Raw genomic sequence first — 72,089 nt, forward strand, 5'->3', positions numbered from 1 at the left:
CAGGCTTATAAACAAGGCAAAGTAAGTGACTATTTCCAGTTGGCACAATGAAAAAAAATGTAGAGATCTTTACACATGTGCATCACCTGGTCTGAGATCTACTTTATAAATATTACTTTTGCATAAATAACAGACTTTTTAGACAGTAGGTGCACCTTGCTAGAGTCAATGTCATTTATTGGGTTGCTTTAGTAATATATATATATATTAATTTAGTAAAAAATAATATAATGTTGCCTTGGTGAAACAAGTTGTAATTGAGGTGAAGGGTAAATATTATGAATTCAGACACCCTTTCAACCTTTGTGCTATGGATAGCATCTGGAATATATTAAACATTGTGCTGCTTCTCTGAATAAATAGTGATCCAATATTCAGAGCAACACAAATATATTCATACTGACTCATTACTCAGCATTGCACTTCTGCTCAGCAGGAGGAAATACTAAAACAGAAATAAGTGACTTGTTTTTCCAACACCCTTCCCACCTAACATTATACTTTCTCTCTCTCTTTCCTCCCTCCCTCCCTTCCTCTCCTTCTCTCTCCCTCCTTCTTTGCCACTGGTTTGGAATCATTGCCAGGGTCATGTCAGAATCTTGACATAGTCCAAAAGCCATTCTGTGTTGAAATTATCTTCACTAGAAATTTATTCCTTCACTTTTCTAATTCACAGTCATTAAAGTTCTCTGGACGGAGTAGAATGAAGTTAGGTTATTTGTCAAAATTTACTATAAACTACCGTTAGTCTACTTGTGGAATTGCTGTTTTGCCCCACGCCCCCCATGAAAGCTGCATGAACTGGGCTTCAATGTCAGGATTTCTCTAACCATTTTGAACTTCACAATTCATATTAGAATAACCTAATAAGATCTGTTTATGACATACAGAACTTTTCTAGACAAAAGTTAAACATTATTCCATATTTCCTATAAACCAGTTTTGAAGACCAAATACCCACAGGATAAGTTTTATCAGTGCAGAGACCCTGTGCTCCTCTGCTCAACATTTTATTTATTTACATATATATATATATTTACTTATTAAATATATATTTATTTATGGAATCTGGCAACAGATTCCATGTCAGAGACAGCCTCTGCTTTCCTTATGAGAGAACCCAGATGGAGACTGAGCTGCCTACTGGCTACATTTGAGCAGGGGTCTAAGTCTGCTCCATGTATGGTCTTTGTTGGTTCATCAGTCACAACAGGACCCCCTGAGCTCAGATTTGTTGGCTCTGTTGCTGTTCTCGTGGAGTTCCTGCCCCCTCTGGAACCTTCGGTCTTCTTGTTCTTCCATAAGACTCCCTGCTCCACACCTTAGTTTCCCTCCTCATTCCATGAACTGTCCAGTTCCCTCCCTTCATCCGCTACTGCTGTCTATTCTATTTCCCCTTCTGGCAGGCATTCTGAAACCCTCTCTTTGGCTCTTCTAGTTACTTAGCTTCTTTAGGCCTGTGGATTATAGTATGGTTATTTTGTACTATAGACCTAATATCTGCTTATAAGTGAGTGCATATCATGTGCATCTCCAGGTCTGAGTTACTTCACTTATGATGATTTCTTTTACTAGTTCAATCCATTTGCCTACAAATTTCATGAGTTCTCTGTTTTTAATAGTTGAGTAGTATTCCATTGTGTGAATATACCAGAATTTCTGCTTTCATTTTTCAGTTGAGGGACATCTAAGTTGTTTCCAGTTACTGGCTATTATCAGTAAAGCAGCTATGAACATAGTTGAGCAAATGTCCTTGTTGTATGGTGGAGCATCTTTTGGTATATGCCCAGGTGTGGTATAGTTGGGCTTTGAGGTAGCACTATTCCCTATTTTCTGACAAAGTGCCAGATTGATTTCCAGAGAGGTTGTACAAGTTTGTTCTCCCACGAGCAATGGAGGAGTGTTCTCTTTCTTCCACATCCTTGCCAGCATGTGTTGTCACTTGAGTGTTCAGATGTGGGGAGAAAGATTGGAGGTGAGAGGACTAGGAACAAAAAGGGAAACTGAAGGAGGACACATCTTTTTTTAAGCTGAGCGTGTGCGACATAGTAGACACCTGGGAAGACATGGGTATGATGCTAGCTGGGACCCCTAACAAGGGGGACATGAAGACTGATAGTGACTATCTCCTAGCAGGGTAAGACTAGTGGAAGGAGGGAAACAATTACCTACCAACAAAACCTGTGGTCCAAAAATTACCCACCTTACAAGAAGTGCAGGGATAAAGAGGGAACAAACATTGAGGGAACATCCAACCAATAATTGGCCTAACTTGAGAACAACTACATGTTAGAGAGCCAGCCCCTGATGCTAATAGTGATACTCAGCTCTATGCTTACAGACAGGAGCCTAACTTTTCTGTAGTCTGGGAGACTCCAGCCAGCAGCAGATCCATACAGATGCTAGGACTTGCAGTCAACATGAGGCAGGGCTCCAGGGGTCCTGTGGAAGTGTTGGGAGGAAGATGGAAGGACCTGGAGGATACAGAACCATCGCAAGAAGACCAACAAAGACAATGAACCCAACCAATGGGGGCTTTAAGAGACTGAGACATCAACTAAGGAGTATCTGGACCTAGGCTCCTTGCACATATGTAGCTGATGGGGTGCTTAATCTTCATATGGGTTGCCTGGTGAGGAGGGTGGAGAGAGTGCTGCTTCTAACATGGACTCGATAGCCTGCTTTTGGATAACTTTCCCCAGCATAGCTGCTTTGCATGGCCTTAGGAAATGAGGATATATGCTCAGTCCTGATGTAACTTCAAGTGCTGGGGAAGGTTGATATTAGGGAAGAGAAGCTCCCATTTTCTTGGGGGGGAAGGGAGAAGGGAAAAGGGAAGGAGGAACTGGGAGAAGAGGAGGAATGAGACAAAATATAAAATAAATATAAAAGAAATTAAAAATAAAAAGGCTTGCTGCACTCTGCCCAAAGTTGGGTTGTAAATTTCAGAATCTGCTTTGAACCCCTGGTCAGTGGAGTCTTTCAAAAGACATCTATGGTACACTGCCATTCTTTCTCTTCTCTTAAACTGCTTCCAGTGAATCTATTTCCTCTTTGAAATGAATATTAAACATCCTTCCTAGGGACCTCTTTGTTACTTAGCTTCTTTAAGTCTACAGATTGTAACATGGTGATCCTATATTATATGGCTAACGTCCACTTATAAATGAATATATACCATGCTCAAGTAATTGAACACCAAAAAAAAAAAAAAAAAAAACCAAACAATTAAAAATGGAGTAAATAGCTACACAGAGAATTCTCAAAAGAAGAATCTTAAATGACTGAGAAACACTTAAAGAAATGAGAAATGTTCATTGGCATTAGGGAAATACAAACCAAAACAACTCTGAGATTCTATCTTACTCTGGTCAGAATGGATAAGATCAAAAACTTAACTGACAACACATGCTGGCAAGGATGTAGAGAAAGGAGAACCCTTCTCCATTGCTTTTGGGAATGCAAAGTTGAACAACTACTTTGGAAATAAATCTGGCACTTTCTTAGAGAATTGGGAAAAGCTCTACATCAAGACCCAGCTATTCCACTATTGGAAATATACCTAAAAGATTCTCCACCATAAAACAAAGATACTTGCTTAATTATGTTCATTATGGGTTTATTTGTAATATCCAGAAACTGGAAACCACTCAGAAGTCCCTCGACTGAAGATTGAATAAATAAACTGTGGTACATCTACATAATGAAATACTATTCATCTATTAAAAACAAGGACATCTGGTTGTCCCTCAACTGAGGAATGGATACAGAAATTGTGGTCCATTTTCACAACGGAATAGTACAGTGATTAAAAACAAGGAAATCATGAAATTTGCAGGCAAATGGTGGAAACTAGAAAAGATCATCCCGAGTGAGGCATCCCAGAAGCATAAAGACACACATGGAATATACTCACTCATAAGTGGATATTAGACATATAATATATGATAAACATACTAAAATCTGTATACCTAAATGACCTAAGCAAAAAGGAGGACCCTGAGTAAGATCCTCAATCCTCATTCAGGAAGACAAAGAGTATGGACATCAGAAGAGGGAACAGGACAGGAGCCTACGAAAGAGGTCTGCTGAAAGATTCTACCCAACAGTATATCAAATCAGGTGCTGAGGCTCTTAACCAAACTTCGGGCAGAGTGCAGGGAATCTTATGAAAGCAAGGGAGATAGAAAGACCTGGAGGGGCCAGGAGCTCCACAAGGAGAGCAGCAGAACCAACAATAACTGGGCCCAGAGGTCCTCTCAGACATTGATACTCCAACCAAGGACTGTGCATGAAGATAATCTAGAACCCCTGCACATATGAAGCCCATGGCAGCTTAGTGTCCAAGTGGTTCTGTAGTAATATGAACAGGGACTGTCTCTGACATAAACACAGTGGCTGGCTCTTTGATCACCTTCCCCTGAGGGGGGGGACAGCCATACCAGGCCACAGAGGAAGACAGTACAACCAGTCTTAATGAGATCTGAGAGCCTAGGGTCAGAGGGAAGGGGAGGAGGACCTCCCCTATCAGTAGACTTGGGGAAAGACAAGGGAGAAGATGAGGAAGGCAGGGTGGACTTGGGAAGGATGTGGGAAGGCCTACAGTTGGCATACAAAGTAAATAAACTGTAGTTATTAAAAATTAACAAAAAATTAAAAACAAGGACATCATGAAATATGCAGGCAAATGGATGGATCTGAAAATGGTTATCCCCAGTGAGGTAACTCAGACCCAGGAAGACAAGCATGGTGTATTTCTTCAATATTTGATTCGATTTATGGAACTTCAGCTTCACCCATTTGCTCATTGTCTTGAAAGATAGAAGGTTCTCTCTAAACAGACTCCTTTCACTTGAACCCTTGAGTTCTGATTTCTGCTCTTGTTGCTCTGCCACATGTTACTGTAGAATTTCACAAGAGGCATTTGTTTTCCACAGTTCATCTGATCCACTAATCTAAGTTCCTTTCAAACTCCTTACAAAATGCTCAAAGTAGCTCATGCTTATAAATATCCATATCTTCAACACAGTTACACTTGCAACAATTTTCATTAGTAGCAACTTTTCTCATTGCTATGTGAAAAAAATGTGAAAGAAACAATTTAAGGAAATAAAGGTTTATTTGGGCTTAACCTTTGAAAAGATTCTGCCTTTCACAATGCAGCCATGACCATTCAGGCCTTACAGCCATTGAAGCAGGACAGTCTCCCCAAGCATGGTTGGCTACCATAAAAAGCTAAAATGTTACACTCAGGATGCGAGGCTAAGCACTGCACTCAGGGTCAGCAGCTTTGGACCCAGAGAAGAGCATGTCTGATTGCATGCGGGTTGATGCCCCAGGTCCCGCCTCTGAGAAAAAGGTATCAGACGGATTTGATGCTCTTTGGGTGGATGACACCTAAATGAACATCAGTACAAAGTCCCAATTTATTTCTAATATCAGAGATCAGACCTCTACTCTTGCCTGATGCATCTAAAACAAAAAGGGGGAATTGTAGAGAGCTGCGGAATGCTATGCCTTAAAGATGGAGCTGGTTTCCGCCTTCCACCTTCCCGATGATGAGTGCTCTCTGTCATGAACGACTCCACATTTGGCTAAGGCTGAGGATCTGGCTTGCTTCCATGTATGTGGACCTATCTGCATTGCCCACGTGTCATGCTGGGGTTGGCTACCCAGAGGCTATTTAAGCTGTGGGCTGGCTTTCCCCAGGGTCAGATGATTGTTCAAGGTTCCTGAATAAACTGCATTGAAAAAAAAAAAAAAAAAAAAGATTTGTGGTTCATAGTCAACAGAACAAAATGACAGTCTACTAAATGGGAAAAGATCTTCACTGACACTGTATCTGACAGAAGACTAATATCCAGAGTATATAAAGAACCCAAGAAATTAAACCCCAACAAACCAAATAATCCAATTAAAGAATGGGGTACAGAGCTAAACAGAGAATTCTCAACAGAGGAATAACGAGTGGCAGAGAAACACTTAAGTGCTCAAAATCCTTACTCATCACTCATCAAAGAAATGTACATCAAAATGACCCTGATATTCTACCTTACAAAATGGCTAAGATCAAAAGCTAAATTTTAGGAATAGTGCTAACTCAAGATCTAGCAAGGCTGCTTTTCCTGCAGGGGGAGGGAGGGTCAAAGAGCCAGCCACTGAGTTCATGTCAGAGACATTCCCTGTACCTCTTACTAGGAAACCCTCTTGGATACTGAGCTTCCATGGGCTACATCTGAGCAGGGGTTCTAGGTTATATCGATGCATGGTTCTTGGTTGGAGCAGCCTTGCTAGGCCACAGAGGAGGATATTGCAGCCAGTCCTGAAGAGGACTGATAAGCTAGGGTCAGATGGAAGGGGAGGAGGACCTCTACTATCAGTGAACTTAGAGAGGGACAGTGAGGAGGTGAGGGAGAGAGAGTGGGATTGGAAGGGAATGAGGGAGGGGGCTACAACTGGGATACAAAGTAAATAAACTGTAATTAATATAAAAAATAAAAATTTAATTAAAAAAATATCTAGCCATACCATGCCTGGGCGTATATTTAAAAGACACTCAATGTTACAGCAAAGCCATTTGCTCAACTATGTTTATAGTGGCTTTATTTGTAACACCTATAATCTGGAAACAACCTAGATGTCCCTAAAGAGTGGAATGGATACAGAAATTGTACATTTACACAATGGAATACTACTCCATAATTTAAATACAAGGAAATCATGAAAACCGTAGGTGAATGAATGGAACTAGAAATTATCACCCTGAGTGAAGTAATGCAGAAGCAGAAAGAAACTCAGGTTTATACTAACTTATAAGATCTATAGTCTTAAAGAGCTAAACAACAACGAGGAGGACCCTAGGGAAGAGGCTTGATCTCTTTAAGAAGGGCAAACATGATAGATATTGGAAGTAGGAGAAATCAATGAACAGGGCAGGAGCCTTCCACAGGGGGACTCTGAAAGACTCTACCCATCATAGTATCAAAGCATATAGACTCATAGCTAAACTTTGGGCAGAGTTCAGGGAATCATATGGAAGAAAGGGGAGATAGAAAGAACTGGAGTGGAGTGGAACTCGACATGGAGACCAACAGAGCCAAAAATTCTGGTCTCGGGGTCTTACTGAGACTGCTGAATCCACCAAGGATCATACATAGGGAGGAACTAGATGACCTTGCTCAGATGTAGCCCACCGGCATCTCAATCTCCATGTGGGTTTTCTAGTAAGGGGAAAAGGGACTGTTTCTGACATAGACTCAGTGCGTGGCTCTTTTTATCACTTCCCCTCTAGCTAGGTGGTTTTACTATGCCACAGAGAAAGAGGATTCAGATAGTCTTGATGAGACCTGATAGGCTAAGATCAGATAGTAGGGGATGAGAAGCTCCCCAACCAGAGGAATAGGGGAGGGACATAGAGGGGAAGAAGGAGGGAGGGTGGGTCTGGGAGAAGATATAGGAGGAACTACAGCAGGGATAAAAACTGAGTAAATTGTAATAAATAATAATGATAATAAATAAATAAATTGTAAAAAAAATGGGGGTAAGTCACATTGCATCAGCAAACAAGAAATAGAGGGCAGACAGGAAGTCATTATGTTTTCAAAGCCCTTTTTCCAGTGACCCAACTACTCCAGGAGGCTGTACCTCTTGAAGTTTTCAATCAGTACCATCTATGACGTTTATTAGATGGGCTGAAACCTGCAAGTGTGGATAAAGCGGAAAACACAATGTGAAGGTTTTCTTTATTCAGCAACACAGTATGTTCAAATAAGTACTACAGTGGGATCTTGCTTGGTCGATGATCATCATATATAACATGTAAACAGTCTTCCATGGCATGCTGTGTTGGTTACCTAGGATATGCGTTGTAGGTTGTTGTCCTTGAGCTGTAAGTATGCAGAGTATAGTATGTTCAGAATGAGGGCCATAGTACTAAAACTTATCATTTGTGTCTTTGAACATACACAATCACACAACGAGTATACTAAAAATATAGTTTCATTAATATGTGTCAACTATATTGTATATTTTTTATGTTGAAAAATACCATTGCCTGTGTGGGCTGTTGTGAACAGTTTGTGAACAATTTGTATTTATGTACTACTTGACAAAAATATATTTGAAGTTAAATGTTTCTTCTTAATGAAATCCCACAGGATCTCAGTATCACCATGTGCACACAACTTTTTCACATACACTAAAAAAAGTGACAATTATTAATTTGTTAATCTTAAGAGGAGATATCAACTTATTTGAGGCATCAACTGATGAATAATGAAAAAACTAATTTTGTCATTTTTAGTAATGTGTGAGAAAATATTGAAAAAGAACACTGTTCAGAGATGTTAAATTTGGATGACAGTTTCCAAAATGTCATATTTCATAAATAGGAATGTATCTCCATTGACTAAAAACTTTTATTCTCTTTTTTGTTTTTGAAAAAAAATCTTCAAAAGTTTGATATTCAAATAAATAACCAAAATCCACGAACTTAAAATTTTTGAATAGCAAACAAAAAATCAAGTTATTGTTATGGTAAAGTTAAATTATTAACCTTATTGTCCTGAAACAAATATTTTCTTTAATCTCTGTCAGTAAATGTTATCAGGAATTTCAAACACTAAATAAATAATTCATGGTAATTAAATGTCAGTTTGTGAAGCATATTTTAATGTGCTTTCTCAATACATTTCCAGGTGAGTAAAATTTTGTGCTTTAAATGTCCTTTAAACTAATAACATTTTGATATTTTTGGTTAGATTTTTGAATGATTTAACTTTTTTGCATAATAATGAGGCATTATCAGTTATACAACATGAGTATCTTTTAATATAGAATTTAGTACAATAGTTAGCCAATTGACAAGCAAATTCATGTTCTACTGTGCACTTCACAGTCACTGCAGCTCAGCTCTAAAGTGTGAACATTTACACACATACACACACAATCCCCTGGATTTATGTAATTATCTTTAGTGTATTATTTATTTTTATTTTATTATTTTAGCGTCATAAATTTTAAAACTTTTGTGGGCAATTTCTTCCAGACACTACTTTTTAGTATTTCTTTCACTATTAATGGAATAATGTATGAGAGTAACTTTCCTTTACTTCAGCACGTTAAGGTTCCTTTTTTGTTGGTTGGTATGCTTTTTGTTTATTTTATTTTGATTAGTCCCTGTGAAAAGTTCCTGACGTAAACATTTTGAAAGAAGGAAGAATTTGTTTTAACTCACAGTCTCAGAATCTCAGTCTATGAACATCTGCTTTGAAGATTTTAGGCTGTGGTGACCTGGAGTATCCTGGCAGAAGGGCAGAAAAGAAGAAACATGATCTGTGGGTGGCCAGGGCTTAGAAAATATGTTTTCCATAAGTAAATGCATGTGCTGTGCTAACACTTGTGGTTTGAGATGAATGTAGCACACATGTGCGCAGGGGCACCGTGATGGTTGTTTGTGCATGTCAAAGCTTCAAGTTGGCCTCAGGTGTCTCCATCCATTGAAATCTACTTTCTTTTTGAAATATTTTTTTTAATTATTACCGTTTATTCACTTTGTATCCCAGCTATAACCAACACCCTCATCCCAATCCAGCCCTCCCTCCCTTATCTTCTCCCAAGCCCCTTTCCCAGTCCACTGATAGGGGAGGACAGGGTCTCTTGCAGAAACCAGACCTCAAAGTGTCATCTCATCTAGTGGGCCATCTTGCCTTAGAAATACCCCATCTCTCCTGAGCTTACAATTTTTAGAGTTTTCTCATCCCCTTAAACATTCACATTCTTTTTTGTTTGTTTGTTTGTTTGTTTGGTGGTCTGATTTTTCTTGTTGGCATGGCAAACACTGTATTGGCTCAGTCATCACCAAAGCCACATGGTATAGCTTTTTATCTCTCTGAAGAATGTCTTTAGAGCCCTGGTGACTTATTCTCTTCATTAATGTCCCAATGTCAAAACTTTCAAACTTCCTGATAATGTGTGGATTTACTAATGTATCATTGAAGTATTCCATTAATTAGAATAGAAATTCCATGACTTTATCATCTATACAGTATTGAACCATTATCTGGAGGCTTAGCTTCAAAAGATTAGAGGTATTTCAAGGCCAATCTACAATAATCAAGAAGGAAAATATAATATTTATATGCCAATATAATGTCATTTTCACTTGTTCTATGGCTAATACATGTAGTGATAATGACATGAAAAATCTTAGACTTTATATCACTGAGTTATGAGTTTCCTACATAGCAATAGAAACTTCCATTGCAATGGTAAAGGCTACTAACTGTACAAAACTAGCCACATATTTTGGGCCACATATGAAATATCATTTACATTTTATCGTGCAGTATACATGACATATGTCTTACTTACTTGTGTAAAAAATGAAAGTACATAACACTTTAAAGGTCATAGGTGACTAAATAAGTAAAATATAAAAAGAAAACTTTATAGAAAACTCAACTCATAGCTAAGGACATGCATACAATTAAGATGGAACAGGACACAGAGGAAGACAATGCAGTCAGTCCTGATGAGACCTGATAGGCTAGGGTCAGATAGAAGGGGAGGAGGACCTCCTCTTTCAGTAGACTAGGGGAGGAGCAGGGGAGGAAATGAGGGAAGGAGGAAGGAGGGATTGGGAAGAGGTGAGGGAGGGACCTACAGTTAGGAAACAAGGTGAATAAATTGTAATAAATAATAAATAAATTAAAACAAAATAAAAATAAATTAAAAAAGATAAAACAGTGAAATAAGCTTCTCCAGGTAGATGAAACTAGATGATAGGAGTTACCTCATTTATATACAAAAATGATGCATATTTTATGAATGCTGTAAAACATGAGTCAGGTTAATATATATTAATACAGTCAATAATCCAGTGAAAGAAAAATATTTTTAACAAATTTGTATGTAATATTGAACCAAAAAATAAATAAACCATTAACAGACACAAAAGCAGAGATGAATACTAGTATAGTAATATTATCACGACAATCTTAGCAATGGACTGTTCATCCACACATAAAATCAATAATGAATATTTCTAGGTTGAATCTTGAGCCAAATATACCTAAAAGACATTTCTAAAGCTATTGTGTCCAAAACCTTCACAATATACATTCTTACAATTTGCACATGAGACATTTTCCAGGATAGATAATAAAATAAGACCAGATTGATTCCCAAAGCTTTTAAAAATCAAAAACCAAAACAAAACAAAAACCTTATGAAATATCACTTCTAACAGCAATTCATCAAAACTGTACATAGATATGAAAAATAAAAACTTATACAAAAAAACATGGAAATCAAGCAGATGGTGGTTGAGAAAATAATTAGCCAAGGACAAAACTAAAAGGGAAATTAAAAATTTGCTGAAATATAGGAAGCTTAAAGAAAACAATTCAGGGAAATCTAAATTACACATCCAAAGCAGTGCTAAGTAGTTAGGTTCACAGTAACAAACTATGAGAATAACTGGGGAAACAAAGGAGTTTGTATGAGAATGTCCCCAAGAGAGCCTCTTTTGGGACATTTGGCTCTTGGTTGGTGGCACTGTTTGGGATGTTTAACAGCTGTGGCTTTGTTGGAAGAAGTGTGTCATTAGAGGCAGGCCTTCAGAATTTAAAGAATCACCCCTTTCCAGAGGCTTTCTCACTTTTATGCTTGGAGTTTAAGACTGAGCCTTCAGCTTCCTACTTCTTCCACCGTGGTGCCTGCTGCTTCCTGCAAAGCCTCCCTCCTATTGTCCTGAATTTTTTTTCTTTTATTTCATTTCTTTCTTTATTTACTGAGAGGCAACTACTATTCACATGCATACATATGTTTCAATTTTATTCTGAAACCTTTTGCAATTTTACTCATTTCAATTGCTCACAGTTTTCAGCTATATTCTCTGTACACATACTTTCATTTCCACAAGCATCTCTCCAGTTGCCACAGAGTACATTGCTTATACTCAGTTATTTAGCACTTTTTTTTTTTTGTCTTTTTATCCTTTTGAAAAGATTCCCCTCAAAACTTGAGTTTCACCTTGCAGTGAGTGTTATTTTAATGTCCGCAGAGAAAGGCAATGTGGCCAGTCCTAGTGAGACCTGATAGGGTAGGGTCAAACAGAATGGGAGGAGGACCTCTCCTATCAGTGGACTAGGGGAGGGGCATAGAGAGAGAAGAGTGAGGGAGGGTAGGGTTGGGAGGAGACCAGGGAGGAGACCATAGCCTGGACACAAATTGAATAAATTGTAATAAATGTCCTGGCAATTTAACTGCAAATAAATCTTTTCTTCTCTAGGTTGCCTTAGTTATAGTGTTTTATTACAGCTAAGGAAAAGTACTTAGTATAAAAGCTACACAGAAGTGCTCCAATATAGAAAACAAAGTTGATAAAATATTAATGATATCAACAATATACATACATGAAAATCATGTAAAGAATTCTGCTTTGCATTTGCCTGAAACAAACTATTCTAGAAGAAAACCAAATTATTCTTTCAGGCTGAGTTTTTCTGACCTAGTTAAAAGACATCTGTCATGTGTGAGCTGGCCAATAGATATCAGCATATGCCACTTTCAAACTTGGTGCACACTGCCAGTGTTGGTGCTGGTTGTGTTTCCCCTTGCCAGCATTATGTGAAACACATACTTGTTCCCTTTACGGTTTCCAGGCTCCAGGCCGCTTTGAGCCAGAAACTGAGCACATTCCCCCCCAGACTGCCACCCTGACTAGCTTCACATCCTATACAATCCTCTTATCAGTTCTTAGCATCTCTGCCAGCAGCACAATGAGAAACATAATGAGTAACTTTGGATATGCTGAGAACCCTTTTATAGTCTCACTGCTTTAAACTAACTCTATTTAAAATGGAATAACTTACCTCAAAATTTGATATAAAACTGAGATGACAGGAAAATCTGTTTTCCCGCTTCCCTCTGTCAGATGGCTCAGAATAAAGAAAAAAAAAAAAAACAAAAAACAAAAACAACTCACATCTCATTTTTTCTATATTCTAGAAAAGTCTTTGCTGCAGAAATTGTAAGACAAGCGCAAAATTTCAGTATGTAAACCAATGAACAAAACGAAAAACAGATCAAATACTAAGGAAATTACTGTCCATTTCTACATACAAGAAAATACATTTCCTAGCAGCTAGCTATTTTATTCCATATCCAAGTAGGATTATATATATTGTTAAGTTTCAGAAAAGGAAAGAGGACAAATTAGAGCCATTTTTGTACCCAAACATCAGGAACCTCTAATAACTAAAATTTTCTCTGCTTTAAGTAGAAAATAAAATGAAAATTGAATAGAAAATAATTAATTATTTACAAATCCATGGGACTTTTAGAAAATTTGTCCATGTCTTTAAGGTATTTGTTTGATGTCAAAATATTGGCCATTATATTTCCTTTATGGATGAAATAAGAAAAAATTAAGATTGTAGGGAGTTCTATAAATTGTTAGTGGCAGTTTCCCTATTTTAGAAATCTAATTAATTCTGAGATAGTTATTCCTACTCTGTTGGGCAAGACTTTTATGACCCAAGATAAAATATTCTTCATAATGAACACAGATGAAGTTCAATGAACAGTTTGATTTAATGCTGAATGTAAGTGATTATCTCAATAATTCAGGTCAAAGTAATTTATGATACTCAAGAATCACTTTCCATTAAGTCTGTTACAGCTTATAATCCATGGATCTGTTTCATAATTGTGAATGCCAATATTCAATCAATAAGAACCATACAGTTAAAACTTTGAGAACACCATTATTCTATTATTTCCTAGAAAATCTAATTAAAATTTACAGAGAAATTAGAAATTTGTTTCATTGCTATTTTCATAAATGTTATACAATTAACAAGCAAGGAATCTTATAATTAGATATAAAAAATAATTATTCATTTCCATTCTTTATATTGAGCTTGATTTCATACTCAGATATGATCAGTTAGAGAGCGTTGAGAGAGAAGCTGCAATGAAATTAAAATATATATGTGAAAGCATTTCTCCAAACCCTTTCCCAAATGGTACTCATGTATGAGTGAAAAGAGTGAGTGTTCACATTCAGCTTTTATATTTAAGGTTTTATATCTAAGACCAAAATATTACTGTTTATGCTCTTAGGACATAGACATTTGAGGGGAGAGTGTAATATACTACGCCAGCTCAGATAACTTCTAATTAAATACAGTAATGCACAGACTTATCTTGGAGTTATTTGCTGGACCTTTCACTGCATTATCTTTCCAGGTGAGAATATACTTGTGTAGTGACAACCTATCTGTACTGGACACTTTAAAAAAGAGGACAAGTAGCGATGATTCATATTTTCATGGTTGATGATGCCCTGGAAATGAGCGTGTGTTCCCTATTCATAGTGCTCTGTTGGACCATGTCTGTGAGGATAGGAGTCATGGACAATATACTCTCAGACTGAAATAATCACATTGTGGTCCATACTGATCATGAGACAGAGTTCAATCATAAACAGTTGCCATGAGGCAACTGCAAAGATCCTTCAAAGAAGCAGGAAAACTACTGTGCTGCTGACCATACAATATGGAGTGTATTCGCAGCAAATATTTTGGAATGACAGGTCATGTTGTGACCTTCTCCTCAGTGTTTTGAATACTTGGGTCTGGGACCCAAAGAACAGGTTGAAGATTCTTTTGTTCATCAATATGGGTTTCTCTCTTGGGAAAATGTAGGTTCCCATCTATATAGTAGTACCCCTTGTAGAATAAGAAATCCTGAGTGATAGAATAAAAATTCTTTGGCAGAAGAATGTAGCAATGATTCTCATATGTGAAAGACTACAAAACACTAACAGCCTAGTAGGTTTCATAGGCCAGTAATCAAATGTAAACACAAGATCTCATCTCCTAAACTGGAAAGGATAGGGGTTACTGATACAGGAATACTGACATGAAGGCCAGTGGCATTTAGGAAAGGTAGAGGAACTAATTTCAAAAGAATTCAAGGTCAAAAATTGATTGATCTATTGAAATAGGGCTTGTGCATATTATTGAAATATTTTACTAGCTAGTATAAGTAGTGCCATAATCTTCCTAAAAGTCTTTCCTTTCTATAATATAGCTGTGTGCTTAAAAGACTAAAAGAACCTACTAAGATACAGCTGTGTCATAGATGTCCATAGTGGTACACATTTTTCATCCAAGAACTGTGAAGGCAGAGGAAGAAAGATTTATGCAATTGTGGCCAATCTGATCTTCACAGGGAGTTCCATGACAGTCATGCTACACAGTGATATCTTTTCTCCAAAAAAATTCTCAACAACAACAAAAATCTATAGTTATGTCATATTACTGGCTTAAAAGGTTTTCTAGAATCATTTATTAAAAAAGAACATCCTTTCACTGAGTAAAAAGCATATTAAAAATATTGATTTTAGTTTCATAGAAATGTATAAATTGTAGCATGGATCAGAAATTACAGGATGTATCAGTGCCTTCAAGATTATTTAAACGCAACATGAAAAGTCACATGACCTAAAGTGGCTTCATAGAAAACAACAAAAATAATTACACATAATGACCTTCATAAATTCAAAACTCTCTAACATCAGAACAGTAGGCAGATGATAAGTGGGAACTGAGCTATCATCTGTGCTAATTGTGAATAACTTGATTTGAAGCAGCCATTATATTTTAGCTGAAACTGCAGAGGAAAATGGGAATTCCATAATATTCACTAATGTACTAAGTATACTTATTACACAAATCCATACATTATTTAAGTTTATGTGATTAAATGTTTTTTTTAATGTAAAATCCAGGCAATGTATTCTGATTATGCTTCCCTTCTTTGATCTTCTTCTAGATCCTCCCTACCTTCCAACCCACCCAATTCCAAGCATTTAGAAAATGTGAGCAGGGGGGGCAGAGCCAAGATGGCGACTAGCACACACAGTTTCTGAGCGGTGGGATACCTGATCTTCTGAGTTGGAGAATGGAAGGACCCCCAACCCAGGAAAACCACAGCGAGGCTTTCTGAACACCAGAGAACATCGCAGGAGGTGAAAACTTTGGCCTCCGGTCACCCGGAGACTTGCTTGGGGAAGGAGAGAAAAGATCCTTTGTTCTTGCGGCACTCCCTTCCCCCAGACCTCCTTCCTCCTCTGCACAGCGGCACAGCGGACTCATCTTTCTCAGCGCAGACCTAACTGCCTGGGGTATACAGCCGCTGAGACGGAGCCCCAAGCACTTTAGCGGCAGACAAAAGCCAGCAGTACGAGCCCCGGACTCCCAGATTCGCGCAGCGGCTGCACCATCGTCCCAGGGCGCGAATCTGCTAGACTCCATACTAGCTCCGCAGGATCACCATCACTGAAGGAGCAGCCCGCCCAATCCCACAGTGACCGAGAATACGCTATATACTCACCGAAACCAGGCAGAATCGTCATACAACCTGGACACACCAGGCACTGGGCTTCCCAAGCTTGGAGAGCACAACGAAGAGATCCCAGAAAGCACTGGGACTAGCAAGCCAGTCTCCAGTTACAGCGGGACGTGGCAGCAGAGCAGTACTGAACTGGCGGGGCACCACAGCCCTCCAGTTTAAGACTAACCAGGGCCAAACCAGAGAACAGAGAGCCTGGTTACCCCATCCCTGCTGAAGTGACCACCCTGAAATCTCCAGCTGCAGCAAGACCTCAGAACCTGGCAGTGACAGCAGCACAGAACTGGCGGAACACATCAAAGAAGCAGGGCCAAACCAGAGAGCAGAGAGCCCCGGATACCACAATCTCGGCCAAGAGACCTGCCTGTAAGTGAGTGCACCCTTGAGAATCTGCAGTTCCCCAGATCCTGGGTCCTTCTAAATCAGAAGCCAGGCATCGAACCCCCCTCCCACCCACATAGCCACTTTGGGAAACAGAGGGGCACTAGGGACATTGAAGTTCCTGCCCTGTGGGCCTGATTGAGGAGCTAAGACAGTTAATGCCAGAAATTGCGCTGCGATCATCATTAGCGCCTGCGACATATACAGTGTAGAGCCCCTCTCACACACTCAAGGGTTCAACATTAGCCATCACTCTGTCCCTCGAGAAACTCATCCACGCACACTTACTCACACAGACACACACGCGCGCGCACGCACACATGCTTGCATTTGCCCCGTTTGCGCCTGCGTACTTTCCTCCCACAGGTACAGCTAGTCCTCAGCACATGCTGAGAGTGCTCAGCTTCCTGAAGAACTCTCCAGACACCAGAGAGAGACAGCACCAGTCTGATCTGCAGAATCCAAAAACGAACAGGGAAGGTTTCAGATAAGCCAATGGCCAGAGGTAGGCGAAAGAACACTTCCAACATAAATCAGGACATCATGACTTCACCAGCAAACCCCAAAACCGATGGATACACCAATTCAACAGAAGCACAGGAAAATGATTTTAAAGCCATGCTTGCCCAATTATTTGAGGCTCATAAGGAGGAAATGAACAAGTCTTTCAAAGAGATGGCCAGTCAATTGGAGGCAAAGAAAGAAGAAATAGACAATATCCTTAAAGAAACACAGGCAAACGTAGCCAAACAAATAGATGCACAAGTAGAGGAAAAATTAGTGGCATATAAGAAGGAAATGAAAACAGAAATAGAGGCCATCGTAGAGAGACAGGAATCCAAATTCAAACACATGAAAGAAATGGTGCAAGGCATGAAAACAGAATTAGAATCAATAAAGAAAACACAAAATGAGAAAACCCTTGAGCTGGAGAACTTGGAGAAAAGATCAGGAACCACAAAAGTAAGCATCACCAACAGAATACAAGAGATGGAAGAGAGAATCTCTGGAGCTGAAGACACACTTGCAGAAATGGATACTTCTCTCAAAGAAAAAGTAAAATCAGAAAAGTTCCAATCACAAAATATCCAAGAAATCAAGGATGCTATGAAAAGACAAAATCTAAGAATAATAGGAATTCATGAAAAAGAAGACTCCAGACTTCAAGGTCCAGAAAATATTTTCAAGAAAATCATAGAAGAAAATTTTCCCAACTTAAAGAAAGAGATGTCCATAAATATACAAGAGGCCTACAGAACTCCAAATAGACTAGACCAGAAAAGAAACACATCACGTCACATCATAGTCAAAACACTAAATCTACAGAACAAAGAAAAGATATTAAAAGCAGCAAGGGAAAAAGGCCAAGTAACATATGAAGGTAGACCTATCAGAATCACGCCAGACTTCTCATCAGAAACTATGAAAGCCAGAAGGGCCTGGGCAAGTATCATGGAGACTCTAAGAGATCACAAATGTCAACCCAGACTACTATACCCTGCAAAGCTTTCAATCAACATAGATGGAGAAAACAAAATATTCCATGACAAAACTAAATTTATACAATATCTACACAGCAAACCATCCCTACAGAAGATACTAGAAGGAAAACTCCAATCCAATGAAAACAAATTCACCCAAGAAAACAGGGCATACAGATAATGTCCCAACAAAAATGAAAAGAAAACAAGCATTGAAACAGGGTTAGATCATCGACTCCATTACAAAAGGAACTAACATGCATTGGTCACTATTATCTATCAATATCAATGGACTCAACTCACCAATAAAAAGACACAGGCTAACAGAATGGTTAAGGAAACAGGATCCAACATTCTGTTGCATCCAAGAAACACACCTATGCAACAAAGACAAACACTACCTCAGAGTAAAGGGCTGGAAAACTGTTTTTCAAGCAAACGGTTCCAGAAAACAAGCTGGAGTAGCCATCCTAATATCTAATAAAATAGACTTTCAACCCAAGTTAATCAAAAAAGATAAGGAGGGCCACTATATTCTCATCAAAGGAAAAATCCACCAAGAGGACATCACAATCTTGAATATCTATGCTCCAAATACAAGAGCACCGACATTCGTAAATGAAACATTATTAAAGCTTAAATCATACATTGATCCTAATACCTTAATAGTGGGAGACTTCAACACTCCACTCTCACCAAGGGACAGATCAACTAGACAGACACCAAATAGGGAAATAAAAGCACTCACAGAATCCCTAAATCAAATGGACCTAATAGACGTCTACAGATCATTTCACCCAAACTCAAAAGAGTACACCTTCTTTTCAGCACCACATGGAACCTTTTCCAAAATAGACCATATAGTGGGCCACAAAGCAAGCCTCAACAGATACAAAAGGATTGAAATAATCCCTTGTATACTATCTGACCACCATGGAATAAGCTCGACCTCAACAACAACAGAAACAACAAAAAGCCGACACGCACATGGAAACTGAACAACTTACTACTCAATGACAGCTGGGTTAAGGAAGAAATAAAGAAAGAAATTAAAGCCTTCCTAGAATTCAATGAAAAGGAAGGCACAACATACCCAAATTTATGGGACACATTGAAAGCAGTGCTCAGAGGAAAATTTATAGCACTAAGTGCCTGCAAGAAGAAATTCGTAACATCACATACAAACAACTTAATGGCCCAACTGAAAACCCTAGAAAAAAAAGAAGCAGATACACCCAAGAGGAGCAGACGGCTGGAAATAATCAAACTAAGGGCTGAAATCAATCAACTAGAAACAAATAAAACTATCCAAAGAATCAATGAAACAAAAAGCTGGTTCTTTGAGAAAATCAACAAGATAGACAAACCCTTAGCCAAACTAACTAAAAAGCAGAGAGAAACTATCCAGATCAGCAAAATCAGAAATGAAAATGGGGACATAACCACAGACACTGAGGAAATCCAAACAATTATTAGGTCATACTACAAAAGCCTATATGCCACAAAATTTGAGAATCTAAATGAAATGGATAATTTTCTTGAAAGATTCCATCTACCAAAACTAAGTCAAGATCAGGTAGAAAGACTGAATAGCCCTATATCTCCCAAGGAAATCGAAGCAGTCATTAACAGTCTCCCCTCCAAAAAAAGCCCTGGACCAGATGGCTTCAGCGCAGAATTCTACAAGACCTTCAAAGAAGTGCTAACTCCAATTCTCCTCAAGCTATTCCACAAAATAGAAACAGAAGGAACACTACCAAACTCATTCTATGAAGCCACAGTCACCTTAATACCTAAACCACACAAAGACCCAACAAAAAAAGAGAACTTTAGGCCTATCTCTCTTATGAACATTGACGCAAAAATACTCAATAAAATACTTGCAAACCTAATCCAAGAACACATCAAAGATATCATCCACCATGACCAAGTAGGCTTCATCCCAGGCATGCAAGGGTGGTTCAACATACGGAAATCCATCAATGTAATCCACTACATAAACAAACTGAAGGAGAAAAACCACATGATCATCTCCTTAGACGCCGAAAAAGCATTTGACAAAGTCCAACACCCATTCATGTTTAAAGTCTTGGAGAGATCAGGGATACAAGGCACATACCTAAACATAGTAAAGGCAATATATAGCAAGCCTATAGCTAACATCAAACTCAATGGAGAGAAACTTAAATCAATCCCACTGAAATCAGGGACAAGACAAGGCTGTCCATTGTCCCCATACCTTTCAACATAGTACTTGAAGTCCTAGCCAGAGCAATAAGACAACTAAAGGAGATGAAGGGGATACAAATCGGAAAGGAAGAGGTCAAAGTGTCACTATTTGCAGATGATATGATAGTATACATGAGCGACCCCAAAAATTCAACCAGAGAACTCCTTCAGCTGATAAACACCTTCAGCAAAGTGGCAGGATACAAAATCAACTCAAAAAAATCAGAAGCCCTCCTATATACCAAAGACAAAAAAGCTGAGAAAGAAATTAGGGAAACAACACCCTTCACAATAGCAACTAATAACATAAAGTACCTTGGTGTGACCCTAACCAAGCAAGTGAAAGACCTGTTTGAGAAAAACTTCAAGTCTCTGAAGAAAGAAATCGAAGAAGATATCAGAAGATGGAAAGATCTCCCGTGCTCATGGATTGGTAGGATTAACATTGTGAAAATGGCCATACTGCCAAAAGCAATCTACAGATTCAATGCAATTCCCATCAAAATACCAACTCAATTCTTTACAGACCTTGAAAAAAAGATTCTCAGCTTCATATGGAGAAACAAAAAACCCAGAATCTCCAAAACGATCCTGTACAACAACAGATCATCTGGAGGTATCTCCATTCCTGATCTCAAGCTGTACTACAGGGCAACAGTAATAAAAACTGCATGGTACTGGCATAGAAACAGAAAGGAGGATCAATGGAACCGCATAGAAGACCCAGAACTAAATCCACACACCTATGAATACTCGATATTCGACAAAGAAGCCAATTCCATTCAATGGAAAAAAGACAGCATCTTCAACAAATGGTGCTGGACCAACTGGATGTCTACATGCAAAAAAATGAAAATAGATCCATATTTATCACCCTGCACAAAACTAAAGTCAAAGTGGATCAAGGACCTCAACATAAAACCAGATACCCTAAATCAATTGGAAAAAAAAGTGGGGAACAGCCTAAAACTCATTGGCACAGGAGACAACTTCCTGAACAGAACACCAACAGCACAGGCTCTAAGAGCAACAATCAATAAATGGGACCTCATGAAACTGAAAAGTTTCTGTAAAGCAAAGGATACTGTCATCAAAACAAAACGACTGCCTACAGATTGGGAAAGAATCTTCACTAACCCTTTATCTGACAGAGGACTAATATCCAGTATATACAAAGAACTAAAGAAGCTGAAAAGCAGCAAACCAAGTAATCCAATTAAAAAATGGGGAACAGAGCTAAACAGAGAATTCTCGACAGAGGAATATCGAATGGCAGAAAAACACTTAAAGAAATGCTCATCCTCATTAGCCATCAGGGAAATGCAAATCAAAACGACCCTGAGATATCACCTTACACCCATCAGAATGGCCAAGATGAAAAACTCAAGCGATAACACATGCTGGAGAGGTTGTGGAGAAAGGGGAACCCTCCTCCACTGCTGGTGGGAATGTAAACTGGTACAACCACTCTGGAAAGCTATCTGGCGCTTTCTAAGACAAATAGGAATAGTGCTTCCTCCAGACCCAGCTATACGACTGCTAGGTATATACCCAAAGTTTGTTCAAGTACACAAAAAGGACACTTGCTCAACCATGTTTATAGCAGCTCTATTTGTAATAGCCAGAACCTGGAAACAACCCAGATGTCCATCAACGGTGGAATGGGTACAGAAATTGTGGTGTTTTTATACAATGGAATACTACTCAGCAATCAAAAAGGAGGAAATCATGAAATTTGCAGGCAAATGGTGGGATCTAGAAAAGATCATTCTGAGTGAAATATCCCAGAAGGAGAAAGACAAACATGGGATATACTCACTTATATAGACCTATAAGATATGATAAACATAATGAAATTTATACACCTAAAAAGATAATCAATTGAGCGGACATGGGGTAAGATGATCAATCCTCATTTAGAAAGACGGATGGGATGTGCATTGAACGTATGACAGGAGTCTACTGAGCGCATCTGAAAGACTCTAACTAGCAGTGTTTTCAAAGCAAAGACTCATGACCAAACCTTTGGCAGAGTACAGGGAATCATAAGAAAGAAGGGGAGTTAGTCTGATGGGGAAAGGATAGGAGCTCCACAAGGACCAAATATATCTGGGCACAGGGTCTTTTCTGAGACTGACATTCAACCAAGGACCATGTATGGATATAACCTAGAACTTCCACTCAGATGTAGCCTGTGGTAGCTCAGTAACCAATTGGTTTCCCAAAGTGAGGGGAACAGGGACTATTTCTAACAGGAACTCAATGACTGGCTCTTTGGTCTCCCCACCCCCGAAGGGAGGAGCAGTCCTGTTAGGCCACAGAGGAGGGCTTTGCAGCCAGTCCTGAAGATACCTGATAAAACAGGATCAGATGAATGGGGAGGAGGTCCCCCCTATCAGTGGACTTGGAAAGGGGCACGGTGGAGATGAGGGAGGGAGGGAGGGAGGGACTGGGAGGGAATGAGGGATCGGGACATGGCTGGGATACAGAGTTAATAAAATGTAACTGATAAAAATAAAATAAAAAAAAATTCTTATCTATTATGAAAAAAAAAAGAAAATGTGAGCAAATGAAGTGGATAGGTATATAATGTAGGATAAACATACTAAAATCTATACACCTAAAGAAGCTAAGCAATAAGGAGGACCCTGGATAACATGATCAATCCTCAAGCTGAAAGGCAAACAAGGTGGACATCTGAAGAGGGAGAAAACACGGACTAGGGCAGGAGCCTACCACAGAAATCCTTTGAAAGACTCTAACCAGCAGTGTATCAAAACAGATGTTGAGACTCATAGCCAAACTTTGGGCAGAATGCAGGGAATCTTATGAAAGAAGGGGGAGAAAGACCTGGAGGGGACAGGAGTTCCACAAGGAGAGCAACAGAACCAAAAAATCTGGGCCCAGGGGTCTTTTCTGAAACTGTTACTCCAACCAAGGACCATGCATGGAGATAACCTAGAACCCCTGCACAGATGCAGTCGATGGCAGCTCAGTGTCCAAGAGGGTTCCCCAATAATAGGAACAGGGACTCCCTCTGACATGAATTCAGTGGTTTACTCTTTTATCACCTCCCCCTGAGGGGGAAACAGCCTTACCAGTCCACAGAGGAAGACAGTGAAGACAGTCCTAATGAGACCTGATAGAATAGGGTCAGATGAAAGGGGTGGAGTACCTCACCCATCAGAGGACTTGGGAAGGGGCATGGGAGGAGATGAGGGAGGGAGGGTGGGATAGGGAGGGGATGAGGGAGCTAGCGTACAAAGTGAATAAACTGTAATTTCTAAAAAAATAAATTTATTTAAAAAAGAAAACACTAGGAACCTACCACAGAGGGCCTCTGAAAGCCTCTGCCCTTCAGACTATCAAAGCAGATGCTGAGCCTGATGGGCAACTGTTGGGCAGGTGAACGGAATTTTAGGTAAGAACTGGGAAATAGTAAGAGCTGGAGAGGACAGGGTCTCCACAAGGAGAGCAACAGAACAAGAAAATTTGAACACAGGGAACTTCCCAGAGACTCATACTCCAACCAAGGACTATTCATGGAGATAACCCAAAACCCCTGCACAGATGTAGCCCAGGGCAGTTCAGAGTCCAATTGGGTTAGATAGTAATGTGAAGAGGGACTGCCTCTGATATAATCTGATTGGCCTGCTCTTTGATCACCTCCCTCTGGGGGGGAGCAGCCTTACCAGGCCATAGTAGAGGACAATGCAGCCACTTTTGATGTGAACTGACAGACTAAGATCAGAAAGGAGAGGAGAACCTCCCCTATTAGTGGACTTGGGGAGTGGCATGCAAGCAGAGGGAGGAGGGAGGGTGGTACTGGGAGGGGAGGAGGGAGGGGCTTATGGGGGGATGCAGAATGAATAAAGTGTAATTGATGAAAAATTTCAAAAAAAAAAGAAAAAAAAAGAAAACAAAGAATTTTCAAACAACAACAACAACAAAAAAAGCAAAAAACTCAGACATCTATGTCAGTACCATACTGTTTTTATTACTGTTGTTCTATATACAGCTTGAGATCAAGGATGGAGATACCTCCAGAAGATCTTTTATTGTACAAGGATGTTTTAGCTATTCTAGGCTTTTGTGTTTCCCATATAAAATTGAAAATTGTTCTTTCAAGTTCTAGAAGCAGCCTTGGCAGGCCACAAAGGACAATGCAGCCAGTCCCGATGAGACCTGATAAGCTAGGGTCAGATGGAAGGGGAGGAGGACCTGCTCTATCAGTGGACTTGGGGAGGGGCATGGAATTTGAGGGATGGAAAGTGGGATTGGGAGGCACTACAGGAGGGAGCTACAGCTGAAATACAAGATGAATAAACTGTAATTAATATAAGAAGTAAAAAATAATTAAAAATAATTGTATTACTATTTTGATGGGAATTGCATTGAATCTGTAGATTGCTATTGGTAGTATGGCTGGCCATTTTCATTATGTTTATTCTACCCATGCATGAACACAGGAAATCTTTCCATCTTGTGATATCTTCTTCAATTTCTTTCTTCAGAGTCTTGAAGTTTTGCCTGCTCCCTGATCAGCTCCCCATGGTGAGGTAGATTTTCTGGTCCAGAGACTGATATACTCTTTCTCTCTCTGTCTCTTTCTCTCTTTTACTCCCTCTTTCTCTGTTTCTCTCTCTCTCTCTCTCTCTCTCTCATACACACACACAATACAGTAAACATGAAATTGAAAATCATAATATACAAGCAAACTACCAGTAGAATGAAAACTGCTCATGCAAATCAATTTTTTTCCAAAACACCATTGAGTTCATTTTGTGTTGGCAATCTGCTCCTGGGCATGGGGCCAATTCTTAAATTCAGTTTATAGCCAGTAACACTCTATTGGAGAAAACGGATTCTTTTCTTTGCAAACAGTTGTCAATTAAAGATAGCTTCTTGGTTAGTGATAGAATCTCATGCCCAGCTTCCTCTCTCAGCTCTGGTATGTAGTCAGGCTTGAACCTGTGTTTGCTGCCACAGCCTCCATGAGTTTGTATATATGTCAGTCTTGTATCTGGAAGACACTGTTTTTATGGTTTTATACATCACTCTTGGCTCTTAAAGTTTTCAAAGAAACAGAATATTAGACCAAGAAATGTGGAAAACAAAATCAAGCCTATCTAATAAAATTACTCATTATCATGAAGTAAAAATAGGAAAGTAATTGAAGAGAATATAAAATAAATATGTTTGGGTTCAGAAGACTTAAATGGACAATTAATATATTTCTAAATAACAAATTTTTCATCAAATAAGTTAATAAGACTATAATAAAAAGATTTTTATAACCAATAATAAATAAATTCTTGTTTTCTTTGTGAGTTAGTTGTGGTATATTTTATATTAGTACCACATATTTAGTTTTCAGAAGTAAATATTGCTAGTATGAGTTTTCATAACATCCAAAAAATAGAGAGAGCAAAATATATGCATGAAGAAACACATTTATATCAAACTCAAAAGTATTTTTTAATATGGAGTAAACTTTATTTTCCCAACTTTCTGTTATTTTATTTTATAATGAAAAATATCATTCTAATATGGAATTGTCTATTTTTCTCACATAAATTCCACCCTGATCCAGTTTCTCCTCCTTCCACTCCTACAAGTTCCTCTGTCACCTCTCTTCTTCCCCATAACCCTACTCCTTGGTTTCCCTTCTGGGATGAGCAGGCCTCCCGGGATACCAACCAAACACAGGACAACAAGATTCAGTAAGAGGAGACACAAACCCTCTTATCAAAGCTGGATAAGGCAACTCAGTGGGAGGCCAAAGGCAAAGCAGGCTAAGAGTCAGAGACTGTTCCTGCTCCCACTGTTTGGAGTCCCACAAAAGGACCTGTCTTTGTAACCTTAACATAAGTGCAGAGGGCCTAAGTCAGACCCACACAGGCTCTGTGACTATCCCTTCAGTCTCGTAAGTCTCCATGACTTACCCATTGATTATGTAGCTACGTATATATGTTCACCAATCTCTCTGAAGGACAAAAGCATTTCCAGAAAATGAACCTAATTATAGTAAACATCCAGAAATTATGTACGATTGAGGTTGGTTTGCTATCTTTGTCTTTTTAAAGTTACTGAAATTTTCTTTATTTAATTCAGATTGGATTAATAGTATTTATAGACTCTAGTAGATAAAAGCCACAAAGAACAGGCGTGATTTTCATGCATAAGACACCTAAAAATTTAATACTAGAAATTTGTTATAATCTATGTGAATTTCATCACCTCCATTTAAAATTATTTCTTAACAGTTTTTCACACTATTTCTAGGTTTATATATTTATTATAAGTAAAATTGTTTTTATTTATGGAAATTCACTCATATATAATTCAAAACCTAATCATTTTATACTATAAGCTCTTATGTTATTATTCAAATATGTTCTTGACTGCTTATATGCAAGTAGGAAATATTTAATTAATTCTAATTATTTATTGAGGATCTTATGTCACAAAATACAATCATAAAACCACAAGTTAATATATCTTGTAACTGTAATTCATTAAAACACAACAGACCAAAAAAAAAAAAAAAAAAAAAAAAAAAAAACCTCATATAAGTCAGCTTTGTTAAACCTTCCTCTGTACGGCAGAAAAACAATGTTTGATAGATGATTTACATCATTCCTTCAAACCTGCTCTACTGAGCTAAGTGTCAGGACATGAACATCACAAACACAATAATGGGGAGAATGACGATTTATCATAACCCAAAGGCAAATCTATCTCTGCAACGGAATCATAATAAATGATGTTAGTTAAAATGAGATTCATATTTTCCAATCATATGCTTTTAATTCTGCAAGTGAACAAAATTTTAATTCTAACTCATACACCAGCACCTAAAGTTCCGATTGCATGTGCATAGAATTCAAAGCATATTCAAGAAGCATGCCTTCTATTAAAGAAGGGGTTTAGTAGACACATATGGCTTACTTGCTTTCTAGAAATTTGAAGGGGCCCTCTTTCATCCATCTGTAATATTATTAGGAAGTTGTCCAAGTGGATCAAAGACCTCAGCATAAAAGCAGATACTCTAAATCTGTTAGAAGAAAAAGTGGGTAACAGCCTAGAACTCATTGGTACAGGAGACAACTTCCTGAACAGAACACCAACAGCACAGGCCCTAAGAGCAGCAATCAATAAATGGGACCTCATGAAACTGAAAAGCTTCTGTAAAGCAAAGGACACCGTCATCAAAACAAAACGACTGCCTACAGATTGGGAAAGAATCTTCACTAACCCTTTATCTGACAGAGGACTAATATCCAGTACATACAAAGAACTAAAGAAGCTGAAAAGCAGCAAACCAAGTAATCCACTTAAAAAATGGGGAACAGAGCTAAACAGAGAATTCTCGACAGAGGAATATCGAATGGCAGAGAAACACTTAAAGAAATGCTCAACCTCATTAGCCATCAGGGAAATGCTAATCAAAACGACCCTGAGATATCACCTTACACCCATCAGAATGGCCAAGATGAAAAACTCAAGTGACAACACATGCTGGAGAGGTTGAGGAGAAAGGGCAACCCTCCTCCATTGCTGGTGGGAATGTAAACTAGTACAATCACTCTGGAAATCTATCTGGCGCTTTCTAACACAATTAGGAATAGTGCTTCCTCAAGACCCAGCTATACCACTGCTGCTAGGTATATACCCAAAATTTGCTCAAGTACATAAAAGGGATACTTGCTCAACCATGTTTGTAGCAGCTTTATTTGTAATAGCCAGAACCTGGAAACAACCCAGATGTCCATCAGTGGAGGAATGTGTACAGAAATTGTGGTATTTTTACACAATGGAATACTACTCAGCAATCAAAAAGGAGGAAATCATGAAATTTGCAGGCAAATGGTGGGATCTAGAAAAGATCATTCTGAGTGAAATATCCCAGAAGGAGAAAGACAAACAAGGTATATACTCACTTATATAGACCTATAAGATATGATAAACATAATGAAATCTATACACCTAAAAAAGATAATCAAGAGAGCAGACATGGGGTAAGATGATCAATCCTCGTTTAGAAAGACAGAAGGGATGTGCATTGAACGTATGGCAGGAGTCTACTGAGCGCATCTGAAAGACTTAACTAGCAGTGTTTTCAAAGCAAAGACTCATGACCAAACCTTTGGCAGAGTACAGGGAATCATAAGAAAGAAGGGGAGTTAGTCTGATGGGGAAAGGATAGGAGCTCCACAAGGACCAAATATATCTGGGCACAGGGTCTTTTCTGACACTGACATTCAACCAAGGACCATGTATGGATATAACCTACAACCTCCACTCAGATGTAGCCTGTGGTAGCTCAGTAACCAATTGGTTTCCCAAAGTGAGGGGAACAAGGACTATTTCTAACAGGAACTCAATGACTGACTCTTTGGCCTCCCCACCCCCAAGGGAGGAGCAGTCCTGTTAGGCCACAGAGGAGGGCTTTGCAGCCAGTCCTGAAGATACCTAATAAAACAGGATCAGATGAATGGGGAGGAGGTCCCCCCCATCAGTGGACTTGGAAAGGGGCACGGTGGAGATGAGGGAGGGAGGGAGGGAGGGACTGGGAGGGATTGAGGGATCGGGACATGGCTGGGATACAGAGTTAATAAAATGTAACTGATAAGAAAAAAATAAAGTTAAAAAAAGGAAGTTGGTACAAAAGTGCTTTATGCAACTACAATTCCTTAAATTAAAAAGAGATTATGGTTCTTATAAATACATTTAGTCACAGTAAGTAAAAATATTTTGTGCTTTAAAGACTATTTTTCCATTAAAAGTTTGTTTCTAAAAACAGAGCAGGTTCGTGTAACAATGCTACACTTCTCAAAGTCTGGGAAACAACAACATCAATAGTAAAATGACTCTATTATCAAATCCAACAATATTTTTCAGATGTCATCGGTTTTTCTGAAAGTATTCTTTTTTGTTATGTTTTGTCCAGATTCAAGTGTAGTATAGCACATTGGATGTAATTTCCATGTTCGTTTATTTTCTTTATTTTAGAGCAGCTTCTCAGTTTGTTGGTTTTTTTGTGTGTGATTTACAATCATGACAACTTGAAAATTGCACTCAAGCTTTAGTGTAAGATTGTTGGCCAGTTATTTGTGACATTTCTCTCTAGGTATTTCTAAAGCATTTTATGATTAAAGTGCATGCATATGGTGTTTTATCAGAAACACTGGAGAAGTGACACTTCTATATAGGATACCCTTGCTTGAGGTGATGGGTTAACACTTTTAAAAATACTTGTTTAAAGATTATTTTATTTTTGCCTTTGTTCTTGTGAAAATATCATTTTGCTCAGTGAGTACAATGTTACTAAACCATTATAAATGCCATACGTAATGATTTTTTATGTTTTGTTTTATTATTCCAAATGTATATTTAAAGTTTACACTTGTAAACATGTAGTAATTTAGGTACTCATTGAACTTTGTTGTATCATGTCCTTTGCTTTTGTTTGTTTTAGCAAAATAAGAATGATAACAACGATATTTTTAGAAGAAAGTAAAGCAAATATAATCGAATTCACCGAAAATTTTATTTCCTTTCATCCCTTCACCCATATGTCTACTAAGTGTGATTTGCTTTCAGAAAGGTCAATTCATTAAGAGAAATTTCAAATTCCTTACTTAGTAGACAAAAGTTGAAGAAAATAATAGAGATATATAAAACCGTTGCTAACCCTCAGGATAAATCTCAGATATTCTATCATTTCAAGGAATGTGATTTTCTCTGAATTTAGTCTTAGGAATGTGATTTCCTTTGAATGTGTAAGTGGTAAAATATTCTGTCTCCTTGAATTAGTTTATCTCTGGGTAGTACAGCATCTCATTGAGCAATCCTACAAATCACTAATTTGATCAAAGTGGACCTTAAAAAAGTTATCAAAGTTATTTCTCTATTATCAAGAGCAGAAGCCTGTAGCAGCCCTGGGGGGATGTAAGCTGGTTCTGAGCTAACCCTAACAACAGTCTTTTAATTGGCTTACTTCTATTGAGTAGGTGGAGGGCATGAAGATACACTGGATGCACAGAGCTCTGAGCCTTTGAAATGCAGAGTTAAATAATTCAAGACTTACTCCCACTTTGAAAAAAAACTGTGATATCTCACTAATTCAATCATTTAATATTCCCAACGGTAAATGAGGATCATTGAATAATAATCATTTAGTTGATTTTTTTATATGAGGCTGACTTCAGTATATATCCAATATAAAATAAACACTTTTAGCTTGAGAAAATATAATCCTGTTTGTGTCACAATATGTATTTGCTTTCTAGGAAGAGACATAAAACTCACAAATAAGATGTTGGAATCAATAGTGGCATTGCAATTATTATGTACAATCTCTAAATGTCCGTCCTTTTCTTCTGTTCTATGGATTCATCTTAACCTTACTGAAACTCTAGGTAGATTTCAAAAATCAAGCCATTTTATATTTTTGTGAATGTATATGTAATCTGTTTTCCAAAGGTCAAAACTGAACAACTTATCAACTACACTTTTACATAATACGAGTTGTTGAGTAAACAGGAGACAGTGAAGCCAGCAGAGCTGAGCCAGGCCTGGGACCCAAATCCCATCCTCCACCATCTTAAGGAAGCCTGTGGGACACTGGAGCAGCTCTTGACTCAGAGAACTTTCTGCCTGTGCCCAGCTACCTGACACACCTGGGTCACAAACACTGAGCCAGCCGAGACAGTGAATCCAGGGGAGACTACTCAAGACTCCAGAGACAGGGGAACCCACTGTGCAGAGCAAACTCCAAGAATAATTAGTCAAGGCTATGGTCAACCAGATGGCGAGAGGCCAGTGTAAAAATACAGACATCATGGCTTCAGAAGAATCTCCAAAAATCAAGAATATTAAAATACAAAAATTAGAAGTACTTATTGATCTAGAGACAGTGGGATCTGTTAGAATGGAGCCAATAAAGGAGATAGACTAAGGTCACATGGAGTAACTAACTTCATTCAGGGTTTCTGGCAACTTATACTTTGAAGGTTAAGAAGAGTCATATGAGGAAAATGTCCAATCACTAGGCAAGCCACACCTGGTGGGCACGATGCTCAAAGTGGACAAATTGCACATGGCAAAACATGCTTCCCTACAGACATATAATCAAATAACAAAAGCCATTTGTAATAAATAATCTAAAGTAAACTCACTCCTATCTGCTACACCTGGGACAGGCACAAAAAACACATTCCAACAATTTCATGGTTTTTGAAGAAACTGAAGTCACAAATCTATTGTCTGTTTCCTTGGACTTTTCTCACAAGCACTCAGAATTCTCATATAACTGCATGCTTTGACTATGCTCCAACAAGAAGTATCTGACAACCCTTTCTTTCAAGGTCATGAGGCTGTCATCCTTGTGCTACACCCATGCTAATCTCTGTACCATTTCAGTTTTAGTATATGTGCTGCTGTCTGGGAGGCTCCAACAAGCAATGGATTGGTACAGATGCTGGAATTTGCAGCCTCTCATGGGATAGAGCTCCTGGGGGGTCTGTGGAAGTGTTGAGTGGGGAGATGGAAGAACCTGGAGAGGACAGGAACCTCACAAGAAGACCAAAGACCAACTGAGACAACTAATCCAGTCCCATGGGGGCGGCAGAGACTGAGACATTAACTAAGGAACATGCATGGTCCCCACCTAGGCACTCTGCACACCTGTGGCTGATGGGGGGTTTGGTGTTTTTATATGGGTTCTAGCTAGTGTTGGGGGCAGGGTGTTGTTCCTCACATGGACTCTGTTCTTTTGGTTCACTCCCCCATGACTGTCTAGCCTGGCTCAGGGGATGAGGATATACTCAGAATCGATGTGACTTGATGTGCTGAGGAAGGTTGATACAGGGTCAGGGGAGCGCCTCTTTTTTCTTTTAAATTAAAAAAAATTTACATTAATTACAGTTTATTCACTTTGTATCTCAGCTGTAGCCCCCTCCCCCATTTCCTCCCAATACCACCCTCCCTCTCTCATCTCCTCCCATTCCCCTTTCCAAGTCCACTGATAGTGGAGGTCCTCCTCCCATTCCATCTGACCCTTGCTTATCAGGTCTCCTCAGGACTGGCTGCATTGTACTCCTCTGTGGCCTGGCAAGGCTGCTTCCCCATCAGGGGGAGAGTGGTCAAAGAGCCAGCCATTGAGTTCATTTCAGAGACAGACCCTGCTCCTCTTACTAGAATACCCACTTGGAAACTGAGCTGCCATGGACTACATTTGAGCAGGGGTTCTAGGTTATATCCATGCATGTTCTATGGTTGGAGTATCAGTCTCACAAAATACTCCTTTGCCCAGATATTTTGGTTCTGTTGCTCTCCTTGTGGAGCTCCTTTCCTAGGTCCCCATCAAAATACTAACACAATTCTTTACAGACCTTGAAAGAACAATTCTCAGCTTCATATGGAAAAACAAACAAACAAAAAAATGGCCAAAGTGATCCTCTACAACAACAGATCATCTGGAGGTATCTCCATCCTTGATCTAAAGTGGTGCTACAGAGCAATAGAAATAAGAACTCATGGTATTGGCATAAAAACAGAATGGTGTAGTAAAAGCTGGAGAAGACGGGAACCCCACAAGGAGAGCAACAGAACCAGAAAATTTGAAAGGAAATTCCCAGAGACTCATACTCCAACCAAGGACTATTCATGGAGATAACCTAGAACCCCTGCACAGATGTAGCACATGACAGTTCAGTGCCCAAGTGGGTTACATAGTAATGGAAAGAGGGACTGCCTCTGACATGACCTGATTGGCCTGCTCTTTGATCACCTCCCCCTGAGGGGAAAACAGCCTTACTAGGCCACAGAAGATGACAATGCATCCAGTCCTGATGAGACCTGATAGACTAAGATCAGAAGGAAGGAGAAGAGGACCTCCCCTATCAGTGGACTTGGGGAGGGGCATGCATGAAGAAGGGGGAGGGAGGGTGGGATTGGGAGGGGAGTAAGGAGAGGCTTATGGGGAGATACAAAGTAAATAAAGTGTACTTAATAATAATAATAAAAGAAAAAGAAAAAAAGCAGAATCGTGTATCAATGGAACTGAATAGGAGACCAAAAATAAATCCACACACCTAGGGATACTTGATTTTTGACAAAGAAATCAAAACCATACAATGGAAAAAAGACAGCATCTTCAACAAATGGTGCTAGTCTAACTGGGTGTCTACATGCTGAAAAATGAAAATAGATCTATACTTATCACCCTGTACAACACTAAATTCCAAATGGATCAAAGACCTCAACATAAAACCAGACCCACTAAATTGGCTAGCAGAAAAAGTGGAAAAGAGCCTTGAACTCGTTGGCATAGGAAACAACTTCCTGAAAGGGAGCTCCCCTTTTACAGGTGGAATGAGAGGGAAAAGCAAAAGGCTGGGAATGGGGAATTGGAGGAGAAAGGGCACCCTTGAGATGTAAAGTAAATAAACTGAAAAAAAAAGACTATGAAGGACTGTACTTAATATGCATTATAGGAAAGATGGCATTTTTCTACATTTAATATTTGCCTCATCTTATATCCCTGACATTACACTAATAAATACGGCCATGAGTCAGCATGATACTTTTTTTAAAAAGTGTGTAGTTTTCTAAAAGAAGAAATTTTGGAAGGGAGAACATGCACAGCACGCTAACCGTAGTGCATGTGGATGTGAAGTCAGCTGGGTGTGCTCATGCACATGCTTGACCGTCTCTGTGCCTGCATTTAAATATTGCGTAATAGATATTGGTAACATGTGAGCATTTTGATATAATTAGCATTTCATATTCTGGTGAGCCCTTCAGAATACACGCTGAGAAACCTGCCCAATAGTACCTGAAAAATACCACGGCAATGGTCAACATCTAATGAAGTGAGCCTTCAGAATGTCAGAATCGAGTAGAGTAAGTGAATGCACTGCCACAGAAGTGAAGGTATAAGAACACATTAATAATTTATGTTCCTAGAAAAGGCTAGTATGACACGTTCTTAACAAGGCCTACAATGTAGTTGAGTATGGAAAGCTGTTATGTTACATTAGGAGTTCAGATAATGACTATTATCCCTCTAGAACTATAAGCAAAATCCAACTCTCTCTTCCTTAAATTGACTTTGGTAATAACTTATCACAACAAATGGATGAGTAATAACTAATATATTAGAAAATTATTTTTTTAATTTTCTCTATCTCATTAACTTCATATATAAAATTATTTACCAGATGGTGATAGCAGTAACTTTGATATTTGTATTATTTGATATTAATATTTATATTTGATATCTATATTAATACTGTCAAAACAATATGTAATTTAATACCTGCCACTCGCTATTCAAACCATAGTGTTTACCATTGTGTTCTTCTTTTCATCAGGAACTATCTACTTAATAAGAATAAGGTATTAATATTCTTCTTGCTGTAATGACTCATCATTACTTTTAGAGTAATCATTAAATACAAACATCAATCATAATATTTCATTGTAACTCATTTAATTTTTTTGTTACTTAGCATAATTTAAATGTATTCTCAGATTAGAAAACAAATAAGCACATAGAGTCACAATCATTATTTCTTTAAATATTTATGGCATATGGAAAATTTTTCACAGCGTGGGGAAGTTCATGACATAAAGTACTACAAAGATGAAAACGTTAGTGAATAAATCTTCACCATAAACTATTCCTCTAAATTTATGACTTAAAATACATCTTTTCCAATAATTATTACACTCTTTAAAAAAAGGCTTGTATGATAAAGAAAGAAGTCAGACACATTTTTAAATGCCAGTTTAATTTTTATATAGTGATTTTCTATTCTAACTTGGAACCTTGATATGCAGTCAACCTTTGCAAAAAAAAAGCTAATTTTTCCATTGCAAGACATTATCAATTTTAGGTAACTTCTGGCTTAGGGATGGGGGCTTGCATCTACTTCCCTTCTCAGCACTGAGATGCTATCTGGTTTAGACCTGTGCACACCCAGTGCATATTTCCCCAGTCTCTGAAAGTGCACTTATATATAAGTCTAGATGTGTCTAGGAGGCCTGGTTTCCTTGGTGTATTCCATCCCTACTAAGAATTTTTTTTTCTTTCATCCCTATTGGCTCTTAGAACATTTTGTCTCTTCTTCCACTAAGTTTCCTGAGTTCTGATGGAAAGAGATTTAATAGAGGGACCCCACTTAGTCTCAGTGAATATATAAACCACACTTAAAAGCAGGACCATTGCCTAACACAAAATAAACTCAATGGTATTTTCGGAGGGATTGGCTGGTGTGTGTGTGTGTGTGTGTGTGTGTGTGTGTGTTTGTGTGTTTTCTGTCTCATAATGCTCTGTCAGGGAATTTTATTTTTAGCCTTACAGATATTATGATTTGTGGTTTCTGATTTTGTTTTAATGATTTTTCTTTATTTATGAATGTGTATGTCTCAGAGTCCATAAGTGCTTCTTGTGTTTTTACATTGGCTTTGATTTTTTTTCCAGTTCATTCCTTTGCTTTGCCCTGTTCTGGTTTGTTTTTATTTCATATTATTATTACTATATTATTATTTTGATGCCTATTGTTTTCTTATATTTATGGTTGTGAGCCCAGCCTCTAACAGCTGAGCCATCTCTCCAGTCCTATTGTTTCCTTATGCGAAACAAAGTCTGTGGATTTGAGTGGCTGAGGATTTGTGAAATATCTTGGAGGAGTTGGGGGAAGAGAATCTGTAACCAAAATATATTGTGTGAAAGAGAACCTACTTTCAATAAAAAATAAAAGAAAAAAACCTTTGGAGAACAGCTAACTTATAGTGATAATTATACTTCCAATATCACACTTCTTAAATTAGTTTTCTAAGGGATTGTTTAAGTTATTGTATTTTATTTGTTAATTAAACTTTATTCACTTTGTATCCCAGCTATAGGCCCCTTCCTTATCTCTCCCAATCCCATCCTCCCTCCCTTATCTCCTCCCATGCCCCATCCCAAGACCACTGATAAGAGGGGTCCTCCTCCCCTTTCCTCTCACCCTAGCCAATCAGGTCTCATCAGGACTGGCTGCATTGTCTTCCTCTGTGGCCTGGTAAGGCTATTCTCCCCTCATGGAGAGGTTATTAAAGTGCCAGCCACTGAGTTCATATTAGAGACAGTCATTGTTCCCATTACTATGGAACTAACTTGGAGACTGAGCTGCCATGGGCTACATCTGTGCAGGGGTTTTAGGTTATCTCCATACATGGTCCTTGGTTGGAGTATCCATCTCAGAAAAGATCCCTGTGCCCAGATTATTTGGTTCTGTTGCTCTCCTTGTGGAGTTCCTGTCCACTAGGCCCATGTCTTTCTATGCCCCACTTCTTTCATAAGATTCCCTGCACTCTACCCAAAATTTAGCAATGAGTCTCAGCATCTGGTTTGATACCCTGTTGGGTAGAGTCTTTCAGAGGCCCTCTGTGGTAGGCTTCTGTCTTGTTCCCTGTTTTCTCCCTTGTCAGGTGCCGATCCCATTTGCATTTCTGAGTGAGGATTGAGCATCTTACCCAGGGTCTTCCTTCTTGCTTAGCTTCATTAGGTGTCCAGATTTTATAGACACACGTGGTATATAGTCACTTATAAGTGGATATTAGAAATGTAATGTATTTTATTTAGTGTACATGTATGCCTGTAGTTGTGCATGTATTGTATGTACGCATGTGCCAATGTGAAGGTATATACCTACATATATACCAGAGAACAACTTGCTGTAGTTTGTTTTACTTTCCCACCACATGGGACCTCCAGTCATCATATTTGGTGGCAAAGCACCCTTGTCCAATGAGCCATTGCATAGGCTCAACTTGTTTTTCTAGCATCTATAATAAAAACCCTAAGAGGTTTATATAAGACCCCTTTAAGGATAAAACTATTTTAAATAAATAATTTTCCTCAAATTATTTATCTTTTGTTTTCATAAAGAATATGATACAGGATAAAGGGCATATAGTGTGTATAATACACACATGTATTATACAGGTATTCACATCATGTTTTACGGTGTGTGTGTGTGTGTGTGTGTGTGTCTGTGAAGATCAAAGGATAACCTATAGAAGTCAATTTCTTTTTTTTTTTTTTCTGACATCATGTGGGTTCTATATGACAGATATAGGTCTTTGGGCTTGATAACAAAGGCTTTTTTTTTTTTTTCGTCTTGAGCCATTGTGCCAGATCCCCAGTTTATTTATTCAGTCATTTGTAACATCCGTATATTTCACACTACCATAGTAGGACACTTGTAAAACACATTATATAACAAAGGTTCTAAAATAGTATGTGAAGGATAGGAGAATAATACATATGATAAGATATTTCCTATGACTCAAGCATTTGCTGATTATCTTGGAATGGTTAGAGATAATTTATCATACTGTATCTGCATCAGAAAATTAAAATGTTGTGAAATAAAAGTACAATATGATCTTTCAAGCATAGGAAAAGTCACTATGTTGTAATTTTTCTTTTGAGTGTGTGTATATGTCTTTGTTCATACACACGTGTGTATGTGTTTTCTTAGTTTAAATGTAAAGTGTATTACCCCTCTTAAAAAAAGAATATAAAACATTTCTCATATCTTCTCCATTAATTAAGGTGCATAATAGAATTTTAAATTATTTGCATTGTGTTTATAGTTTTTGTTATATATTGCTTGATATATTTACACATTTATTGAAACAAACATTTTCATGTATATTTAAACATAAACATACTGAAATTAATTCAGCTTATTGATATATATGTGAGTGAAGCATGCAATGTGCCATGTTCAATACATATTTGGACCAGTTTAATACAAAATAATAAAATATACAAATATATCACAATACTGTCTGAATCAAGTTATTCATTTTCTGTTTTGTAATATAAACATATTAAAACATTCAAATGCCATTTAAAAATGGCATTATATTCTTATTTGTTTAGAAATAATACTTATGGTTCAGTCATTCATAAATAATTAAGACAGACAATTTAACTTAATTTATGTTAGAAGTTATATGCTATAATAGGATGTGCCAAGCTAAGAAATAGAATTAGAGCCAACTAAAGGCATATTTATCTCACCTACCCAAATTAAAAAACTCATGTGCCTCTACAAAGTAGTGACATGATACAAATAACTTCTTAGTATCTATTATTGTTGTTGATTATTAAAGTTTAATATTGATTTATCTTTCAATTAAACAGTGGTTATTCCTAAACCAGCCATATACCCAAATCATGACACAGAGACTAGGATTCATTTAATTAACCTAGAGCATGGTGCTGGGCAATAGTTACTCCATCCTAAACCTCCAAGCCTGCATAGTTTCCTACCATGCAGATTTCACCCATCATACTCGCTTTTAGTCGTATCTTAGGTCCAAGTCATTTCTCCTGGTGGTTCCAAGTCCTCATCTGCTGATTTCTCTGCTCTCCTACTCCTCCCACTTGCTTCCTTCTCCCCCGGACCAGGATGCCCCGCCGTATTCTCTCCATTGCAGAGCATTGGCTGGTTATTTAACTGAAATACTGAGAACAAATGGTGCATGTTCACATAAACAGGTGAGACAAGTGATGCTTAGAATAAATAACACAGAACAATGTCCGGATTGAAACCAGAGAGTAGGGTAGAGAAATCAGCATTTGAATGAACAAGGGTAAATTGTATACATTGCACAAGAACATTATACCAACAATTAAGAAAGTAGAGCTTTTAACTGTTGCACGTGCAACTTGTGTAGATTTTCATTAATTTATATTTATATAGTTTTATGTATGAAAGAGTACAGTAAATTAATGTTGCTATATTTTATATTATTTTAAAACCATGACTTCAAATTCATATTTTTATTTTAATTTCTGTGGACTGTTCCTATTTTTCATCATTTGGGATCAGTAACAACTTTCTGGTAAGAAAAAGTATTTATTGCAATGGTTACATAATAGCACTTTTATGTGCTACATTGTTACAAATATGTTGATTGGAATTTCACCTCCATTAGTTTTAAGCTTTTTTCTATATGATTTGCAGTAGGTCATATATCATCGCATATCAATTTCAATGAGCTAAAGTTACAGGAGATGATATTAGTTTGTGAAGTATGTTTGTAAATTAATTTTATTTATGGCTGAAGTAAATGTCTAAACCATATCCTAAACCACTATGACCTATAATTTTGTGAATCTAAAAAATTTCAGTAAAAGCAATTAGTTCTGTAATCTCCTCTTATTACTTTATTTTATTTTTAAGCACCTCTAAATAAGTAAAAATAAGATAACAGTGAAGAACTAAAAGAAATAAATATTTAGAACAGTTAAGAATTAAGCTGGTCTCATAAAGTAGCAGTATGTTCTCTAAGATCCATGACCTCACCTCACATGCCCTGGGTATTTACCAATGGTTACACTATGGGATATGATTTCACTACTTTTGATAGGGCTTTAAGACCAATTAGACAGCTGTTGGTTGCTCCCAAGTTACGAGTGCCACTATTGCAACCTTAGAATTACTGTGTCATGCTGGTTGTCTCCTTGGTCCCTAGGCATTGCAGCTGGATCAGACTAGTGCTGTGTCTCTTGCTTGTATGCTTTCATAGAAAATTCTAGTACTATGAAAATTAATCCTGCTGGAGAGAGTCTTTTAAGGTATATCTAGCTCCTGTAGGTCCTGTAGTTCTTGTGAGTGAATTGCACATTATCTGCCACAACACAGACATGCTTTCAAACTGGGAGGCATTCAAGGAGAAAAGCAAGAGAACATGAAACCCCTGGCCAAAAACATAAAGGAAGGTTTCATATGTCTGGTATTGGCATTTTGATTTTTAGATAATTCATGGCTTTGGAGGGAAGCATTATTAGCCAAAATAGAATAAATTTATTTAAACTGCATATATATGCATATATATATGTATATATGTACATATACATGTATTTGGTTTTTAATAATAATAATAATAATAATAATAATAATGGTCCTTATGAATTTTCTAGACATCCTTAATGCTATTTTACCTTTTTCTGTTTTAGTCTGATCCCATTTTACCAATTTCCCCTCATCAAAGATATTTCGGTTTTCAACAGATGCATACCATTAAAGAAAACCATAACCAGTCAAAATCCATAGAATAAATGAATGAAGTGCGCATTACCAATGAATAAATCTATAATACAATTCCTGTACCTAAGACAAAAGATATATCACATGAGATGCAATATTGATACTAGAAAGACTGTATGAGTCAAAGTACCATAAAAAATTTACTGCATGATTTTGTCTTATAGAAATAATAGGAAAATTTCAATCTAAACAATATTTCTGCCTAAATAAAATCTGAAGAAGTGCAGAAAGTATAGACAAGTTAACATTGAAGAAGGTAAGACCTCATGAGTCCCCATCTATCCCCACATACAGATGTGCACACACACACACACACACACACACACACACACATTACCTGAAATGTAGGAATAGGAAAAACAGTTTTTCCCAAAAATGAACCCCTTAGTTTGTTATCCAATATTAAGTGGTCATCCCTGAAATAAAATAATCATATACATTAAAAAAAAACAACAACAACACTACACTGACTCAGTAGGTTGTACTTACATAGTTAAGGTGTGTGTGTGTGTGTGTGTGTGTGTGTGTGTGTGTAACAATAACAAAGCAAAAGTGGCTATAGTTTTGAAAGAATGCAATGGCTGGTGGGTAGTATATGCAAGGGCTTGGTTGGTATTATTTTAGTTCTCTCAGAGATAGAAACATTCTATCCTGTAGGGAAAGTAAACAATACAAAATAGATGCAGGGATTCCCTGAAACTGACCAGAATTACTATTTCCACCCCTTCCCAGTATAAACCAAAACAAAACAAAACTTCCCTATCAGTGGGCCAGGGAAGAGGGATAGGGGATGAAGAGGGAAGGTGGAACTGGGAGGGGAGTTGGGAGGGGACTACAACTGGGATACAAAGTGAATAAATTATAAATAATGATAATAATAATAATAATAACAAGAACAACAGGAAAAAGAAAAACTTTAAAATAATGTTCTGACTTATCATCTGAGACAAGTCAGGCTGCAAAGAAGAATCAGACCAGACCAGCTGCCTGTAAACAGCAAAAATCAGCTAAGTTCCCTTGAAGAGGTTTAGAACAAGAGTCTCTTAGCAAGGACACCGTTGAACTGCATGCAGCCTCCGAAGAGTGCTCCAGGGTTCTAGCTTATGTGTACTCTCATTTGTACTGGTTGGGCTTTGATGATGCAGCTGCCATTGACTCACTTTTGCTCCTGCATAAAACCCATTAAAACTCATGGTTAGACTCTGGTGGAATCTATATTTTGATCTATGTGAAGCTAGTAAGAAAAACATTTTGTCACACAAAGACAAGGAGAGAAAAGGGGAAAATTTAGTGATTCTATTTTATATAATCTTTAAAAACAACAAAACATACAAAGAAAGATAAATTGCTAAATTCAGAATAGATTTTGTAGGAAGACTAGGGGCAGGTGAGGAAAAGAACAGGGGTGATCAGGTGGAGATGGGGGTGAAGGATAGAACTGGTAGGCATTTAAGGGAACTTTTTGGAAAGAGTGTGCCATAAACTCCCTGGAATCTATGAGAGGGAACCTTGCCAGGACTCCTGATAATGGTGACTATGGAGCCTGAATGGCCATTTCTGTGACCAGGCAAGGCTTACAGTGGTGGGACTGGCACACCAAGTGAGCCATAAACCTAAAATTTGTCTTGCCTGAAAGATGTGTTAATGCAGGTGTCACAGAATTTAAGGGAGCTGCCAGTGAATGCCTAATCTAACTTGTGGCTCACACCACAAGAGAGAGCCTATGTCTGGCACCACCTGGATGGCCAGGAACCAGAAGCTAGTGGGCCTACAGACCTAAGATAGAACCAAAATTACTGGGAAAAAAAAATCAGTGAATACTAACGTTATTTTGTTACACACATAGACTGAGCCTAGCCCAGTCATCATCAGAAGGGCTTCCTCTGGCAGCTGATGAGAGCAAATAGAGATACAGAAAGAAGAATATTAGGAGCTCGGGGAACCCAGACAAAGAGGCAGGGTTAAAGGGGAGTTGTAAGAGCCAGAGGGATCAAGGACACCAGGAGAACACACATTACAGAAGCAACTAAGCAGGGCTCATAGGAGCTCACAGTGTGTGAAGTGACAATCCTGCATGAGTCTGCCCTGGGTCCTCTGCATATATTTTATAGTTATGCCACCCAGTATTCTTGTGGAAGCCCTTTCCGTTTATGGAGTTGTCTCATCCAGCCTTGAAATGAGGGTTTGTGTATAGACTTATTGTAACTTGTTATGCTATGTTTGGTTGATAACCATGCAGAGACCTGCTAATTGGGAGGGATGGGTCTGGTTAAGAGGGTATTTTGTAGGGAACTGGGAGGAGCAGACAGATGTAAAACTCTGGTCAGAATATGAGACAATAGTACAGTTTTTTTTTTTAAATAAAGTTATATTGGCATTTTTAAAAAAATTCTTTTAAAGTATTATAAAATGAACTACTGTATGTTCATTTATTAGACATGAGCTCAAAGTAAGTATTTATAATGCTTTATATGCTATAACTTCAATATTTTAATATTATCTGGTAAATGAAACTATTTTGAAACCAAACAGGAAGATAATAAAGATGCAAAAATTCTATAGTTTATCAATGTTTTCTATATTACTAATAAAGCCATTTCCTCAGGATTAGAAAAAATAACTTTAAACAGAAATAAAGGTGAAGTTAAAATATTTTAAGATGAATTTGTATTAATGCAGTATTACAAATTAGTGCAATAATCAAGGACTTCAAATACAGAAGTTCAAGTAAAGATGTTATTTTGGTGTGAAGTGATAAGATGAATTTAAACTTTGGTATTAATATTAAGAGAAAACTATTCTCCAACCAAGGACCACGGATGGATATAACCTAGAAGCTCTCCTCAGTTGTAGTTCATGGAAGCTCAGTGTCCAAGTAGGTTCCCTACAAGGGGAACTGGGACTGTTGTTAACATGAACTCAGTGGCTGACTCTTTGACCTTCCCTAAACAACCCCCTCCCCCGAGGGAGGAGCAGCCTTGCTAGACCACAGAAGAGGACATGGCAGCCAGTCCTGATGAGACCTGATAAGCTAATGTCAGATGGAAATGGAGGAGGACCTCCCCTGTCAGTGGACTTGAAGAGGTTGCAGGGAGGAGATGAGAGAGAGAGGGTGGGATTGGAAGGTAATGAAGGGGGGCTACAGCTGGGATACAAAGTAAATAAACTGTAATTAATATAAAAATAAAAATTTAATTAAAAAAGAGAAAACAATTTTACTTTGGTTAGAATGCTATATACTTCAACATGTCACAGACAAAAGTCATTTAAAATGAAGAAACCTCAATTAAGAAAATGTTTTCATAAGATCAGGTTGTGGAAAAGACTAAGGATGCTCAACATTCTTAGTCACCATTTGTAAATGCAAATCAAAACGACCATAAGATTTCACAATACACCCATCAGAATGGCTAAGATCAAAAACCCAAGGGATTAAACATGCTGGAAAGATTATGGAGAAAGGGGAACCCTCCTCCATTGCTGGGCACATCGCAGGAAGATGCTCAACCATACAAGAAGGATATTTGCTCACATATGTTCATAGCAGCTTTATTCATAATAGCCAGAATCTAGAAAAAACTCAGATGTCCCTCAGCTGAGGAATGGATACAGAAATTGTGGTACATTTACACAATGGAATACTACTCAGCTATTGAAAACAAGGAAATCATGAAATTTGTAGGGAAATGAATGGAACTAGAAAAGATCATCCTGAGTGAGGTAACTCAGAAGCAGAAAGACACACATTGTATATACTCACTTACGGATATTAGCCATATGATATAGGATAAACATACTAAAATCTATAGTCTTAAGGAAGCTAAGTAACATGGAGAACCCTAGGGAAGAGGCTTAATCCTCAGTCAGAAAGGCAACAGGATAGTGGACGTAGGAGGCAAAATAGGATAGGAGCCTTCCAAGGTGGTGGGGTGGGGGAGGGGCTCTGAAAGACTCTACCCATCAGGGTATCAAAGCAGATGCTGAGATTCATAGCCAAACTTTAGGCAGATCCAGGGAATCATCTTGAAGAAAGGGAAGATAGAAAGACCTGGAGGGGACAGGAGTTCTGCAAGGAGACCTACAGAGCCAAAAATCTGTGCTCAGTGCATCCTGCAGAGACAAATGAATCATCCAAAGACCATACATATAGAGGACATAGTCCTCCTGCTCAGATGTAGCCCATGGATAGTTCAGTCTCCATGTGGGTTCCCTAGTAAGTAGAGCTAGAGCTATCTTTGACATGAACTCAGTGACAGGCTCTTTTATCACCTCCCCCTGGCAAGAGTCTTGATGAGAGCTGATAGGCTAGGGTCACATAGTGTGGGAGGAGGTTCTCCCATATCAGAAGACGAGGGTAGGGACATAGTGGGGGAAGAGGGAGGAAAAGTGGGTCCAGGAGATGAGGGAGGTGATTACAGTTTTTTTACAAGAGAATATATAGCAATAAAGAAAAAAAGTTTTTAATCCACTTGTACTTAAGTGGTACAGGATGATAACTATGTGTCTATATGCATTATTCTACATGCAACCATCCATTTAGACAAGCACCATTTGTTGAAAATGGTTTCTTTCTTCCATTGTATGGTTTTGGCTTCATTTAAAAAAAATCAAGTGTCCATTGGTGTATGGATTTATTTCTGGGTCTTCAGATAAATCCCACTGGTAAACCAATCAAATTCTAAGTCAATACCATGAAGTTTTAATGCCATTGATCTGTAGTACAGCTTGAATTCGGAGATGATAATAATACCTCCAGAAATCCTTTTATTACATAGGACTGTTTTTTAGGTATTCTGGTTTTTGTTTTGTTTTGGTTTTTTCTTTTGCATATGAAATTGAAAATTGTTATTTCAAGGTCTGTAAGAATTATGCTGGTTTACAGAAACTTTTAGGTTTCATGAGGTCCCATTTACTGATTGTTGCTCTTAGAGCCTGTGCTGTTGGTGTTTTGTTCAGGAAGTTGTCTCCTGTGTCAATGAGTTCAAGGCTGTTCCCAACTTTTTCCTTTAAGAGGTTTAGTGTGTCTGGTTTTATATTAAGGTCTTTGATCCACTTGAACTTTAGTTTTGTGCAGGGTGATAAGTATGGATCTATTTGCATTTTTCTACATGTAGACATCCAGTTAGACCAGCACAAAAGAAGATGCTGTCTTTTTTCCATTGAATGTTTTGGCATCTTTGTGAAAAATCAGGTGTCCATAAGTGTGTGGATTTATGTCAGGGTCTTCTATTCGTTTCCATCGATCCACCAGTCTGTTTCTATGCCAGTACCGTGCAGTTTTTAGTATTGTTGCTCTATACTACAGCTTGAGATCAGGGATGGAGTAAAAGATCCTGAAGATTTTTTACTGTAGAGAATTGTTTTAGCAATTCTGGGTCTCTTTTTGTTCCATATGAAGGTGAGAATTTTTCTTTCCAGGTTTGTAAAGAATTGTGTTGGTAATTTGATGGGAATTGCTTTGAATCTGTAGATTTTGGTAAAATGGCCATTTTTACTATATTAATCCTGCCAAGCCATGAGCATGGGAGGGCTTCCTCATCAGAAGAGCTTCCTCTTCCGATATCTTCTTCTAATTCTTTCTTCAGTGACTTGAAATTTTTTTCATATAAGACTTTGACTTGCTTGGTTAGGTAAAGCAAAGGACACTGTCATCAGAACAAAATGACTGCCAACAGATTGGGAAAGGATCTTCACAAATACTATATCTGACAGAGGACTAATATCCAGCATATGTAAAGAACTAAAGAAGTTAAACATCAACAAATCAAGCAATACAATTAAAAAATGGGGTATAGAGCTAAACAGAGAATTCGTAATAGAGGAATATAGAATGACAGAGAACCACTTAAAGAAATGTTCAATGTCCATAGTCATGAGGGAAATGCAAATCAAAATGACCCTGAGATTTCACCTTACACCTATCAAAATTGCTAAGATCAAAAACTCAAGTGACAACACTTGCTGGAGAGGTTGTGGAGAAAGGGGAACCCTCCTCCATTACTGGTGGGAATGTAAACTTGTACAACAACTCTGGAAAGCAATCTGGCGCTTCCTTGGACAACTAGGAATAGCACTTCCTCAAGATCCAGCTATAGTACTCCTAGGCATATACCCAAAAGAGGCTCAAGCACACAATGAGGACATTTGCTCAACCATGTTTGTAGCAGCCTTATTTGTAATAGCCAGAAGCTTCAAACAGCCCAGATTCCCCTCAGTGGAGGAATGGATACAGAAATTGTGGTACATCTACACAATGAAATATTAATCAGCAATAAAAAACAAGGAAATCATGAAATGTGCAAGTAAATGGTAGGATTTGGAAAAGATCATCCTTAATGAGGTAACCCAGAAGCAGAAAGACACACATGGTATATACTCACTCATGTAGACCTATAATATAGGATGGACCTACTAAAATCTGTACACCTAAAGAAACTAAACAAGAGAGAGGACTCTTGCTAAAATGCTCAATTCCTATCCAGAAAGGCAAAGAGGATGGACATCAGAAGAAGGAGAAAAGAGGGAACAAGACAGGAGACTAACACAAAGGACCTCTGAAAGACTCTGCCCTGCAGACTATCAATGCAGATGCTGAGACTTATGGGCAACCTTTGGGAAGAGTGCAGGGAATCTTAGGAAAGAAGTGGGAAACAGTAAGATCTGGAGAGGACAGGAACTCCACAAGGAGAGGAACAGAACCAAAAAATCTGAGCACAGGGGTCTTTCCTGAGACTGTTACTCTAACCAAGGACTATGCACTGTGATAGCCTAAGACTCCTGCACAGATGTAGCCCATGGTAGTTCAGTATCCAAGTGGGTTCCATTGTAATAAGAACAGGGACTGCCTTTGACATGAAATGATTAGCCTGCTCTTTAGTTACCTTCTCCTTAGGGGGAAGCAACATTACCAGGACATAGAAGACACTGCAGCCACTCCTGATGAGACCTAATTGTCTAGGACCAGAAGGAAGGAAAAGAAGACCTCCCCTGTCAGTGGACTTGGGGAGGGCATGCATGCAGAAGGTGGAGGAAGGGATGGATTGGGATGGGAGGAGGGAGGGAACCACAGGGGGGATACAAAGTGTAATTAAAAAGAATTAAAAAAATAAACTACAATTTATTATCAGGTAAAGAAAAAAAAGAATTGTGCTGGGAATTTTGTTGATTTTGTAGATTGTTTTCGTATGATGGCCATTTTAATTTTTTTTTTTTTTTTACCTTTTCTTTTTTTTTTTCTTTTTTATTTTATTTTTTATTTATTTATTTTTATCAGTTACATTTTATTAACTCTGTATCCCAGCCATGTCCCGATCCCTCATTCCCTCCCAGTCCCTCCCTCCCTCCCTCATCTCCACCGTGCCCCTTTCCAAGTCCACTGATGGGGGGACCTCCTCCCCATTCATCTGATCCTGATTTATCAGGTATCTTCAGGACTGGCTGCAAAGCCCTCCTCTGTGGCCTAACAGGACTGCTCCTCCCTTCGGGGGTGGGGAGACCAAAGAGCCAGTCATTGAGTTCCTGTTAGAAATAGTCCCTGTTCCCCTCACTTTGGGAAACCAATTGGTTACTGAGCTACCACAGGCTACATCTGAGTGGAGGTTCTAGGTTATATCCATACATGGTCCTTGGTTGAATGTCAGTCTCAGAAAAGACCCTGTGCCCAGATATATTTGGTCCTTGTGGAGCTCCTATCCTTTCCCCATCAGACTAACTCCCCTTCTTTCTTATGATTCCCTGTACTCTGCCAAAGGTTTGGTCATGAGTCTTTGCTTTGAAAACACTGCTAGTTAGAGTCTTTCAGATGCGCTCAGTAGACTCCTGTCATACGTTCAATGCACATCCCATCTGTCTTTCTAAATGAGGATTGATCATCTTACCCCATGTCCACTCAATTGATTATCTTTTTTTAGGTGTATAGATTTCATTATGTTTATCATATCTTATAGATCTATATAAGTGAGTATATCCCATGTTTGTCTTTCTCCTTCTGGGATATTTCACTCAGAATGATCTTTTCTAGATCCCACCATTTGCCTGCAAATTTCATGATTTCCTCCTTTTTGATTGCTGAGTAGTATTCCATTGTATAAAAATACCACAATTTCTGTACCCATTCCAGCGTTGATGGACATCTGGGTTGTTTCCAGGTTCTGGCTATTACAAATAGAGCTGCTATAAACATGATTGAGCAAGTGTCCTTTTTGTGTACTTGAACAAACTTTGGGTATATACCTAGCAGTGGTATAGCTGGGTCTTGAGGAAGCAGTATTCCTATTTGTCTTAGAAAGCGCCAGATATCTTTCCAGAGTGGTTGTACCAGTTTACATTCCCACCAGCAGTGGAGGAGGGTTCCCCTTTCTCCACATCCTCTCCAGCATGTGTTATTGCTTGAGTTTTTCATCTTGGCCATTCTGATGGGTGTAAGGTGATATCTCAGGGTCGCTTTGATTTGCATTTCCCTGATGGCTAATGAGGATGAGCATTTCTTTAAGTGTTTTTCTGCCATTCTATATTCCTCTGTCGAGAATTCTCTGTTTAGCTCTGTTCCCCATTTTTTAATTGGATTACTTGGTTTGCTGCTTTTCAGCTTCTTTAGTTCTTTGTATATACTGGATATTAGTCCTCTGTCAGATAAAGGGTTAGTGAAGATTCTTTCCCAATCTGTAGGCAGTCGTTTTGTTTTGATGATGGTATCCTTTGCTTTACAGAAACTTTTCAGTTTCATAAGGTCCCATTTATTGATTGTTGCTCTTAGAGCCTGTGCTGTTGGTGTTCTGTTCAGGAAGTTGTCTCCTGTGCCAATGAGTTCTAGGCTGTTCCCCACTTTTTTTTCCAATTGATTTAGGGTATCTCGTTTTATGTTGAGGTCCTTGATCCACTTTGACTTCAGTTTTGTGCAGGGTGATAAATATGGATCTATTTTCATTTTTCTGCATGTAGACATCCAGTTGGTCCAGCACCATTTGTTGAAGATGCTGTCTTTTTTCCATTGAATGGAATTGGCTGCTTTGTCGAATATCGAGTATTCATAGGTGTGTGGATTTAGTTCTGGGTCTTCTATGCGGTTCCATTGATCCTCCTTTCTGTTTCTATGCCAATACCATGCAGTTTTTATTACTGTTGCCCTGTAGTACAGCTTGAGATCAGGAATGGAGATACCTCCAGATGATCTGTTGTTGTACAGGATCGTTTTGGAGATTCTGGGTTTTTTGTTTCTCCATATGAAGCTAAGAATCTTTTTTTCAAGGTCTGTAAAGAATTGAGTTGGTATTTTGATGGGAATTGCATTGAATCTGTAGATTGCTTTTGGCAGTATGGCCATTTTCACAATGTTAATCCTACCAATCCATGAGCACGGGAGATCTTTCCATCTTCTGATATCTTCTTCGATTTCTTTCTTCAGAGACTTGAAGTTTTTCTCAAACAGGTCTTTCACTTGCTTGGTTAGAGTCACACCAAGGTACTTTATGTTATTAGTGGCTATTGTGAAGGGTGTTGTTTCCCTAATTTCTTTCTCAGCATTTTTGTCTTTGGTATATAGGAGGGCTTCTGATTTTTTTGAGTTGATTTTGTATCCTGCCACTTTGCTGAAGGTGTTTATCAGCTGAAGGAGTTCTCTGGTTGAATTTTTGGGGTCGCTCATGTATACTATCATATCATCTGCAAATAGTGACACTTTGACCTCTTCCTTTCCGATTTGTATCCCCTTGATCTCCTTTAGTTGTCTTATTGCTCTGGCTAGGACTTCAAGGACTATGTTGAAGAGATATGGGGACAATGGACAGCCTTGTCTTGTCCCTGATTTCAGTGGGATTGATTTAAGTTTCTCTCCATTAAGTTTGATGTTAGCTATAGGCTTGCTATATATTGCCTTTACTATGTTTAGGTATGTGCCTTGTATCCCTGATCTCTCCAAGACTTTAAACATGAATGGGTGTTGGACTTTGTCAAATGCTTTTTCGGCGTCTAAGGAGATGATCATGTGGTTTTTCTCCTTCAGTTTGTTTATGTGGTGGATTACATTGATGGATTTCCGTATGTTGAACCACCCTTGCATGCCTGGGATGAAGCCTACTTGGTCATGGTGGATGATATCTTTGATGTGTTCTTGGATTCGGTTTGCAAGTATTTTATTAAGTATTTTTGCGTCAATGTTCATAAGAGAGATAGGCCTAAAGTTCTCTTTTTTTGTTGGGTCTTTGTGTGGTTTAGGTATTAAGGTGACTGTGGCTTCATAGAATGAGTTTGGTAGTGTTCCTTTTGTTTCTATTTTGTGGAATAGCTTGAGGAGAATTGGAGTTAGCACTTCTTTGAAGGTCTTGTAGAATTCTGTGCTGAAGCCATCTGGTCCAGGGCTTTTTTTGGAGGGAAGACTGTTAATAACTGCTTCGATTTCCTTGGGAGATATAGGGCTATTCAGTCTTTCTACCTGATCTTGACTTAGTTTTGGTATGTGGAATCTGTCAAGAAAATTATCCATTTCATTCAGATTCTCAAATTTTGTGGCATATAGGCTTTTGTAGTATGACCTAATAATTGTTTTGATTTCCTCAATGTCTGTGGTTATGTCCCCATTTTCATTTCTGATTTTGCTGATCTGGATAGTTTCTCTCTGCTTTTTAGTTAGTTTGGCTAAGGGTTTGTCTATCTTGTTGATTTTCTCAAAGAACCAGCTTTTTGTTTCATTGATTCTTTGGATAGTTTTATTTGTTTCTAGTTGATTGATTTCAGCCCTTAGTTTGATTATTTCCAGCCGTCTGCTCCTCTTGGGTGTATCTGCTTCTTTTTTTTCTAGGGTTTTCAGTTGGGCCATTAAGTTGTTTGTATGTGATGTTACGAATTTCTTCTTGCAGGCACTTAGTGCTATAAATTTTCCTCTGAGCACTGCTTTCAATGTGTCCCATAAATTTGGGTATGTTGTGCCTTCCTTTTCATTGAATTCTAGGAAGTCTTTAATTTCTTTCTTTATTTCTTCCTTAACCCAGCTGTCATTGAGTAGTAAGTTGTTCAGTTTCCATGTGCGTGTCGGCTTTTTGTTGTTTCTGTTGTTGTTGAGGTCGAGCTTTAGTCCATGGTGGTCAGATAGTATACAAGGGATTATTTCAATCCTTTTGTATCTGTTGAGGCTTGCTTTGTGGCCCACTATATGGTCTATTTTGGAAAAGGTTCCATGAGGTGCTGAAAAGAAGGTGTACTCTTTTGAGTTTGGGTGAAATGATCTGTAGACGTCTATTAGGTCCATTTGATTTAGGGATTCTGTGAGTGCTTTTATTTCCCTATTTGGTGTCTGTCTAGTTGATCTGTCCCTTGGTGAGAGTGGAGTGTTGAAGTCTCCCACTATTAAGGTATTAGGATCAATGTATGATTTAAGCTTTAATAATGTTTCATTTACGAATGTCGGTGCTCTTGTATTTGGGGCATAGATATTCAAGATTGTGATGTCCTCTTGGTGGATTTTTCCTTTGATGAGAATATAGTGGCCCTCCTTATCTTTTTTTTATTAACTTGGATTGAAAGTCTATTTTATTAGATATTAGGATGGCTACTCCAGCTTGTTTTCTGGAACCGTTTGCTTGAAAAACAGTTTTCCAGCCCTTTACTCTGAGGTAGTGTTTGTCTTTGTTGCATAGGTGTGTTTCTTGGATGCAACAGAATGTTGGATCCTGTTTCCTTAACCATTCTGTTAGCCTGTGTCTTTTTATTGGTGAGTTGAGTCCATTGATATTGATAGATAATAGTGAGCAATGCATGTTAGTTCCTTTTGTAATGGAGTCGATGATCTAACCCTGTTTCATTGCTTGTTTTCTTTTCATTTTTGTTGGGACATTATCTGTATGCCCTGTTTTCTTGGGTGAATTTGTTTTCATTGGATTGGAGTTTTCCTTCTAGTATCTTCTGTAGGGATGGTTTGCTGTGTAGATATTGTATAAATTTAGTTTTGTCATGGAATATTTTGTTTTCTCCATCTATGTTGATTGAAAGCTTTGCAGGGTATAGTAGTCTGGGTTGACATTTGTGATCTCTTAGAGTCTCCATGATACTTGCCCAGGCCCTTCTGGCTTTCATAGTTTCTGATGAGAAGTCCGGCGTGATTCTGATAGGTCTACCTTCATATGTTACTTGGCCTTTTTCCCTTGCTGCTTTTAATATCTTTTCTTTGTTCTGTAGATTTAGTGTTTTGACTATGATGTGACGTGATGTGTTTCTTTTCTGGTCTAGTCTATTTGGTGTTCTGTAGGCCTCTTGTATATTTATGGACATCTCTTTCTTTAAGTTGGGAAAATTTTCTTCTATGATTTTCTTGAAAATATTTTCTGGACCTTGGAGTCTGGAGTCTTCTTTTTCATGAATTCCTATTATTCTTAGATTTTGTCTTTTCATAGCATCCTTGATTTCTTGGATATTTTGTGATTGGAACTTTTCTGATTTTACTTTTTCTTTGAGAGAAGTATCCATTTCTGCAAGTGTGTCTTCAGCTCCAGAGATTCTCTCTTCCATCTCTTGTATTCTGTTGGTGATGCTTACTTTTGTTGTTCCTGATCTTTTCTCCAAGTTCTCCAGCTCAAGGGTTTTCTCATTTTGTGTTTTCTTTATTGATTCGAATTCTGTTTTCATGCCTTGCACCATTTCTTTCATGTGTTTGAATTTGGATTCCTGTCTCTCTACGATGGCCTCTATTTCTTTTTTCATTTCCTTCTTATATGCCACTAATTTTTCCTCTACTTGTGTATCTATTTGTTTGGCTACGTTTGCCTGTGTTTCTTTAAGGATATTGTCTATTTCTTCTTTCTTTGCCTCCAATTGACTGGCCATCTCTTTGAAAGACTTGTTCATTTCCTCCTTATGAGCCTCAAATAATTGGGCAAGCATGGCTTTAAAATCATTTTCCTGTGCTTCTGCTGAATTGGTGTATCCACCGTTTTTGGGGTTTGCTGGTGAAGTCATGATGTCCTGATTTATGTTGGAAGTGTTCTTTCGCCTACCTCTGGCCATTGGCTTATCTGAAACCTTCCCTGTTCGTTTTTGGATTCTGCAGATCAGACTGGTGCTGTCTCTCTCTGGTGTCTGGAGAGTTCTTCAGGAAGCTGAGCACTCTCAGCGTGTGCTGAGGACTAGCTGTACCTGTGGGAGGAAAGTACGCAGGCGCAAACGGGGCAAATGCAAGCGTGTGTGTGTGTGTGTGTAAGTGTGCGTGGATGAGTTTCTCGAGGGACAGAGTGATGGCTAATGTTGAACCCTTGAGTGTGTGGGAGGGGCTCTGCACTGTATATGTCGCAGGCGCTAATGATGATCTCAGCGCAATTTCTGGCATTAACTGTCTTAGCTCCTCAATCAGGCCCACAGGGCAGGAACTTCAATGCCCCTAGTGCCCCTCTGTTTCCCAAAGTGGGTATGTGGGTGGGAGGGGGGTTCGATGCCTGGCTTCTGATTTAGAAGGACCCAGGATTTGGGGAACTGCAGATTCTCAAGGATGCACTCACTTACAGGCAGGTCTCTTGGCCGAGATAGTGGTATCCGGGGCTCTCTGCTCTCTGGTTTGGCCCTGCTTCTTTGATGTGTTCCGCCAGTTCTGTGCTGCTGTCACTGCCAGGTTCTGAGGTCTTGCTGCAGCTGGAGATTTCAGGGTGGTCACTTCAGCAGGGATGGGGTAACCAGGCTCTCTGTTCTCTGGTTTGGCCCTGGTTAGTCTTAGACTGGAGGGCTGTGGTGCCCCGCCAGTTCAGTGCTGCTCCGCCTCCATGTCCCCCTGTAACTGAAGACTGGGTTGCTAGTCCCAAAGCTTTCTGGGAAGTCCTGGGATCTCTTCGTTGTGCTCTCCAAGCTTGGGAGGCCCAGCGCCTGGTGTGTCCAGGTTGTATGACGTTTCTGCCTGGTTTCGGTGAGTATATAGCGTATTCTCTGTCACTGTGGGATTGGGCGGGCCGCACCGTCAGTGATGGCGATCCTGAGGAGCTAGTATGGTGTCTAGCAGATTCGTGCCCTGGGAGGATGGCGCAGCCGCTGCGCGAATCTGGGAGTCCGGGGCACGTACTGCTGGCTTTTGTCTGCCGCTAAAGTGCTTGGGGCTCCGTCTCAGCGGCTGTATACCCCAGGCAGTTAGGTCTGCGCTGAGAAAGATGAGTCAGCTGTGCCGCTGTGCAGAGGAGGAAGGAGGTCTGGGGGAAGGGAGTGCCGCAAGAACAAAGGATCGTTTCTCTCCTTCCCCAAGCAAGTCTCCGGGTGACCGGAGGCCAAAGTTTTCACCTCCTGCGATGTTCTCTGGTGTTCAGAAAACCTCGCTGTGGTTTTCCTGGGTTGGGGGTCCTTCCATTCTCCAACTCAGAAGATCAGGTATCCCACCGCTCAGAAACTGTGTGTGCTAGTCGCCATCTTGGCTCCGCCCCCTTCCATTTTAATTTTTAAAAAGACTAAATTTTAAAGTGTTTACATTTGTACAGACCGAGATTTTTATGTCTGTTATAATATTTTATATTACAATATTTATATTACTGTGTTATCTTTGGGATGAACAAGAAAGCAAATATTGAGGCTTAACAATGATATGTTTGTGTGTCAAGCTGACAAAGTGTCAGTTATGCTGTATATGTCACCTTGACACAAATTAAAATCACTTGAAGGGAGGGAATTTCTCAAAGAATTAAGAAATTAGAACAGTCCCTCCATACTTTCAGGTAGGGAACCCTAAAGGGTATTTTCTTAACTAGTGATTGATCACACATATTGGCACAGCCCAATATGGGTGATTTCATGCCTAGATTTACATTTGTAAAAGGAAGTAGGCCAAGAAAGCCAAAGGAAGCAAGCCAGTTAGCAGCACACCTCCATGGCCTTTGAATAATCAGCTTGTCTCTGGGTTCCTTCCCTGCTTGAGTTCCTGTCCTTTGATGATGAACTGTGATGTGGAAGTATAAATCAAATAAACCCTTTCTTCCTCAAGGTGCTTTGGCCATGGTGTTTTGTTGCAGAAATGGAAACCTTAGCTAAAACAGTTGGTATTAATCAAAACCCGTCAAAATGATAAATGACCTATACCAAAAGAAGTAAAATTCAAGCATCTATTTGATTTACTTGTTTCATTTTGTTGCTTGCTTGGAACCTGTTGCCTTTTCTCTGGTAAAGAATCTGACTTGAGCCTCAGGAGATGTCTTATTTCATTAATTGTCTGCTTCACATGCAATAGCAACATAGATTGGAAACATAACACCTAAGTAAAAAATGGAAGAAATGGTGTGATTTGGTGGCCAGCAGACTTTGCCAATTAGTGGGTTCCAGGTTCAGTGAAAAAAGTAGGCAAATAAGGAATAATCAAGGAAGACACTGAGGGTAGCCATAGGTCTTCACATGCTGCAATACTGTCATACACACACACACTACACACACAGAGAAAGAGACATACATGCAGAGAGTATAAAAGTTTAGATGTAATGAAATAAAATATTTTAGTAATAATATTAAGATTATATATAATATATTTAATATTTTGAATATTTTCTTGTTAACTTAAATGCTTAGTCCTTTATTTTAGTCATTCTTGCGACATGATACCTAATTTTACATTTACTATGTCATAAATTAAATTTTTACATGCTTAGAATAGCTTTTTCTAAATCATAGTGGCTATTTTCTGGCCTAATTTCCCTCTATTCATTTACAATGTTGTTTTAATGAGAGCTGTGACTTCAATAAAAACAACAGGAAAAAATAACCTTCACTATTAAAAAATTATAGGCTGAATACTGCTTTTTATAGAAGATGATTTCTGCCCTAAAGCCTCAGAATCACATTAAGTTATTAAACCTCTGCTCAGATGTACCTCATAGACTCAATCAGAAGTGGGTGTCCTAGTAAGGGGAGTAGGGTCCGTCTCTAACATGAACTCAGTGTCAGGCTCTCTGATCACTTCCCCTTGGGGGATGCAGCGTTGCCAGGCCACAGAGGAGAACAAGGCAACCAGTCCTGATAGACCTGATAGGCTAGGGTCAAATGGAAAGGGAGGAGGACCTTCCCTATCAGTGGAGTAGGTGAGGGGCATGGGAGAAGAATAGGGAAGGTGAGTGGGATTGGGAAGAGACAAGGGAGGAAGCCACAGCCAGAATACAAATTGAATAAATTGTAATAAGTGACAAAATTTTTAAAAAGGAAAAATTTAAAAAAACCCACAACCTGACATTAAAAAAATAATAAAGTAAAATATACTTGATTCAACGTAAAAAAAATATTCCATGTAGAATATTATGAGGCTACAAAACCTCAAAACATTACAGAATCACCTTAGTAAAATAATAATATTACGATAATAATAATACCCATAATAAAAAATAATTAATTTAGATATGTTATTCAAAAGAAATGCTCAGTGACACGTGAAACAAAGGTAGGTTAGCCTAAAATCACTTACAGATTTAAAATAAAAGAGTAAAAGTAAAAGGAAAACTAGAGGTTTTACTTCAGAAATAACACAGTAGTAAAATCTATAGTATTACTATGGAGACTAAGACATCTGTGGAACTGCTCCATCCAGAAAGACTGTAAACAAGATAAAACTGTAGAAGTTTTCTCAAAAGAAAGAACTTCAATTGTATTAGTAAAGGATTCTATTAGAACTAAACTACTTCAGAAAGGGGGGGGGGGCAATAACAGAGACTAGTCGATGAAAAAATACTGAAAGCCCAAGAGAAATAGTTCAGAATAAGCACTGAAAAATATTTAGGGCACTGAATGACCCAAGCAAATCTAGCTGTTTAGAGAGCTGTAAATAAGCAGTAGATGGTGTCTTCCATTTTGTGATGCAATGTGCTTTTAGCACTTAGGACATCTGTGTCCTGAAGGAATGTTATCCATTATCTTATTACCATATTTAAAATTTATATTTCACAATGGAACTAATGGGTTCAGGGTTATATGGTGGCAGCAGAAATTTGTTATTTATTAAACGTATCAAGATAAGTGGATATAATTTTATGTGGTGCCTCAAGTATGAGTTTATTATGTTATGAAAAGGTCATTTGTTTTCTGAAAGACTGAATAAGTAGTTATTCTACACTTTATGCATTAGTGACATTCATTACTAAAAAATCATAGCTAAGCACCTACTGAGTTAAGTGGGGAAGTATTTTGAAAAGTTCCAAAAATTTTGTCCTCACAGTTAACTCAAAATGTTTTTGAAGAATATATGGCTACAGAAATTACAATATCAGGTAGCATTTATCAAAAAAACCATGTGCTTCTGGCTTTAAATCTCAAAGAACCAGCTCTTCGTTTCTTTGATTCTTTGAATTCTTTTCTTTGTTTCTAACTTATTGATTTCAGCAGTTTTTTTTTTTTGTTTTTTTGTTTGTTTGTTTTTAGCTCTTTCTGGTGTGCCGTTAAGTTGCTTGTATAAGATGTCTCCATTTCCTTTATGAATGCACTTAGTGCTTTGAACTTTACTCTAAACACAGCTTTCATTGTGTCCCATAAGTCTGGCTATGTTGTGTTTTCATTTTCATTGAATTCTAGGAAGTCTTTAATATCTTTCATTATTTCTTCTTTGACCCAGTTGTTGTTGTGTTTGCATGAGTTTGTAGGATTTTTTTTTTCTATTTCTGTTGTGCTTAAGGGCCAGGTTTGGTCCATGATTATCTGATAGGATAGATTATATGAATCTTCTCGTATATTTTGAGGCTTGCTTTGTGATGGACTATATATTCAGTTTTGGAGAAGGTTCTGTGAGGAGCTGGGAAGAAAGCATATTAATTTAATTGAAGACCCAGAAATAAACCTACGAACACTTCATTTTTGAAAAAGAAGCCAAAACCATACAATGGAAAATAGATAGCATCTTCATCAAACTGTGTTGGTCTAACAGAATGTCTACATGTAGAAAAAATGCAAATTGATCCATGTTTATCACCCTGCACAAAACGAAAGTCCAGGTGGATCAAAGACCTCAACATAAAGTCAGACACACACAATCTGCTAGAAAAAAAAGTGGAGAAGAGCCTTGACCTCATTGGCAGAGGAGACAACGTCGTGAACAGAACATCAAGAGCTCAGACTCTAAGATCAACAAATAATAAATGGGACCTCATGAAACTGAAAAGCATCTGTAAAGCAAAGTCTTCACCATCTCTACATGTATATAGAACTCAAGAAGCTTAATGCATCCCCTTCCCTCTGACCCTAGCCTGTCAGGTCTCATCAGAACTAGATGCATTGTCTTCCTCTGTGGCCTGTAAGATTGCTCCTCCCTCAGGGGGAGGTGATCAAAGAGCCAGCCACTGAGTTCATTTCAGAGAGAGTCCCTGTTCCCATTACTAGGGACCCACATGGAGACTGAGCTGCCATGGGCTACATCTGTGCAGGGGTTCTAGGTTATCTCCATGCATGGTCCTTGGTTGGGGTATCAGTCTCTGAAAAGGCCTCTGGGCCCAGAATTTTTGGTTCTGTTGCTTTCCTTGTAGAGCTATCTCCTCCAGGTCTTTCTATCTCCTTCCTTCTACAAGATTCCTGCTATCAGTGGACTTGGAGAGGGACATGGGAGGAGATGAAGGAGGGAGGAAGAGATTAGGAGGGGATGAGAAAGAGGGCTACAGCTGTGATACAAAGTGAATAAATTGTCAAAAATAAAAGTAAATAAATTTAAAAAAAGAAATTTAACAGCAACAAATCAAATCACACAATTCAAAATGGGGTACAGAGCTAAAGAGAGAATTCTCAACAAAGGAATGTCAAACGCAGAGAAATACTTAAAGAAATGCTCAAAGTCCTTAGTCATCAGGAAAATGCAAATCCAAAAAAGTCTGAGATTCCATCTTACACCCACCATACTAGCTAAATTTTTAAACCCAAGTGACAGCAGGTCCTGGCTAGGAGGTGAAGAAAGTGCAACATGCCCCCTTTGCTGTTGGGAGTGAAAACTTGTATAGCCCCTTAGGAAATTAATCTGGCAGTTTCTCCTAAGATTGGGAAAAGTGCTGCCTCAAGACCTAGCTATAGTTTTCCTGGGCATATACCTTAAAAAATACTCCACCAAACAAAGACACTTGCTCAACTATGTTCATAGCAAGTTTATTCTTCATAATCAGAATCTAGATCCCCCTCAACCAAAGAATGGATAAAAAATATTGGTACATTTACACAATGGAATACTACTCAGCTATTTTTTTTAAAAAAAAGGAAATCATGAAATTTGAAGGTAAATGAATGGAACTATATAATTTCATCCTGAGTGAGGTAAGCCGGTACCTGAGATACATGCATGGAATATACTCACTTATAAGTGGATATTTGTCAGGATAACCATACTAAATACGGGATAACCATGCTAACATCCACAGACATGAAGAAACTAAATAACAAGAAGACCCCTAGGGAGCATGTTTAGTTCTCATTCATAAAGGCAAATAAAATAGAAACCCGAAGCATTTGAAGAGAGGGAACTTGATGGGAGCCTATCATATATGTCCCCCAACAGCTTCCACCCACCAGGAGATCGAAGCAGATGCTGAGATCCACAACCAAACTTTGGACAGAGGGCAAGGGGTCTTACAGAAGAGCAGGGGATAGAAAGTCCCAGAGGGTACAGATGCTCCAAAAGGAGACTAACAAAGCCAACAAATATGGGTCCAATGGGTCTGTAGAGACTGATGCACCAACCAAACACCTTGCATAGAGAGGACCTAGAGCCCTGCCCAGATATAGCCAATAGAGAGCTCAGTCTTCATGTGGGGTCCCTACTAAGGGGAGCAGGGATTGTCTTTGACATAGATTCTGTTGTCTGTTCTTTGATCACTTTCTTCTGGCAGGGTACCCCTACCAGGCCAAGAGGAAATACAATGCCTATAAAATATGTTTTAAATTGTTAAGCACCTTGATTTTAGGTTTCTATTTATGCTAGGAAAAAACAACTCAAAGAGAAAATGGTTCATTTTGGTTGGGTTTTGTTGTTGCTGTTGTTGTTATTGTTTTCTCTCTAATGTTTCAGTGATGATAATTTAGATTTTACAAAGTATGACTTTTATATTTTGAGATTTTAAAATGATTACAGCACTTACTGCTTTCCTTTTCCACATCCCCTCATACAATCTGCCTTGCTATCTTTCAAATTCCTGGTCTCTTTTTTTTAATAATTGTTCTTACATACATAGATGTATTTGTGTATATATTTGTAAAGACATAAATAAAAACAATTCATTCTTTATTATGTTACATGCATATACCTTTTAAGGGCTGACCAGTAGGTATTGGATAATTGGTGTACTATTCCTCAGAGAAGCACTTAAAATTAGACAAAAAAAAACAATATTACACAAAACTATGAATACACATGTACATATATCTTAAATGCAGTTTTAAGATTTTGTTTATTTTAGGAATGAATGCTCTGTCTGATATTCTGTGGTTATGTAGACTGCCTCTTAATTCATCTGATTATAAGTTTTATTTGTAGTACGAAAGCTTTTAAAATTCATGAGAAACTATTTATCAATTTGTGGTCTTCATTCTTATGTTACATGAGTCCTACTGAGGAAGGACATACCTGTGTCTATATGTTGGTGGATACTCCATAATTGTTTTTCTAGAAGTTTCATGGTACCTGATATTGTGTTGAAACAGCTTTAGATGAGTTTTGTGGCATGTGAAAGATAAGGGTTGAAGTTTTGCACTACAGTTTGTTGTAGATGCTTTTTTTTTTTTTTTTTTTCATCTACAATGTAGACCTTTTAGAAACTTTGCAAGAAATAGGCAGCTTCCATTCTCCCAATCTGCATCTGGATGTTCTATTCTGTACCATTGATTTATGTCTTTGCTGCTGTACCAAACACATACTATTTTTATTGTGTCTGTGTAGTGCATTTATTAACAGGCATTGTAACATCTTCTACAGTGTTCTTTCTGTTCAATATTGCTTTAGATGATCTTGATTTTTTTTGTGTGAACATATGAATTTAACGTGTTTTTCTATATCTGTGAAAAATGACTCTCTACTCCTAGTATTTTTAGGACTGTTCAATATACAGATTGCTTATAGTAAAATGACCATTTTACATGATTGATTCTTTAAATTTGTGCACATGGAAAAATAATTCCATTTTCTAGCATTTTCTTCAAATTCTTTGGTTACCCATCCTAACTAGATGTTAAGACTCTATTCTGAAGAAACAACTCACTTATTTGTAGAACATAATAAACACAATTTCAAGTTGACTAGGAAATTCTTTTCTTGATGGCTAACTTACATAGTACCAAAAAAGTAAGTCTATTCAGAAACAAAACATGTCAAATATCTTACCCAATAATGGATGATGCATACCAAAACACCTCCAGAACAATAAGATTGTCCACTAGTACACTATTTCCATACTAGTTATGGGCATAACCTGGTCTGCAAGACAGGTTTCATGTCATGACTATAAACCTGGTCCAACGTTCATTACTGTGGATGTCGTAGGTCCTAAGGTATTAGTGGATTTGTTAAATGACCAGGTTACTCAAGTTCTCTGACTTTCTATCCATGGTGGATTATAACCAACTTTTATGAGCTGAAATAATCCTTCCTACTTGATGACACTTTTCTAAGACTGTATCACAGTAACTGGAAAAGAAACTAAGACACTTGGTCTCTTGAGGGTTATTAATGTTTATATTTTTTCTTCTTATGATCTAAACATTTATGACAAAAGTACATTTTTTGAAGTTTTGATTATAATGTGATTTTTTTAAATTTTTGTATATGGGTATTTTGCCTGCATGGATGTCTATGCACCACGTGTGTGTCTCGTGACTGTTGAGCCAGAAGAGGATGTCTTCTTGTAGAACTGGATACAGATGGCTTCAAGCTGACATGCAGGTACTAGAAAAAGAAACTTGGTCCTCCAAAAGAGCAGTAAGTGCTGTTAACTTCTGACTCATGTCCCCAGATGTAGTGTAGCATTTCAAAATCAGAACTGGCTACATTGTTCTCCTCTGTGACCTGGCAAGGCTCTCCCCAATCAGGAGGAGGTGGTCAAAGAGGTAGCCACTGAGTTCATGTCAGAGACAGTCCCTGCTCACCTAACTAGGGAACCCGCTTGGATACTGAGGTACCATGGGCTACAGAACTGTTTGATGTGTTGGTGTCTAATTTCTTGAGTTCTCTAAATATTCTGGATATTAGCCCTCTATTGGATTTAAAAAATAAGGGGATACAGACCTAAGCATAAAATTATCAACAGAGGAATATAGATAGACAAATAAACACTTAACGAAATGTTCAACATCCTTAGTCATCAGGAAGATGCAAAACAAAACAACTCTGAGATTCCATCTTACACCTATCAGAATGGCTAAGATCAAAAATTCAAGTGACAACATGCTGGAGAGGATGTGGAGAAAGGGCAACCCTCCTCCATTGCTAGTGGGAGTGCAAACTGTACAACCACGTTAGAAATCAATCTGGCACTTTCTCAGAAAATTGAGAATAGCACTATCTAAAGATCCATCTATATCATTCCTGGGAATATAGTCAAAAGATATCCCACCATTCAATAAGGCTCTCAAAATAGTAGTAATATACAGTGATGACTGAAATTACAACAGTAAATATTATTACCCTTAATTTTGAAGTTCAGGAATATATTTATATAAATTTAGTATAAACTGAGTCATGAACTGTAGTTCTGAGTTAATTGAACAATAAGTCTTTAATGTGTACTGCATATTTAAAAAATAGTTTGTGTTTAGGTCACATGGCATCTGCAAGTGTTTACTCTAATGCTAAAATGTAGAGTAATGATAAAAAGTGTGAATGGGGAAATGTACAGATGTCATTAGTTTGTAATTCGCAATTGCTACCAGTGGAACTGATTAAGGAACCATCTGGTGATATAGTGGAGCAGGTGTTAGCTGTAAAACCATTCACCAAATTTGACTACTTTCCAAATTATAAATAAAGATTTATTAGGTTCAAATGGGTTTTTTATCCATTTACTACTATTACACATTTCAAACATCATTTAGACATTTTCAAATAAATGTATCTACCACAAGTGTGCAACAGTTACAAGAAGACAACTTTCTATTAAGATTGGATCAATTAAAGATTGAAGGCCAATGGGCAATGGTGTTGAATGAACAGACTATCTGTGTAAATGTAGGAGAGAAAAATGTCTCAGAGAGATTCTGAGAAAACAAACCAGCAGAAGAAAAGGGCTTTACTTATTTTGGGACAGAATTACATTTTTTTTTCCTTGTTAATTTAGTACTGCAAAGCAACAGTAGAGCCTGGCAGGATCAGTGACACAAGCCTGTAATCCCAGCACTCACCAAGGCAGAGGCAAGGGGATCTCCATGAGTTTGAAGCCAGCCTGGTCTACAAATCGAGTCCAGGATAGTCAAGGCCATACATAGAAACCCTGTCTAAACAAACAAACAACAACAAAACAAAGCAATCTGCATAACATTCTGAGATCATGCTTTTTCAAACATATTCCATCACTGGAAATTACAGAAACATAAAATGCTGTAAAATGTATTTCATTGTAAGAAATAATCTCATTCAGAACTGTTTCATCTGTATCACAAATATCTTTGTTACTATGTGTTCAATGAAGGTCAAATCAGCCTAGCTTTGCAGGTCAAAAGGCTTCAATATTTCCACTGAATTTGAAAAAGAGTCCCAAGAAATTTTTTAATGTGATAGCATTTGATATGAAAATTAAAAATATATTTTGTGTCTATAGTATTGTGAATATAGTAAATCTCCTCTCAAAAATCTAAGAATTTCTACATATTAAAATATTTTTTATCTGACCTAAAAAGCCAGATAATTAAGAATTCCATAATTAGGATATAGAAATAATTAAGCCATACATAGTATTTGAACCGAGTGGCATTAAGGCTATGAAAGGCTCTTTGTACAGTCTATTCTCCAGACACAGCTCTTACTCATCTATGCTCTATAGTCTACAAATCACTTTTTAGAATTTTTACCTCATTACCCTTATATATTAATAAACATGAACACACACCATCCAAATGTTTTTTCTAGTCATAATTTCCTATGTTTCAGTGAATAGTTTGAACTTTTAAAATGATGGAGTGATATGATTAGGTTTTATGAAGATGTGTTTTATACATCAAGCTAGTATATGCACTAACATATTTTAAGTATTTGAAATATCAGGTAAAGTATGGCTTGGGGTTCCTCAAACAAAAACTATGGAACATAGTTCATTTTTTATGTGACTAACAAATTTTCTATCATTTCTGATAATAGTCATTTCTTTCTTATTTCACATTAAATTTTCTTTAAATTAATTTTTTTATAATATATTCACTTTACATCCTGATTGTAGCTCCTCCCTCGTCTCCCCGCAGTCCTGATCTTCCCCCTCTTCCTCCCTATCTCCTTCCCCTATTCCTCAGAAAAGGGGAGTCCTCTTCTCCTACCATGTGACCCTAGCCTGTCAAGTTTCATTAGGATTGCCTGTATCCTCTTCCTTCTGGCCTGGCAAGGACCACCACTAGGGGGAAGTGACCAAAGAGTGGACAACAGAGTCCATGTCAGAGACAACCTCTGCTCCCCTTACTAGGTGGCCCACATGGAGAATGATCTGCCTATGGGCTACATCTAAGCAGGGGGGTCTAAGTTCTCTCCATGCATGGTGCTTGGTTGGTGCATCAGTCTTGCAGGGATAACATTCATTTCTATATAATATTGTTACTTGTTTTCAATTATGATTCATTCATTTTTAGTTCAACTACACTCACCACCAAATTTAAGACTGTTTTGCTGTATGTTTCACAAAATACAATTATTTTCATCTTATATTATTGGAATTTTATAGTCATTGTGCAGCTTCTTCCCAACACCTCCCAAGTGTTGTCAGCCACCACACATTTACAACAAAGCATACAGTGCTTCTCTTTTAGTGCGAGGTTTATTTCACCTGCTTTGATTTCTTCCATATTAATGTCTACTATTGACTACTTCATGTTTCTTTAAAGGTTGAATTACACAGTTTATCTATTAATTTGGAGATTATGAGTTAGATTGATACACCTTAGCTAAAGTTACCATAGCTGCTAAAAAACAACAATAACAAAAAAACAAAAAACAAAACAAACAAACAAAAAAACACTAGCATAGAGAGCCGTGCTTTTAAATCTCTACTTTCAATATTTTTTGCATACTTCAACATGAGATTTGCTGGACTCTATGGCAGATCAGTGAGGTTTGGTGCCACCAAATGAAACCAGTAAATATTCCCATCACCCACAAAAAGGGTCACAGCTCCTCAACATCAGTAAACATGTCTGATTTACTTAATGTGTCCTTAGTATGTTGGAGAGGACCTAGACCTCCAATCAAATGTAGGCAATACATTGCTCAATCTCTATGTGGGTTCCCTAGTAAGGGGAGAAGAGACAGTCTCTGACATTAAATCTGTTGCCTGCTCTTCCATCACTTCCTTCTGGTAGGGCACCTGGACAGACCAAGGAGGAAGAGAATGCAGGCAGTCCTGATGAAACTTAATGGGCTGGGGTCAGTTGGTAAGGAAGGAGGACGTCCCCTTTCTGAGGACTAGGGAAGTGGGATGGGGGGAGAAAGAAGGAGGAATAATGGAACCAGGATAAGATGAGAGAGGGGGCTATGTTCAAGATGTAGAGTAAATAAATTAAAATATGAAATTTAAATATAAAAGAATAAAAAGGGTTTTGTGCTTTTTCATAAATGGCATATTGTATATAAGTGCATTTTTATCTTACTCATTATAATATAGTATTACTGTTATTCTCACTCTAAGAATTTATTTGTTTGGTTTGTGCTGTAGCTGAGGGATAGAGTACTTTTTAGCATGTGTCAAATGCCGGTACCATAGAAAATTGAGAACAAATAATGGCCTTATCATGTTTAGGTCAGAGATGATATTCTGAAATTTGTTTATCATTAATGTTTAGTTGAGAAATAATTTATGTATTGCATTTGGTTCCTTCTGGTAGTTAACCTTTGTGCACTTGGGAAATGTTCATGTTGTTATTATTAGTTACATTGCAATACAATTTTTCTACAATGTCTGTGTAGCAAAATCAGCTTATTAAATCCCGTGTCTTATGATGTAAGTGTTTTGGTATATCCTTTATTGAGAATAAGATATTGAAATTCTTAAGTATTATTACCTAACTGTGGATCACTTTATTTAATCTTTAAGTTTTTCTTTCATATCTTTCAATGACCTACTATTAATTGTTGGAATATTTGGAATATTTGGGTTCTGTACATTCTTGGTGTTTTGGAATTCTTAGTAATATATCATAAACCTTATATTTTAGGACCTGCTTTGATCTTACACTCCCACTGCTGTGATAAGCTCAAAATTCCAGGATACTGTTCTTGGTAAAATAATTATTTATGAGTATTTATAATTATTTTGTGTTTGAAATAATATATCTATCTATCTATCTGTATGTGGGTATGTGCACTAGAGGACAGTGACCTGAAGAGCCAACACTCTGATGATGCTGGGGTTACAGGCATTTGTGTGTCATCTAATGTGGATCTAAGTGACTTAGTGGTATGTATATGTATACATGTGTGTATGGTATTAATTGCTGCAATTAATAATTATGTCATCACAAGTTCATCAGTTCCTAGTCCTGCTAAGTGACGTGAGTCCCAATACTCATACTTTTATTGTTCTGAATTCTCTTTGGCGCAAATATGAAGAAAGATGAGTATTGTTTAGACTTCCTGGGAATGCTCTCAAAAGTGAAAACTGGTGACTCAGCCATTATGCAAGTTACTCAGTACTCAATCCACCTACTTACTTTATACAATCTAGAATCTATGAGTATCAGCAGGTTTGACACTTGAGTAAACAACAAAGTGAAAAAAATAAAAAGCTTCAACCTTAAGCTATAGTACCAGTTTTAGGAATAAAATATAAACAATTCCAACAAAAAAATTATTGAGACATTCTCAGAGCAAACAAAGAATTTATACTGATAGAAAAAATAACTGTTCAATTTTCAGAGTGTTAAGGGAGAAGGCAAAAAAAGAATTCTACGTTATGTTCGAATAGGTTTTTTTGGATGATAGGTGATAAGGAATTGTATTTCTTGTTGGCTTTTGCAAAGCCAAGTTGGCATACCTATTTTACATTTTGAAAAGAAGGAAAAACGCAAAAGTGCCAATATCAAGTTATATATGAAACTAGCAACAATGCGTAATAATAATCCATGCATACTTATTTAAAATAAAAATGCATGTACCATTGAGGTTTACTATATGTGTAAATTAAAATTAAATGAATGAACACACACAATTGTTCACATACATACAAGTCTACATATAGGAAAAATTGCAATGTGAATAACCAATAAAATTTCGGTGTTCTGGGAAGGTTTTATATCTCAGGTAAACAAAAGTTAAGGTCACCTACATGATGTATAAAATCTTCATAGATATGTTAAATTTTATGTAAATATTATATAATAAATAAATATGGCAAAATACACTGTGGCCATGTGTTACTTAAGAAATGCAATTATTATATTGTGGTTTTCTGTTTATAATTAATATAAAAATTTAAAGAATTGATTAAACAATGAGATAAAATATAGTGTAGTGAGTTTTGTCTGCTTAGTCAAAGTTGTATATACACAAACTTCTATTATGTCAGATGTTAAAGTTGTGCATATTGATATTTTATAGTTTAAAATTTAAATATATACTCTAATATATACTCTAATTTAGACATAAGATAGGACATCATAATTAACCGAAACACATTCTAGTTGAAAGCGATGGTACTTTCTCTTCTCATCAGAAAAGCTGACATCAGCATGAGCAGCTCTATGTTGTAATTTGAAAATGACCTTGAGTGATTATTTTCATATCATACAGCCAACTATTCACTGAGATATATTCCCTAGGGAAGCAAACCTCCAAATTCTGATTACAAATGAATAATACCTTGGCAGAAAAGTTGCCAATAATGGTATTAAAGTGAGGGGGAAGTTATGATGTCAGTTAATAGGATTTGAAAAGCACAGCACTCTGACAACTGTCAAATTTGTTCCAGGCCTTGAGGGATCTGAATGTTCATTAACCGAAGGGTCATACATCAGCTCAAGTCCAGTCATTCATTTCAAGGCACTGAATTAGTCCAGAGTAGAAAGAAACCACTTATGTGAGATAGCAAGTTGTTCAAGGTCATAAGCACGTGGCTCACCTCTAGCTGTCTCAGTCACATTTCCAACAACGGGAATAAAAAGCAGCTTAAAGCTTTGCACACTGTGAAATTCCCCATTATAGATCACACCTATTTCTTATACTCCCTTAAATACTTCAGGAGACTTTAACAAATAAAGACATTAGAATTCGCTTCTCTTGACTTTCCATGTTGGAAGTGTAGAGGAATTTTAATCCAGCAACATGGCTGCTCTGATCGCATTCACAGATTCTAGTTCTGTGCGATCTGGCTGCAATAAAAAAAAGCCCTTCGTACACTCCTTAATTCCAACCCACGAAAGTAAATTTGGTGATTTTTTTTTAATTAACAAAAACAGTTTTTATTTGCAAGCCCAAATGTATACAACATTTTAAATGCATTAATAATTTAAACTAATTCTATGTTAATAATTGTTATGCTTCCATATAAAATTGGAAACAAGTTAAAATGATTTTTTAAAATGAATAAGCAATTTATTTTCCTACACTTATTCCTTTATATGTCTGAGAACTGTCAGACACATTTTCTAGTTGCAGCCACTCCTGATGAGACCTAACAGCCTAGGATCAGAAGGAAGAAACAGAAACCCTCCCCTACCAGTGGACTTGGGGAGGGGAGTGTGTAGAGAACGGGGAGGAAGGGAGGGATTGGGAGGGGAGGAGGGAGGGAACTTGAGGGGGGATACAAAGTAAATAAAGTATAATTTTAAAAAAGTTAAAATAAAAAATGTTAACAGGGAATGATAGAACAGGAAGGGTTAAACTCGGGTTGAGGTGTAAAGATTAAGGTAGAGGATGAAGTCTGGGGAGGGATCTATAATAATAAAGAGCTTTTAAAAAGACATATGGAGAATTTGGTGATTTTTAAAAAGTAAAATTACATATAATGATCAACTGACTGTAAAACTTGATTGTTGAAAATACTATCAACTATCTCCCATGAGAAGAATCACTGGTGAGTTCTTTATCATGCTAGAAGAAATGTTTCAACACTAGAGATAAAATTAGATAAAATTTGCTGTAGAGTTCAGTCTAGTAAAAATACAATGTAGGTCTTCTATTAGTAAAATTAGTTCAACTATTTTATTTTTCAACACTGAAATAAAGTTCCACAAACTTCAACAAACATTTTCTTGACTCTGCTTTCATCTTTCTATTGGTATTCAGAATCTGGGTTTCCGTTATCTGAAATCTTGATTATTATATGAGTACTTTCACTATTCTCTCTTCATTTAATGTAGCATTTGAAAGATATCGTCTACATAAAACCAGGAGTGTTTCTGATTTACTCAGTTAACTAAAATATGCTTATTGAAATTATAATTTCTTGATAATTTCCAAATTCCTTAACTGGGCCCATTACAATCTCCCTATACCTAGAATCTCCTCAATTATAATGATGTTTTGTTATTTTCTTTAAAAATTTAATTAAATTAATTTAACATTTTACTCTAAAATGTATCAATCTTTGAATATTCATAATAATTAGCATGTATATATTCTTCTAACTAGCATACTTTTTATTTCCACTTTTTTTTTTTAAATCCCTGTCACTCATGCCAGGCTTATGAGCAGCAATCCTTTTAGGAGTCAGATCATTTACTTAAGAATGTCAGTTTATCTCTTTGAATTGTTTTATTTGTTTCTAATCTGAGTTTGATTATTTCCAGCCATCTACTCCTCTTGGGTATGTCTGCTTCTTTTTTTTTTTTCTGGGGCTTTCAGGTGAGCCTTAGAGTTGCTTGTATGACATGTTACAAATTTTTTCTTAAAGGCACTTAGTGCTATGAATTTTCCTCTTATCACTGCTTTAATTGTGTACCATAAGTTTGGATATGCTGTGCCTTCATTTTCTAGGAAGGCATTAATTTGAATTCTAGGAAGTCTTTAATTTCTTTCTTTATTTCTCCCCTGACACAGTTGTCATTGAGTAGTGTGTAGCCCAAGGCATCTCAGTGTCTAAGATAGTTCCCTGGTGATGGGAACAGGGACTGTCTCTGACATGAACTGTTTGGCCTGCTCTTTGACCACCTCTACTTGAGGAGGAGCAGTCTTACCAGGCCACAGAGGAAGGCAATGCAGCCAATCCTGGTGAGACCTGATAGGCTAGTGTCAGATGGAAGGGGAAGAGCACCTCCCCTATCATTGGTCTGGGAGAAGAAAAGGGAGGGAGGCTGGGATTGGGAGAGGATGGGGGAGAGGGTTACATCTGGGTACAAAATGAATAAACTGTAATTAATAAAAATAAAATAAAATTTTAAAAAAAGAATGTCAGTTTATATTTGTGACCCATGACCCTTTCCCTGTACCTCACTCTTCTTATCAGTAAAGTAATGTAAACATCCATAACATTTAAGAATCCAATGAACTGGTCTGGTGTCCATTATCAAATTTATTTACTAAAACCTTTCCCCCACCCAATCCAATGAGATAGTATTTAGAGTAGAACTTTTTAAAATAAATTAGTCAGTGAACACGGCATTTCAGGATTTTCAATAGTGTCCTTTTAAAGAAAGACAAATGAGTTAGGTGGGTATTTTTTTCTGGTAAGTTGGAATACAGTGAGGAGTATGTGGCATCTGTATGCCACAAAAATAACTACATAAGACAATGACAATCTTAGCATTGTGATCTAAAATTTATAAACTTAAGAACCCCAATAAAGAAATTCTGTACCCAGTATATTGGTTTTTGTTGTAGAATTCTTATCTGACTATGAAATATTTCTTGATAACTATAACAGTTGCAATATTTTATATGACTTTATATGATTACTAAAATTGTGACTTACTTGCAAATTTTACAAAGATAATTTTTAATAATATAAATACATCTACCATTATTCATAGCTATTGCCATTTCATGGTCCTATCTCATTTAAAAACCTGCAGGAATGGAGTATATTACCAAAGACTGGTTTGTGGTCTACTAATCACTTCCAATTTTTACAGAATTGAAAGCTCAGCATTGATTTGATAATTACACTTCCTTCTAAGATTTGACATTCAGTTCTTGACATTAAGCTCCAGATGGAAATCACATATTTTATATGCTTCCCTCTTTTGTGCTCAACTCCCACTCTGCCCTCTTTAACCTACTCTCCCAACTCATCTTTCGTTTTTTAAAGGAATTAATCCTACCAGTCATTCATTATTTATTCCTACATTTTCTTTGAATAGGACTCTTTAATTTGGTTCCTACATTTTCCTGCTGTACTGGACAAAACATTTTAAATAAAATTGAGGGAACAAAGACATC

The sequence above is a fragment of the Meriones unguiculatus genome, chromosome 17, assembly GCF_030254825.1.
Source record: "Meriones unguiculatus strain TT.TT164.6M chromosome 17, Bangor_MerUng_6.1, whole genome shotgun sequence".
Lineage (NCBI taxonomy): Eukaryota > Metazoa > Chordata > Mammalia > Rodentia > Muridae > Meriones > Meriones unguiculatus.